This window comes from Glycine soja, chromosome 7, assembly GCF_004193775.1.
Source record: "Glycine soja cultivar W05 chromosome 7, ASM419377v2, whole genome shotgun sequence".
In the NCBI taxonomy this organism is placed as follows: Eukaryota; Viridiplantae; Streptophyta; class Magnoliopsida; order Fabales; family Fabaceae; genus Glycine; species Glycine soja.
The window spans coordinates 12,407,227-12,475,905 of NC_041008.1; the positions used below are offsets into that span (position 1 = coordinate 12,407,227).

At 33.3% G+C, this 68,679-nt stretch overlaps 1 protein-coding gene and 2 long non-coding RNA genes across 3 annotated transcripts; all 3 read left to right on the forward strand.

Annotated features, from left to right (window-relative positions):
• The first annotated feature begins 22,819 nt into the window (after positions 1–22,819).
• Positions 22,820–24,478, forward strand: LOC114418775 (uclacyanin-3-like). Its single transcript, XM_028384279.1, has 2 exons — positions 22,820–23,267; positions 23,919–24,478. The coding sequence occupies exons 1-2, from the start codon at positions 23,108–23,110 to the stop codon at positions 24,314–24,316; spliced, it is 558 nt and encodes a 185-aa protein (XP_028240080.1). The 5' UTR covers positions 22,820–23,107; the 3' UTR covers positions 24,317–24,478.
• An 11,175-nt stretch (positions 24,479–35,653) lies between these two features.
• On the forward strand, positions 35,654–36,531 carry LOC114417782. The gene is made up of 4 exons (XR_003667915.1): positions 35,654–35,785; positions 35,877–35,951; positions 36,122–36,354; positions 36,466–36,531. It is a non-coding gene; the product is annotated as an uncharacterized LOC114417782 (long non-coding RNA).
• Positions 36,532–36,797: 266 nt separating this feature from the next.
• On the forward strand, positions 36,798–37,298 carry LOC114417853. Its single transcript, XR_003667953.1, has 3 exons — positions 36,798–36,872; positions 36,949–37,053; positions 37,226–37,298. It is a non-coding gene; the product is annotated as an uncharacterized LOC114417853 (long non-coding RNA).
• Positions 37,299–68,679: the final 31,381 nt, after the last annotated feature.

The following is a 68,679-nucleotide window of genomic DNA, read 5'->3' on the forward strand; positions in this document are numbered from 1 at the left end:
TGAAGATGACATGCAATGAACCTACTCATTATATTCCTTTCCTTTCTTGTAATTATTGCTAATCTTATATATCTATATTCAAACAAGCTCGTGACTGCTTTCATTCTTAAATTTAACTGATTATAAACTTTTTTTTTCCAGGCATAGCTGCCATACGGTATTGGTTTACAACTGTCAATATATATATATATATATATATATATATATATATATATATATATATATATATATATATATATATATATATATATATATACACTTTTTTAACTTTGTAGCAAGAGTTTATTAACTTCATTTTTCCTCCAATAGTTCAGCATATTTGAAAAAATTAAAGCTAGGGTAGAACCAAAATATTTAGTCAGGATCACATATATGACAAAAAATAAAATATATAGAAACGGGCAGAAACATTTTCTTTTACTATTATCGTTTTCAAACTCATTGCGTCCAAATCCAACTATGATGGTGCAATTCATTTCTAATTCTAACACTAGCTAGCTATCATCAATCCAAATCGAACCAACATCCCTATAGCTTAATGGGTCACATCTAGCATTATTGAGTAATCAGCATCAACTAGCTTAATGGGTCACATCAAACTAATAAAGAAAAAGGATTTGATGGAGATGAAGTACGGAGACTACTCCATTATATAACGTGCAAGGTGTAATTGTATCTGAGGAAGAGACACAAACAAGACTACAAGCCACCTACTATTCATTTCACTTTTCATACATTCTCCATGCTTTTCTATGTTAAGTAAACTTTATTAAACTATGAAAGAAACTTAAAATATATCTTGTTTTATTAGTTTTAATAATTTTAATAAACATTTTTCAATCATATAAAATCACCTTATATTTTTATTGAAGGTACTGGAGCGTGTGAGTAGAAAAATCATATAAACATTTTTCTTCACATTATAACATATCACCAGTTTTTCAATTAGAAATTTTTAGTATTTTTTTTCTTTTATGGAATCATACAACCTTTTAATTAGTTAAAAAAATTCTTTCAACTATCTAAAAGTCCTCTTTCTACTAAATAAAGCAATTGTTTAACTAAATATTAATGTTTAACTAAATTAATATTACTTTAGTAGAATTTCTAATATTAATGTTTAACTAAATAACTAACCCAAGTTTAATTTGCCACGTAACTTATATCACCAACCGCCTAGATTTCACCCAATTGTTTGAGTATTAAATTATGGAAAATTTGACTAAATTTTATAGTGTGTCAACTATTATTAAAATTGGTAACAAAAAATTCTTGTCGTACCCACAGTTTCATAAAACTCTTTTACTTGCAACCATCCCCTAGTTTCCTTCATCCTCTAAAAACCAACTATCTCATTAAAAAAAAAACGAAACACCCAAATCAAAAAGCAATTGTTCATGCTTCTTGGTTCCTTTTGGAAGCAAATTAAAACAACTTTCCAACCATCAGCTTAACCAGTTTTTTGCATATTTTTCTCTATAAAAACTCTCATCCTAAGCCACCTCTTACAAACACCTCTCTCTCCATCTCTTTCCCCTAACTTGCAGTGTGTAAATTTAAATTATATATTCGCATCATTTCGTGGGTACTAAACAAGTTTGTTGGGCCATCATTGTAGTATGGCTTACATTGTTTGAAGGAAATACAATGCAGCAGCAAATCCAAAGTATTTTATGCTTACAGTGTTAAGATGATTACCAGTGACACTCCCGGGACTGAGATCGCAGCTGAAACTGCAGCAGCAATGAGATCGTGGTTGCAAGTAAAAGAGGCCTAAAAAATTATTTCAAGTTGTGGAAAATCAGAGAACTTCTTGATGCAAATAGAGTTATTAACCTAAAAGTTTACAATAACAAAATGAAACTAAACCCTAGCCCATGGAGAAGAGTTAATATGCTGGAAGTATGTGATGGAAGGAAGAGAAAGAGGCATTATAGTACCTGGAGCGAGCGAGGGAGAGTGAGTGAGCGGCGAGCGAGGGAGACTGAGTGAGCGGCGACGAGGGAGAGTAAGTGAGTGAGTGAGTTCGTTCTTAAGCTTATGCAACGAGGGAGACTCTTTTGTTCTGCAGTGCATACACAAGGAATTAAATATAAAAGGGTTTTAGAAAAAGTTGTGATATTAAATGTTACTCTATATTTTCCGTTCACGGTGCTGTTTGAAATATTTGGAAGCATGTTATTATAATAATATTAGGAGGCATGTTATTATAACATCCACGGTGCTGTTTGAAAACCTTGAAGTAGCTGCTCTTCATTACGTATAGTCTTTATTGCATTATTACAAGATATGAAAACTGTACAAAATTCTTCCAATAATTTACTTCATAATTTTACCATTAAAGTGGATGACCATCCATCAATAATTAAGAAAATATACCAAGGGTGGCAAGTTTATTATTATAAAATATGCCCCTTTAAATACACTTTGTACAATGTTTGATATTCACATTTAAGTATATTTGAAATTTTGTATTTATGAAAAAGTTTGTCGAAAATAATTTTATTATAATGTTTCTAGTTTCTTTTTCTTTGTAATTAAGTAATTAATATATTAAAGTCAAGATGAAAATATTTGAGTATTATTCGAGTTTAATTTTTAATCGAAATAATTATTAATTAGACTTAATTATTGTTTGATTGAAATTTGAATTAACCATAATTTTTTTCTGATAAAAGAAAGAATTATAAAAATAATGATAAAAATTCTCTTTTTATGGTTGAAATTAGAAGAAGGAACGAATATCGTAGCTTTGTGTACCAAAAAATTCTCAGTTAGTGGAATGCTCTCCGAAGCCAAGTAGAAAAAATAGCTATGAACTGTGATCGTGGGCAATCCTGAATTATTGGTCTGTAATTGGACAAACCGAAAGTTAATGTAATCTTAATAATAAAAGGATCCTTATTTACATTAATGTCATGACAAACCGAAATAAATATTTTATCCTTAATATTAAAATAATCATATTAAATAAATTAAATAAATTTTTATTTTAATAATACTTATTTCAAAAATGAAAGAAATCCCTACATATTCTACCACCTCTATTTCAAACATATTAAAAAAAAGGAAAACTAAAAAGTCACCAGTCCAACGACTTCTAAAAAAATCAGATTTCATAATAAAGTCAAAGAAATTTGGACCAACAATGTTTTTTTCATCTACAAGATCCAAATCCAAAATCTTACTTTAACTCACTACTATTTGGACCAACAATTTATCGATATACAACTTCATATTTGATTTATTTTTCTATAATCAAAGTTTTCAAATAAAAATTAAAAAAATCAGGAATACATGGATACTTATGTTTTTTTTTTATATATCTAATCAATATCTCTTATTTATCTCTTCATATCTCAAATCTCATTACCTATAACATTTATACTTTTTTTTTTTACTTTTCTTTCTCTCTCAGTAGGTATTGTTAGCATATTAGGTATTTATCAATAATTTTTCTATTCTTTATGATATACTTCCTCATCTGTTCTTAAAAATATAAGATTATTTTTAAAAAAATCCTTAAATACAAGGCATAGTGCATTTTAATTATTAACAATTATTTTTTATATAATAAATTGTAAATTTTTTCTATTTAAAATAATCATCATAATTAAAGTTTTTGACTCTATAAAGCTCAATATAATTTTAAAAATTTGGATCTTTTTGAGCAAATCATTATAATGTTGATTAATTTTCATGGGATATAATCACATTTTTTAAAATATGTATCTTTTTAACGGTATGTATTTAGTATTATGCAAGAATCATATCTTAAATTAATTTTTAGAATTTTTTATAAATAACAATGATTTTATATTTATTCTGAAATATGTCCATTGAAATAAATTATTTTATCGGCCAAAGAGATCTGACTAAACAATTATTTTTTTTGTCTTTTCTTGGTTGAATAGTTATTATATATTTTTATGTTTAATTTTTACGAATAAAAAAAATTAATCAATCCGACCCTACACTTACTTGGGTAGTAGTCACATACTACATTTGGACATTTGCGATAGACCGATCTTTAACAAAAAAAAGTTACGCAAGATTTTAATTTCTATAAAGAAACCATTTAATTTTTTTATATCATTCGTTAGTTAAAATTTATTATTACTACAATTTTTAGGATAACTAACATGAGAAAAAAAAATTGTACATAATAATTTATTATTAAATATTAGTCTAAAAAATTAAATTATTAACATACGCTATTTACTCTTTTTTTTAGTAGCATCCACTATTTACTCTTAACACAATGCATTTGGTAATAACCAAAATATTAAATTTCACCTCCATTTGTATGTTGGTCATTTAAGCAGTGAAGAAAAAACTTTGCTTAGTCAAATGATAAAAAATATGACGAAGTCTGGTCAAATTTTGTTGATTAAATAATAATAAAATTAAAATTACGAAATTCATTTTAAAAATGTAGTTTAATTTTTAAATGTTTACCTTTTGAATTTATAATTGTTTCTTAATTATTATATTTTTTTAATTAAAATATAATTAATAACGCAATATATGATTTTTTTAAAAATATATAAATAATTAAAAAAAAAGTTTATATTAACATCGATTTTTTGGAAAACCGATGTTAACGTATGATACGTTAACATCGGTTTTTCAAAAACCGATGTTAACGTATGATATGTTAACATCGGTTTTAGAAAAATCGATGTTAACGTGTATGCATTAACATCGGTTTTTTGAAAAACCGATGTTAACATATCATACGTTAACATCGGTTTTTGAAAAACCGATGTTAACGTGTATGCATTAACATTGGTTTTTGAAAAAATCGATGTTAACATATCATACGTTAACATCGGTTTTTATAAAACCGATGTTAACGTGTATGCATTAACATTGGTCTTTTGGAAAACCGATGTTAACATATTATACGTTAACATCGGTTTTTGAAAAACCGATGTTAACATCATTAGTTAACATCGGTTTTTAAAAAACCGATGTTAACGTGTATGCATTAACATCGGTTTTTTGGAAAACCGATGTTAAGAAGGATACTTTATTTACAAATATGTCACCGCGTTTAACTTAAAAGCCGATGTTAAAACTACTTTTTGTAGTAGTGTGCTCAATTAACAATTTCCCCTTTAACGCCCGCCTCTAATAATTCGTGCGATTAAGAATATTGAACCTTTGGTTTGAATAATCAACTATCAATTTCCTTCTATAACATTTCCAGTAGCATGTGTTTTTATGCCTAGATATTGGTTTTGATATTACATTTAGGAATAGAATTGAGAGCATATACAACAAAATTCTTGAAAAAATTTAAGCACTAGGTTGATGAGAATTGTTAATAAGAGACTTTCTAAGGTATTATTATTATTATTTATTTTTAACACATTCTTTATTATTTTTTAAAATATTAAAGAACTTATAATTTGTTTTGATTTTTGTTTTAATCAAAAGGGCCAAGCAGAAGCAACCTGCAGGACCTAAAATATGTTAAAATATTGATCATTTTTTTCTAGTTTCACTTATCTAATAAGTTTGACTTTATAATTTTTACTAAATTTTAATTAATAATAAAAAAATATATCAGAATGCCACGCCAACACTTTTATTAAAGCAAAACATTCCCTTTCTTAAATTTATTAACAAGCATCATTGATCGATCTGACTATGATGAAAGTTGAAATGATCAAGGCAGGATGCTGGCCTGCATCTAACATATAACATTTTTTTTTTTTATAAATTTCCATTTATAATGTTTAACATCATTCTTAATTGTAAGCGCACATGTTTCAAAGTAATTACCATATAGTGATATTAGATTCATACTTGCTAGATACTTTTTGGATAATTTGCATATTCCTATTTGTATTTTACAATTTTTTAACTATTATGTTTTTTAATTTTTTCATACCAATATATTGACAAACCATAAAAAAAAAATCTAAATCAAAAATTACAAACCTCACACAATTTAATTAATTATTTAGTTTTAGTATAAATCATCCACAAAAATTTAATGCACAACCTACCTTTCCTATAACCACTTGCACCACATTGTCTTCATTTTCTCATCTCAACTGACAAAACCGTTGACCCACAACCCTTTTTGCACCCAAATCCAAGGAGGTCGCTAGATTCAACCAGAACTTTGATTCTCCAACGAGATCATCTTCAAGAAGTTGTAATGCGATTCTCCCTCATCCTTTTAACAAGAACCTAGATGCCCACCTAAATGGGTCTTTTTATTCCTCTCTTCGCTTTGATTCTCGAAGGTTTAGTGACTTTTCAAGTTGAATTGGTTGTGTGATTATGGGGATTTCAATTTGGGTGTGAGATTTCTGATTTTCAATTTGAGAAAAAGGAAACTAGGGTTTGTGAATGATGAAATTATTGGTACACTGATGCTTCTTTCCTATTTTTCATTTTGTTGTAGCTTGGTATTTATTACGTTAACTTCAAACTATTAGAAGAATCATTTTGAACCTTTTTAAAAAGATAAAGGACCAAAAAATAAACTTTTCAAAAGATAAATCATCAAAATAAACTCAAAATAATAAGATAAATGACAAAATAGATCATTTGACCTTAAATAAATAATACTTAGGACTAATGTTAACTTTTGAAATACTATTATCATATGTTTGGTTCTACATCCAAAGCTGAAAACTTGTGTTAAAAATGAGGAAATCAAAAGATTTGGGAGTAGCTTCAGCCTTTAACTTTCAAATGTATATTTGTATGCTACTCTATACTACTTTATGTGGAAGCAATGACTTCTAAGATTATTTTGATGATGCCAAAGAATCAAAAGTTAAGCAAGTTCCAAAGACACTATTAGAAAATACACTTTCAACATCGGTTATTTAGAACATTATACATCGGTTCTAAAACCGATGTTGAAAGTGACGATGTTGAATGTATGAATGTTAACATCGATTTTGGAAAACCGATGTTAACATACATATGACAACATCGGTTCTCTAAATACCCGATGTTAAACACAATGAACAACAACAAAAAAGTGTACGCATGATGAACGTTGATATCAGTTTTCTAGTAAAACCGATGTTAATATGTTAGTTTAACATCGGTTTTCTAAAAAAATTGATGTTAATATATGCCCTTAACATCGGTTTTGCTAGAAAACCGATGTCAACGTTGATGATGCATACACTTATTTGGTGTAGTTTTTTGTGTATAACATCGGTTAATTATAAATAACCGATGTTAATATTCAAATATTCACATCGGTTATTTATAATTAACCGATGTTAATGTACAATAGTTGACATCGGTTATCTACAGATAGCCGATGTTAAAATACAAACGCTGACATCGGTCATACACCAAAAACCGATGTTAATATACAAATGTTAACATCGGTTTTCTATTATAACCGATGTTGGTTATGATATTAACATTGGTTTTCGTTAATAACCGATGTTGTTTTCAAGTATTTTTTTTTATATATACTTTCTATTTTTACAGTAAACCCAAGATTGTACCTGTCAAATGCAATTTTAGGAGGCCCAATTCACAGCAAATAAACATTTTATTCTGCTTTCAAGCAATTTTAATGATAATAAACATCAAATAATTGATTTATATATTATAAAGAACAATCAACAAATGAATTCAATGTTCATGTTACATAGAAAATGTAAAAAATGTTAAAAAAATGTCCCTAAATCCTAGGCCTGATCTCTAACTCAGAGATAAAACTGTGCCCACTGGATCCGCAATGTTTTTAATCTCTCAGGCTCCAATGGTCTAGGATCGTTAAAATACTGCATGATTAAATAAATCATATTAAGTTAATAATGTAATACAAATTATAAATAAATCGATTTTCTTTGAAATAAACTTACCGCTTCCCAATTATTTCTAAAAGTTCATAAAATGATGGTGGACATCCAGTGCATCACATAGTAGCCGCACTCAGTAGTTCCTTTTTGTCTATTACACTAAATACATAATGAAATTTGGATATTAATTAAACAACTAGTGTACAGACACATAAAGAAATATATATAAGAGGAAGTTTTATGTAAATGACGTACCTTGACGACAATTCACCTAGCAGGAGCCTTTGATTTAGGCTGTGGAGCATCATCAAGACCCTTGATAGCACTGTTCCATATGAGTAACAATTAAAAACTGGTGTTTTACGTTGAGGTATTACAATGCAAATGTATTGAAAAGAACACTAACCTATTAATAATCCCCTTAAGGTAGTTGTCTGGCTTGTTATGCAATGAACAAAACCAGACAACTAAGTGTTCCTTGGGCAGGATGACCACCATCTGCCAGTGTCCGCTGCAGTGGAACCTAAAATGGGTTAGTACATTAGTAAACATTAATTAAATTTTGTTATTTTGTGACTTACCCATTTAGGTAGGCTCCAAGATACACATCGCGTTGTGAACTCTGCATCGAACTCTTTATGTAACTTTTAGATTCAAACTACGATTGCCCAGACCTCTGAATGGGCTGAGGCTCGAGGAATCCATAGATATCAGAATTCCCCGCTCGCATACATGTTTAAGTGAGATGCCTGTTTATGTTAAGTCAAAGTTAAATATTTATGAATTGAAAGCCATAGCTTAGGTAAATAAAAGCCTTTTATATAAAGACTTACAGAATCCACAACTGTAACACTGATATGCTGAGACATTGACCACCGTGTGCGATTTCGGAGAGGTCTTCGTGCTTTATGTACAGGGGGAAATCTGGATTAACGACCCCGAACACGGTGGCATCCCATCTAACCTGATAAGGCCTCAAGAAAAGCTCTGGGATGGTCAATATCATCAGATAAAGCGGATCATCGACCTCCGGATCGGGCTTCGGAGGTGGTTTTGGCGGAGACACAACTACCTGTTCATGAAACAAAGTCAAATAGCCAAATTTGAGGCACACTTAATGAATTAATTTAAAAAGAAGAAACATATAGTAAGGACAATAAGTACCTGGTGTGATAAAGACTTGACCAAATGTGTCGGCCAAGCAAATAAGGTGTGAAGTGCCTGTCCCACTAAGGAAACCTTATTAGTGGGTACAGGAACTGGAGCATCTGCATCTTTAACCTCGTCCACACTCACCTTTACTTGGCCAGGCACAAAGGAGTGTTATGAACAAGAGTGGATCCCTCATAAACTCTCCCCACGGCAACTAGGTGGGCAGCATCTGCTCCTATGTACAAGTCGCACCTGTCAGAGTCACCCGTCTCAGGATCGTTTCCTGAGGGATCAACACAACTCCCCTTTGTGCTCACCCGAGGACCGGAGGGACTAGGACCAACCAGAGGCTCAGGAGGCAATGCAAGTCCCTGAGATTGCATCTGTGATTGAAGCTGGCTAAAGGATGCCATGACTTGCCTCGTCACTTTCTCTGTGATGGACTCCTCTAGCTGGTCCCTGATCTGCTGAGTCAGCTGCTGTAATTCGTCAGGAGGCAGGGAGGAAGTGCTGCGGGACGTCCGTGGAGCCGATCCAAAGTATTGCTTGATGGTGACACCGGCTCCAGCAGCACGGACACGTCCAGGGTGCTCTGGACGTCCAATAGCAGCAGCTAGAACATCCTGACGTCCATGGGGGACGAACGATCCCTGTGTGGCCTACTCTTCAAACGAATCCTGCACAGAAAACACACAGTGGTACATGGCATTCTCAAAATATTCAAACTTAATTGTAATGGTTAGTTGAAAATGACTTACAATCTTCTTAGTGATTTCCTTTGCAGCCTCAGTCGTCATCTCCCCTGTCTTCTTCGTGCGGGCCATCTTCCACTTCACGTGGCGTCTGACCGGGGATGGAGGGTCGATGACGCTAGCAACGTTTCCTAACTGTGCAGCTTCCTGCAGCTTCTTCTTGGCCTTCTCAGCCATGAGCTTCTGCTTCAAATAATCATAACCCCCACGAGGCAAAACGTGGGGGGCAGTATTCTGCTTCTGGATGACTTGTGCCTTGATGCGCACATCTTGGAAAAATTAAACAATAATGTTTGAAATGGGTAGAATGAAGTATAACAACATCATGTTTAATATGAAAAACAACTTAAATGGAAAAGGAACGTACCTCCCAAGAAGGGTCTCTGCGAGTCTGGCAAAACTGGGCTCACTTTTCCTTGCTGATGCCGTATTTGTCAAAGACAGTGTCCTCGACACCATCCTGATTGGCTGCAAGGGCCCATTTCCTTGTGAGGTTTGATTTAAACTGCCTCTATCTCTCCCCCACGGTCTGTAGTAACTTCCTTTTCGTCCTACTGTCAGAAGCCTCTGGGATATCAAATTCTGCCTGACAACATGAAACAAAGTTTATTTGTTACAATAATGAAATTTTTTGGCTATTAATTACACAAAATCAAATAAGAAAAGAGAAATACCTAAATATCCTCCCAAATCAGGTCCTTCTGAGCAGTAGGGACCTCCTTCCAGTTCTCGTAGGTGATGTCCACCTTATCACGTGCCACAATCCCCAAATATGTTCTTAATTTCTTCCTGTGGGAACCGTCGGCCTTCCCGGTAGCAGGATCAACATGCACCACTGGTCTCTCAACACCAGGTGGTCTAGTGGACAACGATCGTAGACGTGAGACTTTGTGTTTCCGCTTCACGGCAGACATCGAAGCCGATGCGTCCGAAGTAGGAGAAGGACGAGGAGGAGAAGGAGAAGGAGGAGGAGGAGGAGGAGTAGTGGAGGCAAGTGGAGAACCCATGATCTTTTATACAATAACATACAAAATAGGATTAATGAAAAGAGGATCAGTCATAAGTTTTTTTTGGAAGGCAAAAGTATAATATTATTAAACAAAACCCCACCACATAAGGAGACAAGACAAATTAACCAAAAGACTCTGAAAGATTGGTAGTTGTGCTTTTTAATTGTGATTTCATCCATGTTTTCTTTGATATTGATTTTCTTAGGATTTCATCCATGTTTTCTTTGATATTGATTTTCTTTTTTGCAGAAAAGAAAGAGGGGAACGAGCAACAATTTGAAGGTTGTACATTTAGGAACTAAAGAATTCAAAATAGCTATTAATAAGAGGGATTTGTTTTTGGGATTTTCTAAGCACCAAGAGTGGCTATGCAAGAAGCTTGCACTTGAGGAGGGAAGGATATTTGCAGCTAATGAACAACTTTCTTAACTATTTGTCCTTCAGATTTTACTATTTTTTTTTCTTATATGTAAATATAAATAATATAAGGCTATGGCTTATGGACATAGTCATTTTTACCCCTAACAATCTTAGAAGTAAATATAGACCATGTTTTTACGCGATACCCTTATACCACCTACTCTTTCTGCAAAACTTCATTACTGTTGTTCAAGACATACAAGTGAGCTTGTAACAAATCTTCTACACTTGGAGTGATCACCTGCAGTCCTCTTGAACCCTTACCACCGACTCTGTCATCATGCCGAGACTCAGGAAGCCCAACAAGTTTAGCCTTCTCTAAGTATTCTGAACAGAATTCAATGGCTTCTTCTTCAATGTACCTCTCAACAATAGATGCTTCTGGACGATATAGATTCTTTGTATACCCTTTTAAGATCTTCATGTATCGCTCAACCGGGTACATCCACCGTAGATAAACAGGACCACAACATTTGATTTCTCTGACCAGATGCACAATCAAGTGAATCATGATGTCAAAGAAAGCAGGGGGAAAATATATCTCCAACTGGCACAGTATAATTGCGGCCTCATTTTCCAACTCATCAAACATTACTGGATCAATGACTTTGCTACATATAGCATGGAAGAAAAAGCACAGGCGAGTTATCGTTAACCTGACTTTGTTTGGCAAGATGTCTCCTATAGCCACGACTAACAATTGTTGCATGAGCACGTGACAATCGTGAGACTTTAACCCTACAAGCTTAAGCTCCTTCAACTGCACAAGGCTCTTAATATTTGAAGAGTATCCTTGTGGAACCTTCACCCGACGAAGACACTGACAAAAGCTTATCTTCTCCTTCTTGGACAAAGTATGGCAGGCTGGGGGCAAGTAAATTTTCTTCCCATCAGACCTTGGATGCAACTGTGATCGTATACCCATATCAGCTAGATCTTGACGGGTATTCAAGCCATCCTTTGTCTTGCCTTGAATGTTAAGGAGTGTCCCATTCACACTGTCACAAACATTTTTCTCCACATGCATAACATCAATACAATGTCTAACGTCAAGATCACACCAATACGGAAGATCAAAGAAAATGGACCTCTTCTTCCATATGCAACTCTGACTTTTATCCTTCTTTTGGGTCTTCCCAAATACAATATTCAGGTGTTGAACCCGCTGATATACCTGTTCACCAGTCAATGGTATCGGCGCAATATCATGCTCTTGACTTCCATTAAAAGCTTTTCTCAGTCGTCTGTAAGGATGATTGGGTGTTAGAAAGCGGCGATGCCTACTGTAGACTGTTTTTCTGTCATGTTTAAGTTGTATGTAACTTGTATTTTCTTCACAGATGGGGCATGCATGATGACCCTTAACACTGTAACCGCTGAGATTCCCATATGCTGGAAAGTCATTAATGGTACAAAAAAGCATTGCACGCATTTCAAAGGTCTCCTTGCGAAACGCATCAAACACTACAACCCCCTCGTCCCACAACTTTCTCAGATCTTCAACCAACGGACTTAGATAAACATCAATGTCATTTCTTGGCTGTCTTGGGCCCGATATCTTCATAGACAACATCATGTATTTTCGCTTCATGCCAATCAAGGAGGCAAATTGTAAATTACTAGCAGAACTGGCCATGAACTGTGTTGAGTGCTTAAGGTGCCATATGGATTCATTCCATCACTGGCTAGTCCAAGTCTAAGATTTCTTGGCTCATTCCCGAAATCCGGATACAAACCATCAATCTTCTTCCACTGGGAGCAATCAGCCGGATGACGGACTATTCCATCAGAAATCCTTCCATTTGCATGCCATGTAAGGTCTTTTGCGTCGTCCTCATTAGCAAAAAGACGCTTAAACCTTGGAATGATTGGAAGATACCACAAAACCTTTGCTGGCGGGCCCCTCTGTGACTTTTCATCATAATTGCTTTCCCCGTCATCCTTCACTTTGTACCGTGAAGTCCCACACACAGGGCATTTGGGCATTTCTTGGAATTCATGCCTGTAGAGTATGCAATCATTGGGGCAAGCATGAATCTTCTGATACTCCATACCCATGGGACACAGTATCTTCTTCGCTTTATAGTAACTTTTAGGCAGCGTGTTGTCCTCTGGAAGCAGATTGTGCACTACCTCAAGCAGTGAGGTGAAACTTTTGTCACTCCACCCATACCTGGCCTTCACATTAACCAGACTTAACACCGTAGACAACAGGGTTAAGGAATTCTTGCACCCCGTATACAAAGGCTTCTTTGAATCACTCTGCAATCCTTCATACACAAGGGTGTGTGCTTCTTGAAAACACTCTTGTCCAAGGTCACAAATCATGTCCTCCAAGCGATCTCCCATTTCTACATCAAACGGTTCAGATTGGCACCCACTCTACATGTCAGTCACTTCACCATGCCATATCCATGTCGTGTAATTCTTCTTCATCCCATCACACAATAGATGGTCCCGTATGTCGTCAAGTAGCTGTCGTCTTCCATTCAAACAGTTGATGCAAGGACAATAATATTTTCCTTCTTCATTCGGTTGACCTCTTTCTAAAGCAAATTGCAAAAACTGCTCGACGCCATCATCATATTCTGGGCTCATGCGACTTTGATTGATCCAACTTCGATCCATCTAAGCAAATCCATGCATGCAAATCTCACTTTTTTATTTATAGGTGTGGCCCTATCCCATTTAGGAAGACTGTCTTTTATGTTAGCCTCAAACGTTAGGGTTACCATTATTTACAAAAATTTGACTAAATTTCTGCAGCATTTCGCATTGGTCTCCAAGTACACGACATGACATCAGTCAAATGAATTTCCCGATAATCAAGTATGCACTCAGAGAACAACTTGAAATGCATTGAACTGAAATTTAATCAAATTAATGAAAATAATAATAACCTTCAGGAATGAATCTAACATAAAAATACCAGTCTCCCCAAACTGTCCAAACGGACAATTCAAGACTAAATACAATGACTAATGCAAACTGTCTACAAGAGTCATTGCATTCAATCTCAAACGGGAATCTAAGGTTCACTCACCATGAACAACAATTGTTTATATAGCAAATTACACTGATCACATACAAGAACATACAAACGGTAAAATTCAATTACAGAAAAATATAGACATCAACAATTGTTTATGTAACTAATTTCAAATGCTGGGTTTCAAGGGTGCTTATGCTTTATTATTGTAGTTGGGCATACGTGTGTGTGTGTGTATCATGAGGGTCTGTGTCATCCAAAGGCAATTCCTTTGTGAGCTCTAATATTGAGACAAGTGTGGAGAGTAGGCAGAAAATTGTTGAGTGTGGAGACTAGTGGGTATGTGTGTGTTTCTGTGTGTGTGTGTGTGTGTGTGTGTGTGTGTGTGTGTGTCTGTGTGTGTGTGTGTGTGTGTGTGTGTGTGTGTGTGGGTGGGTGGGTGTGTGTGTGTGTGTGTGTGTGTCTGTATGTGTTTCTGTGTGTGTATGTGTTTTTGTGTGTGGCTGTGTATGTGTGTGTGTGTGTGTCTATATGTGTTTCTCTGTGTGTGTGTGGCTGTGTATGTGTCTGTGTGTTTCAGTGTGTGTGTGTGTGTGTGTGTGTGGCTGTGTATGTGTGTGTGTGTGTTTCAGTGTGTGTGTGTGTGTTTCTATGTGTGTGTGTGTTTCAGTGTGTGTGTGTGTTTCTGTGTATGTGTGTGTGTGTGTGTGTGTATGTGTTTGTGTTTTAGTGTGTGTGTGTGTGTGTGTGTGTGTGTTTCTGTGTGTGTGTGTGTGGGTGTGTGTGTGTGTTTCTATGTGTGACTGTGTATGTGTGTGTGTGTGTTTCAATGTGTGTGTGTGTGTGTGTTTCTGTGTGTGTGTGTGTGTGTGTTTCTTTGTGTGTGTGTGTGTCTGTGTGTGTGTGTTTCTGTGGAGACAGCTTCAAAAAAGTCCAGAACCTGGAAGTTGAACTAAAGAAGTTGGAGGAAGACACAATGCTTAGGCAACAAGTTTGCAAAAGAAAACAGCTGCAGGAATCTCTATGGATAGCTGCCCAAGCCGATGACTCGCTGCTAAAACAGAAATCTAGGTCAAGATGGATAAAGGAGGGCGATTGCAACACACGATACTTCCATATTAGGATGAGTGCAAATAGAAACAGAAATTGCATTAAAGGAATACTCATTGATGGAGTATGGACAAATGACCCTTGTAAGGTGAAGGAAGAAATCAGAAACTTCTTCTCCAAAAGATTTCAAGAATCAGATGCTCAAAGACCCAACATTGATTATATTAGCTTCAGAACTATAGATCAGCAACAGAATTCCTTGCTAGGGGCCCCATTTCAGGAGATAGAAATTCAGAATGCAGTGGGGGAGTGTGGAAGTGACAAGAGCCCATGCCCGGATGGCTTCAATTTTAGATTTATAAAACAGTTTTGGGATATACTAAAGCCTGATATCTTGCGATATATTCATGAGTTTCATGCTAATGGTGCCATTCCCAGAGGATGCAATGCCTCCTTTATAGCTTTAATTCCTAAAAGATCAGAACCTCAGCATTTGGGTGAGTACAGACCCATTTCATTAATTGGGTGCATGTACAAGATAGTGGCCAAACTGCTTGCAAACAGAATAAGAAAAGTCATGGCAGCAATCATTGATGAAACACAATTTGCTTTCATTCAAGGGAGGCATTTACTGCAAAGTGTCCTTATTACCAATGAGGTAATAGATGAAGCTAGAAGAAGCCACAATCCTTGCCTTATATTTAAAGTAGATTTCGAGAAGGCATACGACATCGTATCTTGGGAATTTCTGCTGTACATGCTAAAGAGACTAGGATTTAATTCACAGTGGATCAAATGGATTGAAGGATGTATCAAATCTGCTTCAATGTCAGTTTTGGTAAATGGAAGTCCCACAAATGAGTTCCTCCCAGAAAGGGGCATTGGGCAAGGGGATCCGTTAGCACCATTTTTATTTAATGTAGTAGCGGAAGCTTTATCAGGGTTGATGTGAAGGGAAATAGCAAAAAATCTGTATAAAGGCTATTCAGTGGGATCCAAAAATGTTAACATAAGCATTTTACAATATGCGGACGACACCATATTCTTTGGGGAAGCAAGTATGGAAAATGTGAGAGCTCTAAAGGCTACCCTCAGGGCTTTTGAGTTAATCTCAGGTCTGAAAATCAACTTCGCAAAGAGCTACTTTGGAGCATTTGGGGTAAATGAGCAGTGGAAGCTTGATGCGGCCAAATACCTGAACTGTAGTTTGCTAACTCTTCCTTTTGTGTAATACTATCATCACAGATATGAGAGGAAATTGGCCAAATGGAAGCAAAGATATGTATCATGGGAAGGGGGGGGGGGGAGAGTGACTCTAATTCAGGCTGCACTAACATCAATTCCAATTTATTTTTTGTCTTTTTTCAGGATTCCAAAATCAGTGCAGGAAAAATTAAAAAGGATTCAACGCAGTTTTTTATGGGGTGGTGGAACAGACCATAAAAAAATTGCTTGGATTAAATGGGACCAAGTTTGCTTGCCAAAAGAAATAGGAGGTCTGGGGATTAAGGATATTGACGCCTTTAATGTCGCATTACTTGGCAAGTGGAAATGGAACATGATGCAAGAAAAAGGGGACCTTTGGACCAGAGTTTTAGAGTCAAAATATGGTGGATGGAGGAGTCTTCATGAGGCAGGGAGGGCAGCAAAGCAATCTGTGTGGTGGAGAGATTTAAAGCAATCATTTAATATTCCTAATCAGGGAGACATGATTCAAAGCAACATGAGATGGAAGGTGGTAGGCGGGGACAAAGTAAGATTCTGGGAAGATAAGTGGAGCCAGCATCAGCAAACACTAGCAGAGCGATACCCTAGATTGTACCAAATATCATCACAGCAGAATCAAACCATTAACAAGCTGCGACATCATAAAGATTCAGGATAGGAGTGGCAATTCACTTGGAGAAGGTCGATATTTGATAACGAAATTGAAGCAGCCATCAATTTCCTAAGGGACATAAAAGATATGGTTATTCAGCAGCATGGATCTGATGAGTGGGTATAGTTAGGAGATCAATCAGGGAATTATTTGACACGCAGCGCTTATAAGCTGATATGGGAGGCTACTGCAACAGGCCAGCAAGAAGAATGGTGTATGGAATTATGGAAGATAAAAATCCCTAGTAAGATTTCGGTGTTTGCTTGGAGGTTGTTAAAGGATAGACTACCAACAAAAAGGAATCTTCATAGGTGACAATTGCAGATTCAGGACATGCGTTGCCCTTTCTGCAGAGATGCTGAGGAGGAGGTCTCCCATCTTTTTTTCCACTACAACAAGATCCAACCAATCTGGTGGGAATCGATATCTTGGCTGAATATTAAAAGCGCCTTTCCTCTCAAACCTGTACAGCATTTCCTTCAGCATATCTCTATTCAGATAAAAGGAGTAAGGGGAAAGAGGTGGAGATATTGGTGGCTAGCGGTAACATGGGCTATTTGGAAGTTTAGAAACAAAATGTTGTTTTCAAATGCAGAATTTGATATTAATAGATTGTTTGATGAAGCTATTTTCTTGACCTGGACTTGGCTTAGACATTTTGAGAAAGACTTCTCAATTCATCTAAATCAGTGATCAAGAAACATTAGACAAGGCTTTTGTATATGTAATGGGTGATACAAATAGAACAACTAGATGTTCTCCTAGTATCTAGAATACCATTCAGTGTTGGTGTCTAGATATAAGGACTGTAAATCCCTCTTTTGTATCAGTACCTCTGGTACTGTTTAATCTTATATATATATAATACATTATTTTGTTGATCAAAAAATAAAATTTAGTACCTTTGGTACTCATAGTTATTAATACAAATTATAATTTTGCTGATAAAAAAAAGATAATACAAGACAGAGAGAAGGGCAGTGGCAGTCACAAGAAATATATAGAGAAGGCATGAACATATCAGTCCAATGAAAGAAAGGTCATGTAGACAGGCATAGCATAAGTTACAAATATACCGGTAATGCATACAACAACAATTTCAAATTAGTTTTCGAATCAAACATATAAATACCTGAGTTCAAGGCTTCAAAGATATAATCAAAGCGCTTCCACAGCAATGCCAATTAGCAGTAGTAAATGATAACCCTGAAAAAAACCATACAGAAATTAGCCACAGTGTATTTAAAGCCTTTTATCAACAATATGAGGGCTGTCCGGTATTCAAATAGAGAAGAACCATAATGATAATGGGTTTAGCTTTTTCCGTGAGTAATGGAGAAGGAAAACTTGTCTACAATAGTACTAGTAGTTGTTTCATTTGCACACTGCACAATTCACATGACTTTCAGCACAAGCTGACTATTCAAGCCATGATGACCATAGGAAGAACCACTTAAGAAAAATTCTTCGAAAACAAACAAACAAAAAAATTAAAAATTAAATACAGTGGGGAGGCAGAGATATAAAGGTTGCCAACCTGACTGTCTGATCTGTGTGTATTCCAACAAGTAGAAAATCTCCAAGATCCCTAGCAAGCCTCAAGATCTATATAACATAAAGGTCAGTTAATACAATATCAAGCCACACATCCATTTAAACAATCTAAATGGTAGTAGCAGCATAGTAGTAAATTATTGCAAGAGCCTAGTATAATTTATCATGTCTCACCCTCCCAGAATAACCCTCATCTAATAACCCAAGATTTATTTTCTATAGCCATATATAACAGGCAAATGGAAATAGATTATTGAATAAAAACATCACCAAAAAAAGGATATTAGTTATCTTATGTTTGTCTCTCACTACCCTCCACTCAATTATGTGAATAAGAACATCACCAAACTGGACAGAATGTGTGTTTCTGATGGCTGGTTGTCCAAAAGGCCTGACAGCTCCCAATTTAACCTTGAGAGGAATTACTCTGGCCACTGTCCTATTATCATGCACTCTAAATGCATTGATTGGGGCCCTAAACCTTTTAAGGTTTATGATGGATGGCTAATGCACAAGCAATTTCAGAAGGTAGTGAGGGATTGTTGGTTAAATTATCAGCCTATGGGGTGGGGTGGTTATGCTTTAAAATGCAAGCTTCAGCATCTTAAACAGAGGCTGAAAATCTGAAGTTACTTTGATTTATGTTATTGTAAAACAGTTACAAGCATAATAACTAAATGCAATACAAGAATATGAGAACTGACGAACCCAGTTACTTTGAATAGGTAACTGTTTTTAATATCAACAGTTACCTATTTTTATAGTCCAAAACAATTATCAACAGTTACCTATTTTAATCCTGCATCGTAAAATAACTAAATGCAATAACCTATTTTAATATCAACAGATACCTATTTAAAATAGTTACAAGCATAATTTGCAATAACAGGATATGAGAACTTTTAGAAACTGCCAATACGAGGCAAGTGAATAGTTTATAAACAGTCTGGAAGCATTCAACAATTAAGCGAATAAAATAGAAAAGAGAGCAAGCAACCCAGTTCCTTAAATCCATTTGGGTAAAAACATTATCTATACTTAAGCATTACTTGCTCAAGAAACAAAAAATATGTTAAAACAACAATAGTGAAGCCCCCTTTGTTGGACAGTAAAATGTTAAAGCAATTGCAGGAAATTTCAACAACCCTGTGGATCTGTGTACAGAAATCATGGTTGATTCTCTGTTATAGTGCAAACAGAATAACACATTACTAAAAATCATGCAACATTACTTATTACTACCCAGAAAAAATAAAATAGGTCAAATGAAGTATAGAAGTTAGTGTTACCTTGATGAAGAGAACCCAACAACACACGCACGTCAGCGGAGCTTGTACAATCGCAAACAAAAACCTTTTCTTTATTATCCGATGCCACTCCCAATTCGGGTCAAACCACTCACAACGAAACTTAGCATACACGAATTTGACCTACGTTCCTCGCGGAGAAAGCTTTGACCTTTGAGCACTGACGACTATTTCAGCACCCTAGTAGCAACTTTGTATCTAGGGTTTTCTTCGAGCCTGGACAATGTGGGTTCTGTGGGGTTCGAGTGACGACAATATGGGTTTTCCGGCAGTGTAGGGGGTTCTGTGGGTTCGACCAACGACAATGTAGGTGTCGACGGAGCGGTTTCCGGCAGATTTCGGGCGGGAGGAGAAAGAGAACAACGATTTCAGGCAGGAGGATGACAAAGAGAAGAGGTAGGGCAAGGTTTTCGAACGCGCGCGGCTTCTGAAATCTCTATTTTTTTTAACTTATAAGCACAACAACATCGGTTTTTTTATGGATAACCGATGTTAACTGAATGTAGTTAACATCGGTTTTGTAAAAACCAATGTTAACATCAAATACATTACATCGGTTTTTTAACAAACCGATGTTAAAATCAACTCCTTAACATCGGCTCCCTCAAAACTGATGTTAACTCTATGAAGTTAACATCGGTTTTGCCCAAACCGATGTTACCATATTCATCTTAACATCATGTTAACATCGGTTTTTTAAATAACCGATGTTAACATCAATTAGTTTACATCGGTTATGCTAAAACCGACGTTAAGTAACTCTATTTAATTACAAAAATGCCACCGCGCTTTCGTTAACATCAGTTTTTGCTATAATCGATGTTAATAGGGCGATGTAAAAAGCTTTTTTATTAGTAGTGAGAATTAGGAGTCAAAAAGCTTCAAGAATCAAGTTTCAAGATTAAAGATTCAAGAACAATCAAGTTTCAAGAATCAAGATTCAAGAACAATCAAGATCAAGATTCAAGAATCAAGAGAAGACTCAATCAAGATAAGTACTAAAAAAGTTTTTCAAAACATTGAGTAGCACAAGAATTTTTCACAAAATCTTTTACCAAAGAGTTTTACTCTTTGGTAATTGATTACCAGTAGCCAACATTGTTTTTCAAACTGATTTACAAAGTTGTAATCGATTACCAATGTTTTAAAACTTTAGATTTCAAATTTCAAGAGTCACAACTAGTGATAAAATATTTTCAAATCATTTTAAACTTGTGTAATCGATTACACAATACTTGTAATCGATTACCAAAGTTTCTAAACGTTTTGATTTTCAAATTTAAACATGAAGAGTCACATCTGTTGATGTGTAATCGATTACACTATGATGGTAATCGATTGCCAGTGACTGATTTTGAAAAATAAATTATCAAAAGTCACAATTCTTAAGGTGACTTGTTTTTGAAGATTTTTCAAAAGTCACAACCTTTAAGTGGCTAGTTTTCAAAAGAGTCACAACTTTTAAAGTGACTAGTTTTTCAAAAGAGTCACAACTTTTAAAGTGACTAGTTTTAAAGAAATTGCCAAGAGTCACAAACTTTAACTTGAGTCATCAAATGATTATAAATATGTGACCATAGCACGAATTTCATATACTAAAAAGACTGATTTCTTTTATGATTAATAGATTTCTTTCATAGAGTTTTTGTTCAATACTTTCTCTTCCAAGAAAAGTTCATTGTTCAAAAACTTGTGCTACTCTTCTTCTTCATTCACTTCTTTCTCTTGCCAAAAGATTCAAAGGACTAACCGCCTAAGAATTCTTTTGTTTCTTCCCTTTTCCCTCTCGACAAAAGATTTCAAAGGACTAACCGCCTGAGATATCTTTTGTATCCCCCTCACAGAGAATTCAAGGGACTAACCGCCTAAGAATTCTTTGTCCTAACACATTGGAGGGTACATCATTTGTGGTACAAGTAGAGGGCACATCTCTTGTGGATCAGTTCAAGTGGAGGGTACATGCACTTAGTTGTTCAAAGAGAACAAGGGAAGGTACATCCCTTGTGGATCTTTGGCTTGTAAAGGATTTTACAAGGTTGAAAGAAATCTCAAGAACCGTTGGTAGCTTGGGGACTGGATGTAGGCACAGGTTATTGTCGAACCAGTATAAATCTTGTATTTGTCTTCTTCTTCCCTACACTCTTTAATTTTCGCTGTGTACTTTTAATTGCCGCTTTTACTTTTGGTTAAATTATTGTTTCTGTTCTTTACTTTCTTAACTTAGTAGTATAAACCTAGTTAAATCTAGTAACATTAAGAAAGATAAATTTTTTAATTAGTCAAGACACATTAATAATTAATTCAACCTCCCCTTCTTAATTATTCCGAGACCACTTGATCCAACACTTTAATATTACATACTACCTCCATCCTAAAATAAGATTCGTATTTGAGAAAAAAAAATCGTCTCAAAATAAGTGTCACATTTGACTTTTTAATGTAACATTAATTATTCTTTTCTATTAATACTCTAATAAATGTTACTTTAGTTTTTGCATTTAATATTAATATTATTCTCTTTCATCTATTTATCATCTTTTTTTTGTCAGTATAAAACAATATAGGACGACACTTATTTTAGCACGGAAGAAATGTTATACAACAATTGTATCACATAATCTTAAATTCATCATATTTCCTATTTTCCCTATATTTTGTGCACTTCCTAATAAATCACGAGGAGTATTAGGAACAATTCTTTAACACACTCCTTTAAATAATTTTTTTATTGGTTAAAGTTTATCAAAAATTACAAAATAAGAAAAGAAAATAATTAAATATGTTGTGGGGCCATAGCTTTTTTATTTTTAATTAATAAATTTCAAACAATAACAGAAAATTTCAAAAGAGTATCTTATTGACATTTTTTTATAAATCATATGACTAGCAAATGCCTCTTGCCAATTTGTAATTTGTAGGTTAGCTTCCATGTTAGAAATTATGGGAAAAGAATCCCAATGCATTAGGTAGAGGCAGGCTAGAGAGGTGGGTGACAACTGAAAGGGTGAATAACTACTCACTATTTTATCCATGTATAGTTATAGAAGTTGGTGACACGGCAAATAAAGGAGTTGGTATTATATATAATCCTCATTGCATTGCATTTTATTGTCATTGGCTCGGGCTCTTTCACGCACAATCAGCTTAAACCAACCTTTCTTGTAAACTTTATTGATTTTGAGAATTAAAGAGGGTATAGACATGGCTAGAGCAATTGCAGTTTCTTTCTTGGTTCTGCTTCTGGCTTTCCCCACTGTATTTGGAGCTGACCATGAAGTTGGTGACACTGGTGGATGGGCCCTAGGGGTTAATTACAACACCTGGGCCTCTGGGAAAACTTTCAGAATTGGTGACAATTTGGGTAAGTCTCTTCATGTTTCTTGCCTTTCAGAAACTAGTAAAACTTTTTTTAAAAAAGAAAATTTTAGCATATACAAGAACTCAAGTAGCAAATTCAATTTGAAAGTCAAATTATTCTATGTTCAATCATGATAAGGTTGTAGTGTATGATGCTCTCTGATGTAGTTTCACATGATTTTATTTTTAAGCTCAGTTTTATAATGAAAAAATTAGTTCAATTTATTCTTTTACAAGTTGAATTATGTGTTTAAGGTTTTAGGCTGTGGTTTCGTTGTCTTGATATTGTCAGAAATTACAGATAAATGCACCACCTGATACGGCCACAGAGGTCCTAAAACCTTGACGTTGCAAGCAAAATTGTGTTTGCAAACTGTATTTTAAAACTGTGTATCTAAGTTACTATATTATACAAATTAATTTCTATATATTCTCATTGTCATAGAACATACATTAATTGTTGATCTCATTGTTTTTTCTTTTTTGTTGATTTTTGGTGTAGAACTCACATGTTTTGGTAAAGTGTGGGGGTAATTTATATATATATATATATATATATATATATATATATATATATATATAAAGTGCAGAATTTTATTAATTCCTTGGAGTAAGCTAACCAATTTGTGATGTCTTGTGTGGGAAATTAAAACAGTTTTCAAGTATGACTCTACCCATCAAGTTGATGAGGTTGATGAGAGTGGCTACAACAGCTGCAGCTCAAGCAACATCATCAAGAACTACAAGGATGGAAACACCAAGATTGAATTGACTTCAACTGGCAAAAGGTACTTCTTGTGCCCCATTTCAGGCCACTGTGCTGGAGGCATGAAGCTGCAAATCAATGTGGTGGCTGGCACCCCCCCAACCACCCCAAGTGGCACCCCACCAACGACCCCTTCAAACCCTTCTCCTTCTCCTCCCTCTGACTCAGGATCCACCAACACCACTTCACCACCAAAGCCTAGTGGAGCTGTCACTGTTTCCAGTGGCATTGGACTTTTGGTGGGGTCTTTCTTTGCGTCAGCAATTATGTTTGGTTTCATGGGCTAGGGAAGAGGCAGTGCTGTTTTCTTTTTTTCCTTTTTATTAACATGTTCTTGTTTTGTTGAGAGTTTGTGTGAATTTCATTTAATTCAGATGTATATCTGATCCTGATATGTGTCTCCTTTTCATGTTAAAAAATGACACATTTCATGAGCTGTTTTCCCCCTATTCTTTTGACACCTGGGATGATGGTGACATTATATGCATCTAATATCCCTCGCGGTTAATTTTGTTGTCTTTCGGCCGGCAATAATTGTACCTGAAGCAAATCTACTCCACTTAAATAATGGTCTTTTTGTAAGGAAGAAAAAAATATATAGATATATTTGAAGAGATAATATAAAGAAAAATATCTTTTAAAATTAAAAATTATTAACTTAATTACAAATTTTAAATTCAACTACTATTATTTCGCAAAATTTATTGTTATTTTTTCTCCCAACCCATTTTATTATCATCATGTTTTTCGATATTAGCACTTCTTATTATCTATTATTTAATTTTTGTGTATTTTATCATAATATTATTAACAATGACATTTAACAAAAATTTGTAACACAAAATATTTTTAGGAACACAAGAACTTTGTTACACATTTAAACGATTAGTAAAATGTACAAAAATTTAAAAATACGATGATAAAATAAAAAAATACTTATGAAATAAAATCTAAGAAATCATCATAATTGGATAGTAAAATGTGGAAGCTAAAATAGTTTTCATTTCATTTTTTTCCTTTAATTTAATTTTTTTTTACTAAAATAGACTTTTAGTCTCTCGTCTTATTTTTGTTTCTGGTCTTTGAAATTTAAAAAGAATAACATTATTTTTTAAAAGTGTTTTAATTAAATTTAAGTTAATCCTTTTGTCGGTTTATTTTCCATTAACAATATTGACTCTTTTCAAACTTTTAAATCATGTGACATCTCTTAGAGTTAGTCAGGTGTTACCATGTTAACTCGATTAATTTCGTGTGATAAAATGATAGAAGGACAATAATTTGATCCAACAAAAATACTTAAAGAAACAAAAGTGAATTTTAATAAAAATTCTTTCATTGTTTTCAAATACATCGCAAAGGACAAGAGTTCATCACCACATGTTAAACATGTGAACAAATAATTAACTCGAGTTTAATTGCGCTCACTAAACGCATTTAAACTTTGATTGAACTCGCCCTAATTTTAAATATATCAGTTAAATATTTTACTGATCAACGCATCAAGCTATTGGCTTACGTATACAACTGGCATCAAATAATTAACAATTATTTTTTTAATAACTACATGTGGACTGGGGCCAACCACTACGACCCTTACAATTTGCCTCCGTGTTGAATAATTAATCATTATTCTTAAGTCTACCAAAAACCACTTACACAACTTGTAGTACATTGTGTTTTTTAACCAAATATCTAAGGATTTAAATTTTGATTAATTTTTTATATGAAATAAATTATGTTGGAAGGAGAATATTAATTTTATGTGTGCTTATGGTCTCGAACAAAAATTAATCAATATGTCCAATGGAACAATTTCGCACCAATACTATAATTTGAAGAAAAAAAATCATTATTCTTTGATAAAGATTATTTATTTGGCAAGAGCTTAGTACAATTATATATTCTGTTCATGAATAACAATGCAAATTAAATATTATCATTAATCAATTCATTGTTAAAGTGGTATGTTGAAGTGCCTTCATACTTGGGGTTACCTGTATATGAAAAACAAAGTTTCTAAATTAAAAATGGGATAGACAACTGGATGGATTAGTTAAGTCAGGTCAAATTGTCAACTCAAATCAAATAATAGCTCAGTTTGGTTAACAAGTTTAACACTATAAGAAAAATAATCTATGCCTAGAGACGCTTTTTTGCTACTGACATAAATTAATGTAGGTAAATCTCAAAAATACTTTTACCTACAACTGACTAATGTAGGTAAAACTCAACCACTTGTACCAACCATTATTTGGTGTAGGCAAATTCATTAAAACTAAAAAAATACTTCTACCTACAACTATGTTGTGTAGGTAAAACTCCAAAAAACTTGTGCCTATGGTTGATTAGTGTAGATAAAACTTAAAAGAATTACTACCTACAGAAGCACAGTGTAGGCAAAATTTTAAAAAACTTACACCTACAACTACGTGATGTAGATAAAACTTCACAAAATTTGTGCCTATAATTGGTTGGTGTAGGTATAACCTCAAAAGTCTTATACCTACGATTGTTGGTGTAGGTAAAACTCTTTAAGACTATTTGAATTTGAATACTAGTCTCTTATTTTTTTTAGTAAATACTCAATCTCAAAAAATAATCATTCAATTTAAATTAATTTTTAGTTAATAATTATTCAAAATTTTAAAGATAAAATATATTAATTAGTAATATTAAATTTTAATTTAGATTAACATTATTTTTATGGATTAATTTAGATTATTTGTGTTGTAGCGTAACAAGACAGTCCTAGCGTAATTAACGCTTCCCCCACGCGTACGCCTACAGCATCTTGCTTTCTGCACTCTCGAATTACTTCCTGCAATTCTCATATTGTATATTATTATTTTGTTTTTTGAAAAGGTATTTTTCTTAGTAAAACTATTTTTTTAATTTGAAAGTTGAAATCAGAATTTCAAAACCCTGAACCAGACTCGCTACCCTTTTATCACAGTCTCGCACCTTTTGTTCTCTGCTCGCCGCCACCTCCGTCTTCTATTTACTCACCGTTCCGATTCTGCGTTAGCCTTTCACATACAAGACTCCAAAGATACAACAACGTACGTAACTCGCCCTAATTCTTTATCACTTGCTACAATTCCTGATGCAACAAATTGAATTTTGTTCCTTACTAAGGAAAAATGACTTTATTCATATAGATCACTCTTGTCCTCTGCTAGGGTTCACAATTGTTTGGTATCTTTCTTTGCAAGGGCCTCTCTCTTCCTCATTGATTTTCACATTCTTTGCCAGGTATCTATCTCTGCAATTTCAACGTTCAACACTTGTTTGATTCAATTCATTGTTCCTAAGTTAGACTTTTATGTCCCTTTAGATTAACATTTGTTTATTTATTTTGGCGAATTCTGGTTTGGAGAAAGTAGTTTAGTGTGAATGAGATTTTGATACAAAATTGTGTTTAGTGTGATACAAATATACAGTCATACAAGCATCAGGATAATTCGCTCTAAAGAAAAATTGTTTCCTCCCCAGGTTAGTAACTCATGTTTTGGATCTTTCAATTAGAAGAAGAAAATGATTCGTGTGAAGTATAATAATTGCGAATTTGAGTTGGGTGAAGGAAGAAGATATCGTAGTTTTGACTTGTGCCATGACTTGGTTAACCCTAGGTTATGATAATGATAAGTGATACTATTTGTTTGATGTTTTCTTGTTGCTATTTGAAATGTCAAGGAATGAGGAATGATTATGTTGTTAATGTCAATTTGAAAACAATAGTTCATTGTGATAGTCAAAAGGCCTGCCTATAAGGATCAAGTAACAGAGCCTCTCTAGTTGCTTGAGATGCTTCGCGTGACTTTCTTATTGATACTAGTACCTATGAAAAATCCAAAAAGGTTCCGCAATTTACTCACTGTGATATTGGATATGGTAAAGTAGTCAAAAGCTTTAAAAGTGTCTGTTATTGGGACTGTTCTCAGTCGATATTTTAGGGTTTTGTAAATTGAAAATTTTGGTATTTTGTTTTTACCATGGATTGATGCTTGAGTTGTTAATCAATGTGACAGATTAGTTCAAAATAGTCCAACACTAGTGTTTTCGTTTTCTACTTTTCCTACTCCTAATGCCTTTTTTGGGTGAAGCATAGCCTGAACTTTCGTGCCTCTTTCTAGGCTTGCTGTTCCCACTAATGTAACATGTCTTCATAGTTGGGTTATTGTGAATATTCTAAATTTAGCTTGAAAATAATTGCCAGCTTATGCGAATATACTTTATGTGAGGATGATACTAACTTTCCCTTTTCCATAATGCTTGAAATGGTTACCCCTGGGATAGCTACAACTTTAAATCTACAGGTAGTTATGTGCCAATTTTATATAATTATTGAGTTTTTCTTTAATATATTTTAATTACAGGCATTGGCAGAGGAGATCAAGGCAAGATATGATAAAGCAGTTGTCAAAGTTGTTGACCTGGTAAGTTGGATCCAAATGAAATTTTGGCCATTCCTACATTCTGGTCGTCATAGATATGTGGGTCAAACATTTTCTTTGAAATGTTAGATTCCTCACTAGGAGAGCTCTAGAAGACTTTTGGTATCATTGTACGGGAAGTCAGGAACTTCAATAAAAAATTTAGGTTTAGCTTAGTGTCTGACTGACGTATATTTAATTTGAACTAAAGGTACGAGAGAAGGTTAAGAATTTAAAGAAAGTTGACAAAAACTTTGTATACCATGAAAGAATCTTATAATTGGCCCATAACTTAAAAACAATGAATGCACGAGTTGTGGAAAAAGTTGATGGATAGTGCGAGATGTTGTTGTCTATGCCAAGATACATATATATGCTCTACCAATAAAGTTGTAATTCTAGTTGAAGCCATTCTCCTAAGTCCTAATCACTAATTCACTATACTTCCCAAGCTTCAATAACATGATTAATATAGACTGCAAGTGTCTTTCCTTCTGCTGTCTATAGATGGATCCTATCAGTCTAGTACAGGGTCTGCTTATATAAGAATTTGGGGATTTGTAATGTTGTTGTGACAAAAGTTTGGGACTTATCTTTAGGGGTCTAAGTGGCTAAGCAATTTCAGCTCACAAGGGTGCTTTTCAAGTTGTCCCATATTTATAGGGAAGCTAATACATGTGTTGAATTCCTTGCGAATTATGGTCAACACTCTCTCTTTGAGCTTCAGTTCCTTGCGAATTATGTGTTGAATACCTCATAGTTACATTCAATTATAATTAAATGTTTAACGAAAAAAGGCATTGCAATATTTGACTATGAGATTATTTGTAATGCTTTGATATATTGTTGTAGATTCTTACACTTCTACAATTTGGAGGATATACACTAGTGCGAAATTCAGTTGATCTGTATCGAAGCTTTGGGTTTGATACACAACCAGTCCTCATTGGGCTCATCATATTTCAGGTACTTTTCAAAATTACGGTCTTTCCATCTAAATAAAAAAATGTTTGCTTGATTTTTATTGGATGTATATCTTGCTGCATGGGAATGTTTTCTGAGTTGTGCCTTGATGACTGGTTGGTCATGGGTTTGGATATGGAAACAACCTCTTTGTATATGTTTTTATAAATATATTACAAGAACAAGAGATAAAAAAATAACAGAAAAAAAAAGAAAAAGAGAATTATGATTTACTTGTTCCTGAAAACATTTTATCCGCTAGACGTCGTAGAGAATTGAGAATTCTAATTTGTTTAAATCCAAATAATATAAAAAGTATGCATAGAAACACAATATTTTATAATCCAAATAAAGTCCAAAATGGTTTTCCACTTTTGACTAAAAAAAGAAAATATTTTGAGAAAGATAAAAAAAAACTAATGAATTTCAAAATTTTTCTTTGGCCAAAATATCGATTAGAAGATTTAGCTTGTAAAGGATAAGGGTGCATAAATGACCCTTCCCCGTACCTTCTCATTAGCTGAATTGAATGGTTTTGACTTCTAATGCGGTGGAGTGCTAATGATCTAAACACATTTAAATAAAGTGAAGTTGGGCCACCTGTATAATTGCCATTAATACGGTGGAGTGCTAATGATATCAATGACAGAGCCATGTCTTGATGCTTGAGGAAGCTCTAATCTTTTATGTCTTTATTATAAGGTCTAAAGCATTTAGTTTTTTTATAAGATCAAATTTAACTTATTTTTTAATAAAAATTCATAAAAATGTATGACGGTGAAAAAATATAATCCATTATTATTTGTTAGTTTTTTTTATTCGTGAGAACAAAAGATAATTTTAAGATAATTTATCTTTCATTAAAATTTGATATTAAAAATTAAAAAAAAATCATTGAAAACACAATCTCAATTAAAAGAAAATATTTAGGTGATAATGTCATTAAATAAAATAAATTAGTTAATAATAAAAAAGGATCACCGAAAACATAATCTCAACAAACATGTGATTTATTGTAAAAATAAATAAACATGTGATTTTTTCTTATGAGATCAAATGAAGTAATCATTAAGGAAAGAATATACTATTAATTTATTGATTGACCAGTAGCTTGTTAAGCGCCAATATGCTAACCGAATCAATGATCAATGCAATTTTAAAAACATTGTAGAAATATTTGCTTTTTGACATTTTTTTAATATTATACATGGCTAAAATTTATTAAAATTGTTAATTTTGACAAATTTTAATTCTAAATAATAATAATAATAATAATAATAATAATAATAATAATAATAATAATAATAATAATAATAATAATAATGACAATAAATCATTAATCAATTCATTAAAAACGTAAAAAAAATATCCCTAATATTTTCAGCAGCATTTATCAAATATATCCATCACGTTCATATATATCCGATTATGTGTATGTTTAATTCTTCGCTACAAAATCACATTAAAGTATTTTGTCAAGATCAAGACCCTTATTTTTATATTTATTTTATTTTTATCTTTTGAACTTATATTAGAACACACGACCTAATATTTTCACCACAAAACCAAGCATACAGTCAGGGCCAAAATAAAACATACTTGTCTCTGAATTTGGGTGATCAGCATAATTTACTCTACGAACCATTCGTCATTGAAGTTAACGTCACTCTCTTACCAGTTGAATTTTATGAGAGCCACACACACACACAAAAGCATCTAATGATACCTGTGGTGATCAATGGTATTCTTGCAACTTGATTCAACTGCTAATATATTGGTGGTGGTAGGCTTCCAGTGCATTAGACATTTAGTTATTAGTTAAAATTCTCACAAGAGTCAAAGTTATTGTTTTGGTTCATTAATGCAGAATTAGTACTCTCAATTTGGTTCTTCAAAATTACTTGTCATCATGTTAGGTTTTTTTAATTGTCATTAAATTAATCTTGTTAACATATATATGTTATGCTTGTATTCTTGTGTTTTATTTTTTATGTTTTGTTTCCTGCTAGTCAATTAAAATAATTTGTCCTTTTCACTGCTAACATTATTAATTTTATAGTTGCTAACACGGTTGTGATTGACTTATACTTGGATATTTTAGTTATATTAAGCACTAATTTATTATGTCTATTTTATTCTACTTTTTCAGTTTATTCTATCAAATGAATAAGAGTTGGATAGACTACAATTCTCTTAATAAAGAGAAGTATATTAGAGGAGTTTTAAATTTTCTAGATTTTGCATTTGCGAAATCGTCAAAGGATGAAAAAATTTTATGCCCTTGTACCAAATGTGTCAATTGCAAGTGGCGCTCTCGGATGAATGTTTATGAGCACATTATTGGTAATGGATTTCTAAGAGGATATGTTACTTGGATCTTTCATGGTGAACAAGTTGGCCCATCTAGTTCTTTAGATACATCCCAAGTGGAAGGGGAGTTTGATCATGACATGGATACATTGGTTCATGATGCATTCACAATGCATGCAACAAATGAGAGTAATGACACAAATATAAATATGGAGGATGGAGATTCTAGAGAATTCATGAATGGACCTAGTGTTCAACAATCTGAAGACAATAATAATTCAGATAAGTTCTATCAGATGTTAAGGGAGGCAGAGCAAAGTATTTATAAAGGTTGTAAGAAGTTTACAAAATTGTCATTCCTTGTACATTTGTATCACTTAAAGTGTCTAAATGGGTGGGCTGATAAAAGTTTTTCGATGTTGTTAGAGTTGTTAAGTGATGCATTACTAGAGGAAAATACTTTGCCCAAATCATTTTATGATACAAAGAAGATTATTTCAGGGTTGGGTCTATCTTATGAAAAAATTCATGTTTGTCCCAATGAATGCATATTGTATAGGAAGGATTTGACTGATGCTGAAATTTGCCCTAAATGCAATTTGTCAAGATGGAAATATAACTCTGATGATGTTGAATGTAGAAAAAAGATACCAGCAAAGATTCTTCGTTGGTTCCCTCTTATACCTAGATTGCAAAGACTTTTTGTATCACCAAAAACAACTTGTTCTATGATATGGCATGAGGTTGGTCGAACTAAAGATGGACTCTTGAGGCATCCAGCTGATTCATTTGCTAGGAAGGATTTTGATTCTCAGTATCCTGATTTTGCTTGTGACACTCGTAATGTTCGACTAGGTTTGGCTACTGATGGCTTTAATCCTTTTGAAAACTATGGCAATTTCCCATAGCACTTGGCCTGTTATCTTGATTCCGTACAATGTTCCTCCATGGATGTGTATGAAGCAACCTAATTTTATACTTTCATTGCTTATTCCTGGTCCAAAAGGTCCAGGTATGAACCTTGATGTTTATATACAGCCTCTTGTGGAAGAATTAAAGGAATTATGGGAAATTGGGGTAAAAACATTTGATGTATGTAAAAAAGAGTCATTCCAAATGCGTGCTGCAATTATGTGGACTATTAATGATTTTCCTGCTTATGCAAATTTGTCTGGTTGGAGCACTAGAGGCCAATATGCTTGTCCATGTTGTGGTTTTGAGATTGGCTCAAAGTGGTTGCGTTATGGTAGAAAGTTTTGCTATATGTGTCATCGTCGTTGGTTAGAGCCCGATCATAAGTGGAGATACAATAAAAGAGATTTTGATGGAACCCAGGAGTTTAGAGCTCCACCTGATCTACCTAGTGGAACTTTTTCTTTGAGATAGATGGAATATCACGGAGTTGGGGATTGGTCACCATGGAAAAAGAGAAGTATTTTGTTCACATTGCCTTATTGGCAACATAGTGTGCTCCGTCATAATCTTGATGTTATGCACATAGAAAAGAATGTGTGTGATGACATTATTGGGATGTTGTTACAATTAGAAGGTAAGTCAAAGGACAATGATAAGGCACGCTATGATCTTGTTGATATGAATATTAGAAGCCAATTACATCCAAAGATGCACCCAAGTAAAGGCAAACAATATTTTCCTAGAGCTTGTTACCAAATGACTTCAAAAGAGAAAGAAACATTTTTGGAAGTTCTCAAAACAATAAAAGCTCCTGATGAATATTTGTCTAATATTTCAAGATGTGTGCAAGTGAAGGAACACAAAATATCCGGTCTCAAAAGTTATGATTGTCATCTTTTAATGCAAGAGTTTCTTCCTATAGCTATGAAAGGTTGTTTGCCAGACAAAGTGAGTTTAGCTATATCCGATCTTTGTTGTTTCTTCAAGGAGTTGTGTGGCAAGATGCTTAATGAGAGTAATTTAGAGCACCTAGAGAATCAAGTAGCTCTAACATTATGCCAATTAGAATAGATTTTTCCTCCATCTTTTTTCACCGTAATGGTACATTTGGTAATCCATTTGGCACATGAAGCAAGAGTTGGAGGTCCTGTACATTGCCGATGGAGTATCCTATTGAAAGGTATGAATACTTTTTAATCATTTTAAAACATTCTAGAGTTATAAAGTAAAATGATATTATCTTAATTTGTAACCTAAAATTTTCTTTTTAGGTTCCTTTTGACTCTAAAGTCATTTGTTCGTAATCGAGCACATCCAGAAGGATCTATTGCAGAAGGATATTTAGCTCATGAATGCTTGATATTTTGTTCAAGATATCTATCTAGGGTGGAGACTCATTTTAATCAATCTGCTTGAAATGATGACTCATGTTTTGTGGAAAATGTAAGTGTTTTAAATCCTAGAGGTAGACCATTGGGGAGAAAGAAGCAAGTTGGATTCAATGTGAAGAAGAGAAAAAGAGCTTCTCGAATTTCTCTTGATAAGAAAGCATTGGTTCAAGCACATAGATATGTGCTTTTCAATAGCAACAATGTTGACCACTTTCGAAAGTAATACAATTTTTTTCATGTTCATTTAGTTATTTAATATTTGTATAATATCTTTCTATCAATGATAATGCTTACTTTTCTAACCTTTTTTACATAGAGCCCATACTGATCTTATCAAGAGACAAAATCATCGATTATCTCCATATGAAGTTGACAAAATTCATAGTAAAGAATTTCCAGATTGGTTCTGTGAAAGAGTAAGTTTAGGAAGCATCAATAATATTAAATTTTGCATTCATTTAAAATTTTAACCATTTGAAATAAAATTGTGGTAGGTTGCTCGATTGGAAGAGCAAGATAGCACTCTAGTGACAAATGATATCAAGTGGTTAGCTCGTGGTCCACTAGAAATAGTGAGAAGATATAGTGGGTTCATTGTTAATGTAGTTAGATTTCATACAAAGACACGTGAGAGGTGCTTGAAGACTCAAAACAGTGGCATTGTTGTAACTGTTAAGACATTAAGTTATGCCAGTTCAAGAGATAAAAACCCAAAGGAGGGAGAAATCCACTACTATGGTGCACTAACAGATATAATTCAATTGGATTATTCTGGAAAATATAAGGCTATACTTTTCAAGTGTGATTGGGTTGATATAAACAGGGGTTGCAAAATTGATAACTTCGGTATGACATTAGTGAATTTCAATTATTTGCAACATACAGGGAATGATATATGTGACGATCCATTTGTTTTTGCATCTCAAGCTAAGAAAGTATTCTATGTGGAGAATAAAACAAAAAATGGTTGGCTTGTTGTTGTGCATGCTAAAATCAGAGATGTATATGATATGGGTGATGAGCAATCCAATGACACGGATCAAGGGAATGAACAAGTCTTACAAGAGATAAATCATAATGATTTGATCAGATCAGAAGCCGATGATAGTGATGATATCATTGAAGTTACAATACCTATGGAGAACATTTTACCACATGACAAGGATGATAATTATATAGATGATGATGAGAGTGATGCAGACTTCTTTTGATTTGTTCTATTTGAACATTTGGTTATATTTTGAATATACATGTATTGAACATTTTATCACAGTTATATACTCTTATTCCTTTCTTTAGTTTTTTGTTCTTATTATTCATTACTCTTGTGTTTATTTTTTGTAATGTATAAAAATCACTCACAATATAATGATGTTATCTGTTTTTTTATCAAAATTTGTTTCGTTGTTTCCTCAATAGTTTGATTCTTGGTGATTGGAGATTGGTGAAAAAATAGCTTACAAGCAATCTAAATTCGCATTTTAGGTAATTACTTTATTCTTCTTTTATTTTTTGGCATGGTGTTTAAAAAAATCATAGTCAGTAATGTAGTTATATCTAATTTTTATTTTATTTTATTTTTTGGATTGGTTTATTCAGCATACTATGGGAAAGCGCAGAAAGTTGAATATCATTCAGAATGAGGGTCAATCACAAGCAAAAGAGCAATCAATTGAAAGCTCTACTGAAGTGAACCAAAATAACAACTCTATACTTGAAGAAAATGCACAATTTGAAGGAGGTATAAAGATTTTATTAACTTAATTTCTTTATTTTATATTAAATTATTTATAACACGATTGTTTATTAACTAAATCAACAATCACAAACAGAACAACACATACAAGAAGATAGTCATGTTCAGTCTCATACTTCTCTTGAAAGTGCAAGTGAAAGTTCAACTAAAGGTATTTATACACATATGTTTTTTTGGGTTAGAATTATATGTACAACTCTGTTTGAGTTGAATATCTTTTAGAATATGATAAGATTAAATTTACTAGTGAGTTTCTTATTTCCATATAGTTCAAATCTGTGTGTGTGTGTTTGATAAATGTCATATCCATGAATGATTTAGGTAAAAAGAGAACCAGAGGTTATACACATATGCTAGATGTGTGGGACTTGCCAGATGGAGAATTCATACTTGTTGAAGTAGATCATTGGGGCAATCCTATGGGTTGGGAAGGGAAAACTCTACTGAATGCAATTGGGAGCTTGGTAAGGAGACACCAATGTGCTCCTATCAATTTTCTTAGCTGGAAAGACATGCCTAAGGACTATATTACTGACATGGTTGAATTAATTCAGGTCTGGTATAAAACTTTATAAATGTTGTTTCATCTTGCTTCTTGTAAAATTTTATGTCTTCTAATGTCTAACAAAATGATCTTTTTTGTTTGTTAATGATACTTATAATAGAGTAAGTTTCGATTTGTTCCTGAATTAACTGAACAAACAAAGAAAATATTGATTGATGACATGAGTCTAAAATGGAGGCAATTTAAATATGAACTGAAATCAAAAGGATATGATGAGAGCAAAACTAAGGAGGAAATGATTGCTCACATCCCATATCCAAGGGTTGATCCTTCTCAATATCGTGATTTAGTACATTATTGGTGTTCTGAGAAAGGACAGGTATACATGACAATGTCACCAACCTTTTGCTAACATAACAATTATATATTATATGTTTATTTTTATTATGGACTTTTTATATTTGTTGGTTATAGAAAATAAGCAACATCAATAAAAGGAGCCGCTCAAAATATGAGGACTTGCATTGCATGGGAACCAATAATCTTCCAAGACGGATTCATGAGATGGTGTGTCTTTTTTATATTTTTTATTATTAAATTTCTTAATACAAATAGGATGATTGATTTTTTTAACTAATGTTAGACTACAAAGGCTAAGGGAGTGCAACCTTCTAGGGCAGAAATTTATATTGACACTCGAACTCGAAAAGATGGAAGCATTGTTACTGAAAAGGCTGCTATTGTAATTGTAAGAATTTTAATTTTTTATTTCAATACTTTTTCTTTGTTTTGCTCAATTTTCTAATAGAAGGTTATAGGGTGAGGGGGAGTAACTAATGTGGAGATGAGTTTTGTTTAGTGATATTGAAGTATTCAGGATATTGATGTATGATAATAATTTATAAGGTGTATTTATGTAGGATGAACTAAAAAAGAAAATGGTTGAAGCAGAGAGTTTGCAAAATTTACAAAGCACCCAAGATTCTACTGATTGGACAAATGATATATATTCAAAAGTCAAAGGACCTGAAAAAAGAGGATGTGTGCATTGTCTTGGCAAACTTCCACATCAAGCAAATTCATCTCAAAGCTCTTATACAAACAATAGAATTCAAAAGTTGGAGAATTTGCTTGGAAACCTTGTAGCTGTGTTTAAAGTACGATTTGCAGAAGATCCACAAATTAATCAAGTCTTAGAAGCTATAGATCAAGAGGTATGAATTTATAATTCTACTTATTCAACGATTTAACTATGATATGATACTTTACAAAGAAAAAACATTCTTTTAATTTAGGTACCTACAAACGATTCTACCAGTAAAGATCATCAAACTACAAACAATCTTAACTAGAGGTGAGTTGAAATTTAGATGGTAATGAAGATGCGAGCCGGCGACAAAATGTTATTTCAGGAACATGATTTAGATGGTAAGGAAGATGTGAGCCGGCGACAAAATGTTCAAGTGTTTGATGCAAAAAACGTCTGTAGGACAAAGTCCTTTATACATCTACCTACGGATTTTGGACTTCTAGTGACAGATTTTGACTGTAGGTATAAGTCATTTTCCTTGTAGTGTTTTTAAATGGGAAAAATGGATTTTCACAAAGTCAATGTGGTCCTCCATATTCATCCATCACTTTGTTACCAGTTCCTAATTTATTTAATGAGAAGTACAACTCATTCAACATGAAGTTGTAACTTAATGAACCTATTACTCTCAATTTGGATTAAATCACTACTACAAAATACAGATTTAACATCATACGATTAACATCGATTTTTCAAAAAATCGATGTTAAGAAAAGTACGATGGCATTTTTGTAAATAAGTCGAGTTAGTTAACATTGGTTTTGTCAAAAACTGATATTAACTACTTGATCTTAACATCAGTTATTTAAATAACCGATGTTAAGATCAAGTAGTTAACATCGATTTTTTAAAAACTTATGTTAAAATCAACTAGTTAACATCGGTTATTGAAAAACCGATGTTAACATCAACTGGTTAACATCAGTCTTTTAAAAAACCGATGTTAACATTGATTTTCTTTATAAAACCGATGTTGTATTATAGATAAATTAAAACCCAAAAGGTTCTTTTCCCCTGCGCGCTTTGTCTCAGGAACAAAAGCATTTTTCTCCCTCGCCGCGAAGACCTGTCACTATCGTCTCCTCCTCACCATCGTCGTCGCTGGGGTTCGTGATCGCTGGGGTCCATTGGAGTTCGACTTCAACATTCAACACCAACACCAACACTGCACTTTCAGCATTTTAGGAATAGGAATCCCCGTAGTCCATAGTTTCTCGGTCAGGTAATTCCTTCTCTGCAATTTCTTGAAATGAGCTTTGTTAAGTTAAACCCTATATGGCTATTTTTCACCACCCCCATACTCCATAGTTAACCCCCATGCTTCAGACTACCTTACTTTAGTTGGGGTTTGTGGCAAGTAAACTTCAAACGGCAGTAACTTTTGATAGGAATATCTGTTTGAGGCCCATAATATGTCAAAACGCTCGAAATCGAAGGAGGAATCCCTGGGAAAATTCCCAAAGCCCAAAGGGGATTTGGTTAATCGATTTTTCCAAAAAAATGCCTCTAAGTAAGTGAAAAATAGGATTTAAGATTCAACCACCGATTTTTCTAAAAGTTTCAAGTTTTGTTATTCTATAACTAACCCAGTTTGGTCAATTTTCCCTGTATATCTCCTTGGGTATGTTGATGACATTATAATTACTGGCAGTACTATTCATTTAATTCAACAAATTACCTTTCAGGCAAGTATATCTCTATGTTGATGCCAAGTTTTAATATTTATTTTCTCTTCTTTGGCTTTTGGTTGCTTTTCTGCGGCAAATTTAGTTGCAAGGCGTAGGGAGTACCTTTACCTCTACCTTGGTGGTTTGCTTTCTTCTGGGTTGTCCATTCATCAATTGCACTCTTCAAGTTTCAGGTAACTAGCAATGATGTTCTATTCTATTAGTGTGACTGATAAGCTATATTATTAATAGAAACATCATGTATTAGATATATTCTATTCTGGATAATAAGCAAGTAAACCCTAATGTTAAATGATCCCTTGGTCCAAATTACTACATAAATCAATATGAATTAGAGCAATATACTACTGACATAGTACATAAACAAGTCATATCAGCATTAGGCATAATTTATGTACTGCCCCCTTTGTTTATGTACTACTGACACAGTATTATCTAAAATTTAGAAATCAAACATAGGATGTTAGGGAACTATATAACTTTAGGTTACTTAATTAGTTTATCGTACTTTGCATTACATTTTTTACAATTGATAGTTATTAATTGATTTTTTACAATTAATAGTTTACCAGCTAGTTTTATGCTAAAACCTATTTGAAAGCAGAATGCAAATCATATTTGTTGTGTGGTCTGATTTTAAATTTACAGGTTAAATTTTGTTTTTTTTTTTGTAAAAACAGAGAGAGTATTTAAAAAAATTCCTGAAAACAACATCGGTTATTTGTAGAAAACTGATGGTAACGTATGCTAATATCGGTTTTCTACAAATAACCAATGTTAACTGTCAACATTAACACATACGTTAACATCGGTTTTATATAAAAAACCGATGTTAAGTTACGTTAACATCGGTTTTTCCAAAAAAACCGATGTTAACTGTCAACATTAACACATACGTTAACATCAATTTTCTGTAAAAAAAAAACCAATGTTAAGTTATATTAAAATCGGTTTTTCCAAAAAACTGATGTTAACTGTCAACATTAATACATTTTTTTGGGTGTAATTCTTATCATCAACATTGGTTATTTAAATAACCAATGTTGTAAATTTAACGTTAACATCGGTTTTTTAAAACCGATGTTAACAATAATACATTCAACATCGAAACTTTCAACATCGATTAAAAACCGATGTTAAAAGTCATAAATAACCGATGTAGAAAGTATATTTTCTGATAGTGAATTTTAACTTACATGTAAGTTTTTCAAACTCTGTTGCAAAATTTTCCTTGTTAAGATTTTTCTATGACAAGATTATTGAATTTCATGGATACGAAGAAGTTAACAGAGAAACTTTTGTAAAGGTAGCGATATATAAAGTTAATTTTAATTTATGTAAATTTTTTATTTATTTACCGTAATAGAAAATAGATCATTAAAATCAATTTTAGAGAATATTTAACATTGGTTTTGAATTGATGTTGAAATAATTGTCATTAAAAGTAGATCATTTTTAACTAGTTATAAAAACTGATGTTGAAATTCATAATCTACATTGATTCTCTCCAAAATCGATGTGATATAATACCAAAAATAACATCGGTTTTGACATAACCGATGTTTTTACAATTTTTTTATATTTTTTCTATTTGTTAAATGAAACTAAAACTGCAAATTAAAATCATAACAAATCCAAACAGTATATATTATATTCAAATTATTATTGAATAAACACTATTAAATAAAAAAACACCTAAAGTACATCAAACAATGATCTCAATACATAAATATCATCTATAACCTAAGCTAAACATAACTCTAACAATTCTAAAATTTCTTAAACACTCTGTGCTTCATTTCTAATTCTTAGTAAACATTTTGCCCATTCAATGTGAATTCCCTTTATTCTCTTTAGTTTCAATGCTTCTGGATCAGTAAAATTATGCATCATATAATAAAAGCTTAATTGAATTTTTCATACTTGTAATATAGGTCGTTTTCATATTACTACCTAACATTCATTTTTTTCCAACTAAGTACTTGAAAAAAATTTCAATTTCATTTTACTACCTTTCGTTAGTCATCTTCTATTAAGTGATGACATGACAAATAATGTGTCATGTCATCACATCTTGTCATGGACACATCATCACCTTCAATGACGTAGCACTGACGTGTTGGTAATTGGGCGTAATGACATGACACTCCGTCCGTCACGTCATCACTTAACGAAAGACGACTAATGACAGATAGTAAAGTGAAGCTGAAAATTTTTTCAGGTTGGTATTTGACAAAAAATGAATTTTTAGTAGTAATATGAAAACGACCTATTTTTCAGGTATGAAAAACTTATTTAATATATGACATGAAAAACTTATTTAAATCATGTATAATTGGTATTTTGCGGTCTATGATCAATGTACACATGTAACATGTTATACCTTTCCTCACTCTTCCTTCACTATTCTCTGGACCCAAAACATTTTTCACCATTTGATCTTGCTAGGTTCTCTTTTACCTTTGTAATATATGCATCTTAACTCTTTAATTTCATCTTTAATATTATCTTATTAATCTAGTTCAATTAATTAAACATCATAAATTGATAAGTGGGTTATTGTAAATTTCAAATAGTATTTTTTTTATTCCTACCAATAAATTTTTATATTAATTTAATGTATTTCTTATTTTGAATGAGAAATTATCTTTTAAAAAATAAATAGGATATATTTTGTTAAGTCTATATGAAAGTAAATTACATGTATGTTCATCAAGTTATTTTAATTAATTTTTAGTTTTTTTGACAAGTTTACAAATATTTGATCAAATAAAAGTGTTTTAGAAACGATTTTTTCTTATTCACTTATAAGATTTACTTTTAAATATAACTTAAATTTACGATTACCATTTTTATTTTTATTTTCAATAAAATAATAAAATTTATCATTTATCATTTTATTTGAAATTAAATTATTTATTTTGATAAAACTCCTCCTTATCATTTGTTAACTAAAAAATTGTTTTTCAAATTGGCTTAAATAAGTTTTTCATACCTGAAAAAATAGGTCATTTTCAAATTACTACCTAAAAATTCATTTTTTTTGTCAAATAACTACCTGAAAATTTTTTCAGTTTCATTTTACTACCTACCATTAGTCATCTTCCGTTAAGTGATGATGTGACATACAGAGTGTCACGTCATCACGCCCAATCATTGACACGATAGTGCCACATCATTGAAGGTGATGGTAATGAGGTGTCTGTGTTGGACAAGTGGCCTCAATAACTTAAGAGGAAGGGTGAATTAAGTCTCACCAACAAACTTTTAACCCTCTTCTAAATAATAGGCTCAGGATGCAGAAGAAGAAGCAACAATCAATTTAATAATGTTCTTTAAACATGCAAGACAAAATTAATTGCAATAAAATAAATGAGATAAGGGAAGAGAGAATGCAAACTCGATTTATACTGGTTCGGTCACTTCCTATGCCTACATCCAGTCCTCAAACAACCCACTTGAGATTTTCCACTCTCTTTGTAAAAATCCTTTTAAAAAGTATGAATCACACAGGGACAATCCTTCCCTTGTGTTCAGGAATCCTTACAACTTAAGAGACTCTCAGTCCCTTAATCAATATCTTTGAATAAGAAGAAGAAGAATTCTCTCTTTAAGAAAAAGATATTACAATTGAAGTTCCTAGATGAACTCTTCAATAAATTTGCAAGTGTTTGCCCAAGAGTTGTTGAGAGAGCATTTGGCAATGAAGTTCTCTTGGAATATCTCTCTCTTGCTTTTTGAGATCAGACACACATATATATAGGCCCTTCGTGCCTTTTCAAAATGGTTTGAAGAGATGTGTCTTTTCAAAAAGCTTTTTTTAAATTTTTTTCACTGGTATCGATTACAAACATCTAGTAATCGATTACACAATTATATTTTGAAGGGTCATGACTTTTGAATTTGAATTTCCAGAGTTCTGTTGTTGGTAATCGATTACAAACAACATCTTGTAATCGATTATAGGTTCAAAGTTCAAATTCAAAACCCTTTTTGACAGCTATTTTTCAAACTTGTCTATTGGTAATCGATTACTAGAGCCTTGCATGTCTTGGAAACACTTTGTTTTGAGGCAAGGCTTGATCTTAAAGTAATCTTGAAGCAAGGCTTTGTTTGTTGAAGCAATCTTGTATTAATCTTGAAGCAATGCTTATCCTTTGTAGCAGCCTTGTTTGATTCTTCTTTGATATCATCAAAATTCATGTATTCATACATTCACAGTCCGTAACAAAATATGCTGACGTGACACTTCGTCTGCCACGTTATCACTGAACGGAAGACGATTAATGCTAGGTAGTAAAATGAAACTGAATTTTTTTTCAGGTACTTAGGTTGAAAAAATTGAATGTTAGGTAGTAATATGAAAACGACCTATATTCGAGGTATGAAAAAACTTAATTAAGCCCATAATAAAACATAACTTAATCAATGTAAATAATAAAGATTATAATAAATGAAATCAATTATGAAGTCAACAATTATAATTTCTCAATTATCCTTCAAACCTCCTAGGACTATGGTTGACATCCAATGCATGACATAATAACCACACTCAATGTTTTTTCTTTGCTTATTACACTAAATTCAATAAGAAATTCAAATTTATCCCAAAATTAGTGTACAAAGTAAAAAAAATGTTATTTTGAAGAGATCAAGTGTTGTTTAAATTACTTACTTTAGCTGTAATTTATTTAGCATTTTCCCTGGATTTACTTTCGTGTTTATCATTTAATTCTTTCAAAGCACTTGTTAAGAGAAACACACATGTATATTTTATGATTAAAATATTTGTCAAATACTAAGGATAAAGTAAATGTATTTCAATTTAAAACTAACATGTTAATTATTTCTTTGATGTAGTTGTCAAACTTATTATGCAAGGAACAAAATCAGGCGATAACCTTGTCCTTAAGACATATAATCACTGGTTGCCAATGTCCATTGCATTGGAGGACATTAAGTTATTATAATGCATACATTATTTAAATGTATTTGTTTAGTTTTACTTACTCATTCAAGAAGGCGTCTAGGTAGACATCTATCTGTGAATTCTACATTCATTTTTAAATATAATCCTTAGATTCAAACTGCGATTGTCCTGATTTCTGTATGGACCGTGGTTCAAGGAATCCCTACAGAGAACCAATTCCCAATTATATACTTAACTCATTCATTTGCCTATTTTTGTTGAAATAATGTAAATAATTAATATATTTAATATAATCAATTAGGTAATGAATTAGGATTAAAATGTACTTACATAATCTACAATTGTATAACATCGATGCTCAAACATTGACTATCATGTGCTATTTTCCCAAAATCTTCATGCTTTATGTATAAGAAAATATTATCATTTTAGACCCCAAACATAGTTGCATCCCGCGACACCTGCTTAGGCTTGAGGAAAAGTTACGGTATCATTAAAGTCATCTAGTGTATGGGACCATCATTAGGTTTTGACCTATAAACAGGCTTCTTCGGTACCTGTTTATCCTACACAGTTAATAAACATAAGTCAATGATAGTTAAGACTATATTTTGGTCAAATCCTTTTTTTTAATAATAATAAACACAACAAAAAGGAAATACATGTTCTAAATAAGGCTTTACAAGATATTTTGGCCAAGCAATGAATGTCTTTAAGGCCTGCCCCACTAACTGAACCTCTTTTGTAGGTATAGGGATGCATGCATAAGCAGTAAATATTTGTTTTATAATTTAATATTTATAAAAATATACTTATATTAATTTTGTTTTTATAAATAAAAATATTTATTTTAGAATCTGTGACGTAAAACTAGAATTCTTATCTTTTAGGATTTTGCTTTTAATGGATCAATTTGGTTTGTTACGTTTGTTTATTTTTTCTACACATTGGTTTCCAACGTTTACTAGGTGTGGTAGTCTTACTTTGAGTTTTTGTGTTGTTGCTTAAGAGGGTCTATGCCTAATATATATATATATATATATCTTTTTTAGCCAATAGACACAAGTAGAAAAACAATTTTGCATTTTCCTCTAAATTTCTTCTCTTCCTATTCTTATAAAAAATTACTTTTTTTAAGAGAAAGAGCATTGGAGTTTAGAAGGTTCGGGGATCCTTTCGCTGCACATGAATGGAACCAATGAGTTGTCGTATCTTGAGAGACGAACACAATCAAATTCTCCTACCAGTGTAGTGAGGGTATTTTCTCTCTAAGGATAGCATTTGCATGCTTTAACACAGGCTATTTAAAATTTCTCCTTTAAAATCATTTTCCTTTGTGCTTATTGTATGTGGTATTACGTTGTTAACTCATATTCTAAAGTTGTATTTCTACTGTTGTTCTTTTATTAGTTTGAGGCGTTGCATCTTCTTCTTATTTATTTATTTTATTTTATTTTCAAAAAATAGGGACGTAAGCATAAGCATGTCGAACTTCTTCAACACCCACTTTTACCATATCATTGGCCAATGGCACGTGATGTACGATTGATGACCCTTCATAAACTCTCTCAAGGGCAACCAGGCGAGGATGATTGTCATTAACATACAACCCACACCTATCTGATGTATCAATGTCAGGGTCTTGTCCGAAGGGATCAACACAACTTTCCTTTGTGCTCACACGGGCATTAAAAGGAGCTACATCTGACTCAATTGGATGTGGTTTGCAGGGATTGCATCTGGCTGAACAACAACATTGTTGGATCGAGTGGCATCGGAATAATTAAGAAGAGGGGGTTGAATTAATTATGAATGGGTCTTGACTAATTAAAAAAAAACTTATCCTTCTTAATGTTACTAGATTCAATTAGGCTTTACTATTAAGTTATGAGAAAGTAAAGAACAAAAACAATAACTTAGACGAAAGTAAAGCGGAAATAAAAAGTGTAGGGAAGAAGAAAACAAACACAAGTTTTTATACTGGTTTGACAACAACCCGTGTCTACATCCAATCCCTAAGCAACCACCGGTTCTTGAGATTTCCAATAACCTTGTAAAATCCTTTACAAGCAAAGATCCACAAGGGATGTGCCCTCCCTTGTTCTCTTTGAACAACCAAGTGGATGTACCCTCCCTTGTTCAAGAATCAAGTTTCAAAGAATCAAGATTCAAGAACAATCAAGTTTCAAGAACCAAGATTCAAGAACAATCAAGATCAAGATTCAAGACTCAAGATTCAAGAATCAAGAGAAGACTCAATCAAGATAAGTACTAAAAACGTTTTTCAAAACACTGAGTAGCACAAGAATTTTTCAAAATCTTTTACCAAAGAGTTTTTACTCACTGGTAATCGATTACCAGAAGGTAGTAATCGATTACCAGTAGCCAACATTATTTTCAAAACTGATTTACAAAGCTGTAATCGATTACCATAATCATGTAATTGATTACCAATGTTTTAAAACGATAGATTTCAAATTTCAAGAGTCACAACTTGTGATAAAACTTTTTCAAATCATTTCAAACTTGTGTAATCAATTGCACAATACTTGTAATCGATTACCAGTGTTTCTAAACGTTTTGATTTTCAAATTTAAACATGAAGAGTCACATCTGTTGATGTGTAATCGATTACACCTTGATGGTAATCGATTATCAGTGACTGATTTCGAAAAATAAATTTCCAAAAGTCTCAATTCTTAAAATGACTTATTTCTGAAAAAAATTTCAAAAGTCACAACTTTTTAAGTGACTAGTTTTCAAAAGAGTCACAATTTTTAAAAGGTGACTAGTTTTAAAGAAATTTCCAAGAGTCACAAACTTTAACTTGAGTGATCAACTGATTATAAATATGTGACCATGGCATGAATTTCAATAACGTTTTTTTTACAGAACTTTCTGATTCATTTCACTTCATCTTTCTAAAAGTTTTTGTTCAATACTTTCTGTTTCAAGAAAAATTCATTGACCAAAAACTTGTGCTATTCTTTTTCTTCATTCCTTCTCCCTCTTGCCAAAAAAATTGAAGGACTAACTGCCTGAGTTCTTTTGTGTCTCCCTTCTCCCTCTTCCAAGACAATTCAAAGGACTAATTGCCTGAGAATTCTTTTGATTCTTCCCTTCCCCTTAAACAAAAGATTTCAAAGGACTAACCGCCTGAGATATCTTTTCTTTCCCTTTACAAAGATTCAAAGGACTAACCGCCTGAGAATTCTTTGTCTTAACACATCGGAGGGTACATCCTTTGTGGTACAAGTAGAGGGTACATCTACTTGGGTTGTTATACTGAGAACAAGAGAGGGTACATCTCTTGTGGATCAGTTCAAGTGGAGGGTACATCCAGTTGATTGTTCAAAGAGAACAAGGGAAGGTACATCCCTTGTGGGTCTTTGGCTTGTAAAGGATTTTACAAGGTTGAAAGAAATCTCAAGAACCGTTGGTTGCTAGAGGACTGTATGTAGGCATGGGTTGTTGCCGAACCAGTATAAATCTTGTGTTTGTCTTTTTCTTTCCTACACTCTTTAATTTCTGCTGTGTACTTTTAATTGCCGCTTTTACTTTTGGTTAAGTTTCTGTTTCTGTTCTTTACTTTCTTAACTTAGTAGTAAAAGCCTAGTTGAATCTAGTAACATTAAGAAGGATAAATTTTTAATTAGTCAAGACACATTAATAATTAATTCAACCCCCCCTTCTTAATTATTCTGAGGCCACTTGATCAAACAGTACGCTCTACTTGTACCATAAAGGATGTACCCTCTAATGTGTTAAGACAAAGAAATCTTACGCGGTTAGTCCCTTGAATCTTTGTAAGGGGAAACAAAAGATATCTCAAGCGGTTAGTCCTTTGAAATCTTTTGATTAAAGGGAAGTGGAAGAATCAAAAGAATTCTCAGGCGGTTAGTCCTTTGAATCTTTTGGCAAGAGGGTGAAGGAAGAAAAGATAGCACACTTTTGTTTTCTGCAGAATTTCCACTTGCAGAAAAAACAAAGTTTTGAAACAAAGTTTAGAAAGCTTTTTGGCATAGAAAAATCAATGGGCAATGGTTAGAGAAGGATTGTGAAAAAGGATTGTTTGTAAGAATATCACATACATTTTGAACGTGTGCCAAAGTCATGCTTTTATAGACTCTTCATGTCTGGTCAAAGAAACCATTGGAAGAGTTATGACATTTGGGAAAACCATGTTAAGAGTTATAACTCTTAACTTTTTCTTTAAAACTATTCACTGGTAATCGATTACCACAAAGGTGTAATCGATTGCATAATGTATTTTTATGAAAAGTTGTGATTCTTCACAATTGGATTTGAATTCTAACGTTCAGATTCACCTGTAATCGATTACTAATATAGTGTAATCAATTACACTATTTGAAAATCATTTTGGAACGTTGAAAATCATTTGAAAATATTTTGAAAACCAAACTGGTCACTGGTAATCGATTACGAGAGAGTAATCACTCTGGTAACTTAGAAAATTTGAGAAAATTCTTTTGTAAAACAAAACTGTGTTGTTTGGTTTTTGAAAAATTCTTTTAATACTTATCCGATATGAAGTATTGACTTGTTGCTTCTTGATTTCTTCTCTTGAATCTTGAATCTTGGATTGGATTCTTGATACTTGATCTTGAAGTCTTGAATCAATCTTAAATCAATCACTTGGGCTTTTGGCATCATCAAAATTGCTTGGTTCATCATCATGAAGTTTGCTTCTACAATCTCCCCCTTTTTGATGATGACAAACCTGAAATCAAGAAACGCATACAAGCTCTATCTTCTAATCGATCACTCACTTAATTCTCCCCCTTTGTTTTTGAGTTTAAGCTTCACTTGAAATTAAGTTATTTAATTATATGAGTTCTTGATTTAATCCCAACTTTGCCTCCCCCTTTGGCATCAACAAAAAGCCAAAGTGCGTATAGAGACATAAAATCATACATTCACTCATAATCATCCAATCAAGGAAGACAATAATGCATACATAAACTAAGCAAGGATGATAATAATTCATTCATAAACTATAATATAATGTCAGATACTTTGGAGAGTCATCCAAGATAACCAAATTAAAACAAATAAATTAGAAAGTAACATACTAATAAGTGTTTCAAAACATAGCCAAATACACAGCTAGAAATCAAAATACTAATAAAAATAGTAATGTCTAAACTGATGGTGGCGATGGAGGCAAATCAAAGCAGTCGCGAATGATGGTGATATCTTCTTCAACCTTTGCAATCCTTGAGTTCATCTCCTCGAATAGTGTCTCCACTTGACGTTCCAAGGAGTCAAACCTCTCACCAACATAGGTTTGAAGTCCATCAAACCTATCCAAAATACTCTGAAGGAGAGAAGAGTCTCCTTCAACCGGTAAGTGTCCTTCACCATCATTTGGTTGAGCACCCTTTTTTACCCAAGAGCCATCACGCTCTTTGCGATAACCAAAGGAGGCAACCACTGCAACACCGATCAAGAAAGATCTCTTGATTGGAACATAAGGTTCAAAATCAAGAGGGATGTTAAAATGTTGAAGGAACAAGGTAACTAAGTGAGGATAAGGCAAAGGAGCATTTAATCACAATGCCTTATGCATGCGATACTGGGCTAGATGTGCCCAATCAATTTGTTGACCGGTATGAAAGGCCCACATGACTATTAGATCTTCTTCAGAAACCTGTGCAAGGTTTGAAGATTTGGGGAGTAAGATACGAACAATTTGATAATGAAGAATGCGGCTTTCAAGAGCCAATGAATCGGTAAGCAGCCTTCCGGTCATATCCGCTTGGTTGGTGCAAACCAACCGGCGGACATCATGCACACAAAAATTAAACTTCCAATCATCATCCAGTGCACCTTCAAATGGTACACCATCACTAGACAATTGGGTCAAATCATAGAAGAGGGATTGGTCAATGACCATATTTATCCCAAAGACCTCAGAAATCAAGGTACTTTCTTGAATTTCAAGGTTAGAATAAAAAGCTTTTACCAATTCAGAATACACAGGCAGTTTTAAAGACATAAAGGGAATGAGATTTGAGTTATGAAATGCTTGAATGGATTCGAAACTCTCATCAGAAAAGAAATCCATATCTATGAACTTAGGGTCAATGATAGAATGAGAGGAGAAGAGGTTTGTGTACCGTGTACGTTGTTCTTTCAATGAGAACAATGAGGAGGAGGAAATGGAGGAAGGAATTGGAGTATCCTGAGCCTCGAAGTGTCGTTGGCTTCTACTCGAAGAACCCTTGCGCTTCTTTGATGGTTTCGCCATTTGAGAGACTTATTCGAAATTTCAATCAGTTGAAATGAAAGAGGATGAAAAAAAGATGAATTTTGGGCTTTGTGGGACGTGATTTGGATAAGAAATGAGTAAGTTATTGCAGAAAGAAAAATTGGGAATGAGGGTTTCGCGAGAAAGACAAAGTTGCAGTTTTGTGAATCCTGAAATTTTGAATTTATAACCAGCAGGGATGTGTTATAATTGATTACACCTTTTGGTAATTGATTACCAGAGAGCATTTTAGCAGAACTAAGTGCTGAATGAACTCTTAGGGTGAAAGAATTTGAAAGGGGGTCAAAATACTTTATATCTAAAAACTCTTACATGAAAATAAATATATATAACATAATAGTTTTTTGAAAAACTTTATGAATGACTTTTAAGAAAGTAATTAACATATCATACTAAAAATCATGCAAGAATCATAGACATCATCAAATATTTGTTTTTAAAAAATAAACTTCATGCTTTGAGAAAGGAAAAATAACTCAATCAAACATATAAGCACATACTCACAATAGAAATTAACCAAGACAAACAAATAAGATTTTGTTAGTCATCATATAAACAAGTTAATTGAAAGGAAAGTTTCAACCAACTTAATTTAAAAGAGAATGGTTTTGATGTTACCTTTTTCATGATTTAAGTGCCTAGCTCTTCAAAGATGGAAGTCAGACTTTTGCTTTTTGCTTAATCTTCTTGAGAGATGTTCTCATCGCTCTCATAGTCCTTGGATAGAAGGTTGATATCCTTTTCCGAACCATCGGATGAGTCATTGTCATCCCATGCAATATACGCCTTCTTGGATCTTCTTTCTTCATGACTTTTCTTCTCATTCTTCTCAGGCCATTGCTCATTTGAGGGGCAATTTGCTTTGATGTGACCAAGTTGGTTGAACTTGTAGCATCTAAGAGTTGGAGAGTCTTCTTGAAATCTTTTTCCATGGTTGAAATTTTGACGCCTCTCGATTCTTCTCTTCTTGACAAATTTGTGAAACTTCTTCACAAAGAGTGAGAAGTCTTCTTCATCTTCTGATTCTTCATCTTTATTTTCCTTTTGCATTGATGAGGAGACTTTTAGTGCTATGGTTCATTTCCTCTTGTCAGTTTCTTCATTTTGATTTAGTCATTGGAGTTCCATCTCATGTTCCTGTAATTTGCCAAAAAGTGTGGCAAGAGACATAGAAGAAAAATCTTTACTTTCAGAAATGGCAGTTACCTTGGGTTGCCATTCCCTACTTAAGCATATCAAAACTTTATTAATTAAATCTTCATTAGGAAAGGTTTTTCCTAAGGAGGCAAGGTGATTAACTATGTGTGTGAATCTTTTCTGCATGCTTTGGATGTTCTCATTAGTGTTCATCCTAAATAATTCATATTCATGTGTAAGGGTGTTGACTCTAGATCTTTTTACATCAGTGGTGCCTTCATGTGTGAGTTGTAGTGTATCCCACATCTCCTTGGCATTTAGACAGTTTGAAACTCTAAAATATTCATCTATTCTTAGGGCAGATGTAATAATGTTTTTGGCTTTAAGTTTATATTGGACTCTTCTTCTATCTTCTTCAGACCATTTATCTCTAGGTTTTTCTGTTATTGTACTTGTGCTTGCATCTACTATGGTGGGTACATCAGGTCCTATTTTTATTACTTCCCAAATGTTTAAATCTATGGCTTCAATAAAGATTTGCATTCGGGTTTTCCAATAGTGGTAACCCTCACCATTAAAGATAGGTGGCCTATGGATGGAGTTTCCGTCGGGAAACAGAGAATTTGAGGAGACCATGAATCTTGAAGTTGTGAAACTTTTCTCAAGATACCTGCTCTGATACCACTTGTTAGATCGAGTGGCCTCAGAATAATTAAGAAGGAGGGGTTGAATTAATTATGAACGGGTCTTGATTAATTAAAAAAAATTAACCTTCTTAATGCTACAAGATTCAATTAGGCTTTACTACTAAGTTATGAGAAAGTAAAGAATAGAAACAATAACTTAAACAAAAGTAAAGCGGAAATAAAAAGTGTAGGGAAGAAGAAAACAAACACAAGTTTTTATACTGGTTCGGCAACAACCCGTGCCTACATCCAGTCCCCAAGCAACCACCGGTTCTTGAGATTTCCAATAACCTTGTAAAATCCTTTACAAGCAAAGATCCACAAGGGATGTACCCTCCCTTGTTCTCTTTGAACAACCAAGTGGATTTACCTTCCACTTGAACTGATCCATAAGAGATGTACCCTCTCTTGTTCTCAGTATTACAATCCAAGTAGATGTATGCTCTACTTGTACCACAAAGGATGTACACTCCAATGTCTTAAGACAAAGAATTCTTAGGCGGTTAGTCCCTTGAATCTTTGTAAGGGGAAACAAAAGATATCTCAGGCGGTTAGTCCTTTGAAATCTTTTGTTTAAAGGGAAGAGGAAGAATAAAAAAATTCTCAGGCGGTTAGTCCTTTGAATCTTTTGGCAAGAGGGAGAAGGAAGAATCAAAAGAATTCTCAGACGGTTATTCCTTTGAATCATTTGGCAAGAGGGAGAAGGAGGAAAAGATAGCACACTTTTGTTTTCTGCAGAATTTCCACTTGCAGAAAAAACAAAGTTTTGAAACAAAGTTTAGAAAGCTTTTTGGCAAAGAAAAATCAATGGGCAATGGTTAGAGAAAGATTGTGAAAAAGGATTATTTGGAAGAATATCACATACATTTTGAACGTGCGCCAAATTCATGCTTTTATAGACTCTTCATGTCTGGTCAAAGAAACCATTGGAAGAGTTATGACTTTTGAGAAAACCATGTTAAGAGTTATAACTCTTAACTTTTTCTTTAAAACTATTCACTGGTAATCGATTACCACAAAGGTGTAATCGATTACGCAATGTATTTTATGAAAAGTTGTGACTCTTCACAATTGGATTTGAATTCCAACGTTCAGATTCACTTGTAATCGATTACTAATATAGTGTAATCGATTACACTATTTGAAAATCGTTTTGGAACATTGCAAACAATTTGAAAATATTTTGAAAACCAAATTGGTCACTGGTAATCGATTATTGCCAACTGGTAATCGATTACCAGAGAGTAATCACTCTAGTAACTTAGAAAATTTGAGAAAATTCTTTTGTAAAACAAAACTGTGCTATTTGATTTTTGAAAAATTCTTTTAATACTTATCCTATATGAAGTCTTAACTTGTTGCTTCTTGATTTCTTCTCTTGAATCTTGAATCTTGGATTGGATTCTTGATCTTGAAGTATTGAATCAATCTTGAATCAATCACTTGGGCTTTTGGCATCATCAAAATTTCTTGGTTCATCATCATGAAGTTTGCTTCCACAAACATTAGTTTTTTCATCACTTTTTCAGTGATCGACTGTTCCAACTCCTCTCTAATATTCTATGTCAACTCCTTTTTAATATTTTGTTTCAGTTGATCCAACTTTTTTTTGCTTATCGATGTAGATGTGTGGGAGTTTTGTGATGGTGATCCAAAGTATTGTTTGATGGTGACACCAAATCCAGTAGCATGAACACAGCCAGAGTGCTCTGGTTGCCCAATGTCAGTAGTTAGTACATCCTGACATCCATGGGCAACAAAGCTACCTTGTGTGGATTGCTCTTCCAGGGAATCCTACAACCAACACAAGAGGTTATGTTTACGAACTATTGTTATTACTATATATAGTTAAGATGTCATTTGACCCAATTTTTTTGTGCAAGCCAACTTCCACTTCATGTGTCATCTAATGGGAGATGGAGGGTCAATGATTGCTCCAATCAGAAACTTTAAGCTTACTATAATTATAGATCCAAAATGAAAGTAAAACCTTTGGAATTAAAGCACAAGAACAGTAGCTACCAAAATGAAGATGACCAGAGGCATAATACAATAGGTTTCACCTATGACTCATTTCTTAATTTGCTTTTGTTTTTTGTGTTAGATTCTAACAAATTTTGGTTGCATGGTAAGACATAGTGGCCATTGTGTAGGAAAGATGGTTTCAAATAGCAATAGACACCAAGGTGTTATCATGTTAGTTAACATTGTAAATGTTTTTATAGTGACAATACATCAAAATTAAACTTAGTGTAAAACAAAAAAATGGTCATAACATGAATAACAATGATAGTGTCTCTGAGATTGGGAGGTCCTAAAAGCTTCAAATTCTTGATCTTTCTGACAATTTCTCAATTGGACAACTTCTACATTCCTTATCCCATATGAAGGGTCTTGATTCTAAGATGAAGAATGTTGTACATTGCTTTACTATATTTATAGAAAAATGTGAGTTAATTAGTTAGTTAGAAGAGAAAAATAAGCATCTAGGCTATGTAAATTGTAAGCTATTCCCCACCAAGAATATGATGATAGGAATTAGAATTTTAATAAGGAGGCTACACAATAAAAGTCTCTTTAGACCAGTTGCATTCTCTTTGTCTTTGTTAACTTTCTCTTTCAACATTTTCTTCTTTTTCTATTTGCCCCTCGTGCAAGTAAAAAAAAATTAAATTCTAATTGTGTTCAAATCTTGATAAAAACTTAGTAAAAAAGTTTCCATTTCCTTTTCTTTGATCAATATTAGGGGAACCCAGAGTTGTGTCACTGGCATTTAACCAACCTGCTTTAAAACAACACTAATTTCTTCTGTCATGAATAATTTCCAAGGTAATCATATAGTTTGCAGATATTGGACACAAGTGAGTGTGATATGAGGTGGTAGAACCTGACATGGTTGAGTTAAAGGATGAATGGTAGCTTATAAACTTGGGTGGACCAATATCTTGCATACTAGATTTACCTTGTATATGAATAACCAACCCCACCCCATCCTATTACCCTTTTCTTTTATATCTGTCATAATCCAGTTTAAGCCTTTGATTAAACCAGATTACCTTGTATATTAGTAACCAAAAAACAATGATAGCCTAATTCTGACTCCTTGGCAAGCGTATCAAGTTGAATAAGTAGCATTAAAACGATAAGACCGAGTATCTATTCCACGGGGACTTTGTTATACTCATAGTTATATATATGTATATATATATATATATATATATATATATATATATATATATATATATATATATATATAATGTTTAAGTAATTTGTAACTCAAATCGAATCTTATTCATTGATTAACTACATATATAAACTAATGTGAATTAACTACAAAGCAAGGGACATGAAAGGTTAAGAAAACAAACACTCGGAGTTGTGAGATGGTGTTGTGATGAGTTAAGGAACGTGTTGGGGGCTCCGCTTACTAGAACTACTCCTGATGTAACCTTAATAGATTTTTCTCTTTTTAACACAAATATGATTACTACCCGCATCTTCTAACATACTATAACCATGATCCCTCAAGTGAGAAAGCCTAAATCACTTAATATCGCTCCTAATCCGTTAATAGTTATATTAAATAATTTGCATTATGAACAGAGAAACATAAATAGGCAAGACAATACCACTTTATCCCTAGACATGGATGACCTAGATGTTCTTCCCAAGTTCTTAGCATATAAACATTTCCCAATGCCTAAATCCTAAAACAGTTCATGAAAATGGATGATCAGACCACAAACATGTGAATGAGTACACGAAAGAACAATAATATCAACATCATATTAATAGATAGTTTAGAGTAATTACATTAAAGAGAGTTTGGTTTGCAGAGCTTCTAATAACAGGTGGTTTTAGTCTCTCATTTTCATGAGAAACTTACAAATATAAAAGGTGGAATGAAATGGAAGAAAATGGAAGAGAAATACAGTGAAACGGATTGGCTAGAGCTCCAAAAATTGGATTTTCTTCAACAATGGCTTTCGAAGCTTTTGTTTCTCCCTCTGCCTCCTTGCTTCATGGTTAAGCTTTTTAATGAATGGATGTTGTTTTTATCAATAAAATCCACTTTTTGCAAATATATTTCCTCTTGATGACCAATCAGAACCGCCATTGTGCGCAAAGCTTGCATGTGTGCACTGAGTGCACATGCAAAGTCTAGCTGGCATAAGTGACCATGCGCTAAGCCGCCAAATGCTCGTTAAGCCACCAAATGCGTGTGGGCTAAGCTCAGATGCGAGCTACAGTTGGTCTCCAGGTTGGCTTCTTGCGCTAAGCGGATTTCTTGGGCTAAGCGATCCTAATGTGTTAAGCGAGGATGTCGCATTGAGCGTCACACTTCAATTCTTCAATCCTCTTCCATACCTCTGTTTTATATCTACAAAAAATACAACCAAAATTACTATAAAATAATTAACTTTAGCATTTTCAGGATAAAAAATCAGAAGAAGCTAAGTTCTTGTTGTTTTAACACAAAAGAAGCAATAGAAGACAAGCAAATTAGATAATTGCTATGTGATTTCAGTATACAAATGACTTATGCATAACACTTATCACCTAATAACCTTTTATGTGTTCAGGAATATTTTTAACTCAGTTTTATGTTGCCTTACCTTTAAGGAATGAAAGGTAATAAAAATTGTTTCTACTTTCTAGGTTTTTGTTTGGTACAATTTTGCTTATTTTTTTTCTTTCTAAGCCAAAGGAAAAGAAAAACAATGACAAGAAAAAAAAAAAAACAGGAAAAAGGAATAGAAGGGAGGCAAAAGAACAAGTAGCATGTATGTCATAATTGAAAGATTAGGAGCTTTATAAATATATCCCTATCCATGTCTCTATCTTTTCCTTAATGCAGAGGTATAGAAATCCAAGTTTGGCAAGCAAATGATGTATTTCACTACTACTTATATTCAAGCAAAATCATGCAAACTTGTGTGGTGGTCAGTTTTTGCTTATGATAAGTTTATCACTATATAACTTTGAACAACTAATTTAAAAATAAATAATCCTAGCATTACTCTTTTTTCTATGACCTCATACCAATACTCTATATGCATGAATTAGTTAAGCTTTTAATTAATAATAGGGAGCATATTAGAATCAATGTATATTCATAAAAAAGAATCGAGTATATTCGTTAGCACTCCTCTAAATTACACAAAAAGTGCTAACAGCCTAACACATGCACTACCTTATTCTCTAGCCTTCATGGCTCTGTAAGATAAAGTAAAGGGGCTGTTGGATCGAGTGGCCTCAGAATAATTAAGAAGGGGAGGTTGAATTAATTATTCCTAAACCTTTACTAATTAAAAATTACTCTTCTAAGGCTTTTACTAAATTGTTAAGAGAATGAGGACTAGAAGAGAAACTTAACAGAAAGTAAAAGCGTAAATTAAATGCACAACGGAAAGTAAAAGAGTAGGGAAGAAAGAAACAAACACACAAGAGTTTTTATACTGGTTCGGCAACAACCCGTGCCTACATCCAGTCCCCAAGTGACCTACGGTCCTTGAGATTTCTTTCAACCTTGTAAAAATCCTTTTACAAGCAAAGATCCACAAGGGAAGTACCCTCCCTTGTTCTCTTTGAAACCCTAGTGGATGTACCCTCCACTAGAACTGATCCGCAAGAGATGTACCCTCTACTTGTACCACAAAGGATGTACCCTCTACTTGTACCCTCTCTTGTTCTCAGTCAAACCCAAGTAGATGTACCCTCTACCTGTACCACAAAGGATGTACCCTCCAATGTGTTAAGACAAAGATCTTAGGCGGTTAAACCTTTGATACTTTGTGAATGGGGATACAAAAGAATTCTCAGGCGATTAGTCCTTTGAACACTTTTGTATTAGGGAAAGGGAAGAATAAAAAATTTCTCAGACTGTGTCGTTTTGAATTCTTTGACAAGGGAGAAGGGAGACACAAAAGAATTCAGGCGGATAGTCCTTTGTTCTTTTGGAAAAGGGAGAAGAGAGACACAAAAAGAATTCAGGCGGTTAGTCCTCGGCGAATTCTTTTTGGCAATGGGAGAAGAGAATGAAAAGATGAATAGCACAAGTTTTCAAGGTTTGAAAAACCAGAAAACTTCAGAAAGCTTTTGGTACAAAGAAGAAGAAGAAATTCAAGGCTTGTAAAGGATTGTATGAATAAGTGTAAAAAAAGTGTCTAGAAAAGCAAATCAAAGCCTTGCTTTTATAGACTCTTCATGTCTGGCCAAGACAACCATTAGAAGAGTTATGACTTTTAGAAAAACTTAAAAACCAATTTGAAAAAGTCAAAAACTATTTGAAGAGTTACATCTTTTGATTTATTCAGAAACAGTAACTAGTAATCGATTACCAAATAAGTGTAATCGATTACACAAAGCTTTTATGTGAAAGGATGTGACTCTTCATATTTGAATTTGAATTTTAACGTTCAAAGGCACTGGTAATCGATTACCAAAACAAGGTAATCGATTACAACTTTTTGAAATTAATTGGAACATTGTAAATTCAATTTGAAAAATATTTCAAAACAATTTTGCTACTGGTAATTGATTACAACAATCTGGTAATCGATTACCAGAGAGTAAAAACTCTTTGGTAAACATGTGTTGAGAAAAATCATGTGCTACTCAATTTTTGAGAAAAACTTTTCATACTTATCTTGAATAAGTCGTCTCTTGATTCCGGAATCTTGAGTCTTGAATCTTGATCTTGATTCTTGAGATCTTGAACCTTGAATCTTGATTCTTGACTCTAAACTTTCTTCTTGAGTCTTGAATTCTTCTTGATTCTTATCTTGAACTCTTGAAATGTTCTTGATTCACTTGAGTTGTTCTTTGATTGATCTTTGAGCTTTTTGTCATCACCTTTCTCATCATCTTTTGTTATCATCATTGTTATCATGAAAACACCTTTGAATCACCTTTGATTCACCATGAAGCTTTGCTTCTACAATCTCCCCATTTTTGATGATGACAACTTCTGAAATCAAGAAACACGCATACACTTCTTCCTAGTCGATCACTCACATAAATTCTCCCCCTTTGTTTTTGAATTTATGCTTATCTTAAAAATAAGTTGATTACTCATGTGAATTATTGATTTAATCCCATTTCTCTCCCTCTTTGGCATCAACAAAAAAGCCAATGTGTGTATCAAACAAATATAACTTAAACATCCATACAATGTTCATGAAAAAATATCAATCAAATCATGAAGCAAGAAGCAAGAAGCAACAATCATTATCAAATCCACATAGCCAAATAACATACTTAATATTTGTTCAAACATACCATGCAAATAGGGAAATAGTAAATTGTTCAAATACCATAATAATATAGCCAAAATACAAGGCTGAAAATCAAAGTAGTAATAATATTAAAATATGATTCTAAGATGATGTTGGCGGCGGTGGTGGAAGATCGAAGCTTGACCGGATGTAAGATACATCTTCTTCAACCTTTTTCATTCTTGACTCCATTTCATTGAAGCACATATCCACTTGCAATTCCAAAGTATCAAACCTCTCACCAACAAAGGTTTGAAGACCATCAAACCTTTCCAAAATCTTTGAAAGAAGAGATGAATCTTCATGTCCTTCTCCACCAACATTTCTAGCACCCTTCTTTACCCAAGAGCCATCATGCTCCTTAATATAACCAAAGGATGCTATGATTGAAGCGCCTATAAGGAATGATCTCTTGATTGGAACATAGGGTTCAGAATCAAGAGGGATGTTGAAGTGTTGAAGGAAAAGGGTAATAAGATGAGGATAAGGCAAAGGGGCATTTAATCGCAATGCCTTATGCATGCGATATCTAACAAGGTGTGCCCAATCAATTTGTAAACCTTTATGAAAGGTCCACATGACAATGAGATCTTCTTCAGAAACCTGGGCAAGGTTTGAAGATCTAGGAAGCAAAATGCGAACAATAAGGTAATGGAGGATGCGGCTTTCAAAAGCCAATGATCCGACAAGAAGCCTTCCGGTCATATCCGCTTGGTTGGTGCAAACCAACCGGCGAGCATCATGCACAAAAAAATTGAATTTCCAATCATTAATCAGTACACCCTCAAAAGGTACACCTTCACTAGGAAATTTTGTTAAATCATAAAATAAGGATTGGTCAATGACCATCTTAATCCCATAAATTTCAGACATTAGGGTACCTTCATGGATTTCTAAATTAGAATAAAAAGCTTTGACTAAATCAGAATAAACAGGTAGTTTTAGAGACATGAATGGAATAAGATTGGAGTCTTCAAATGCTTGAAAGCATTCAAAATTCTCATTTGAGAAGAACTCCATATCTATGAATTTTGGGTCTATAATGGAACGAGAGGAAAAGAGGTTTGTGTACCGTATACGCTGTTCCTCTGATGAGAACAATGATCCAAAGGGAATGGAGGGAGGAATTGGAGTTTCCTGTGACCCGGAATGCCGCTGACTCCGACTTGAAGTGCCTTTCCGCTTCTTCGATGGTTCTGCCATTTGTGGAGTTTTTTCAAGATTTCAATCGGTTCAAATGAAAATTAGTGAAAAAAATGAAGTTTGGGCTTTGTGAGGAGTGATTGGGACAAGAATTGAGTGAGATATGGCTGGAAGAAAATTTGGGGGCGAGGGTTTTCGAGAAAGAAAAGAGTTGCAGGTTTCAGAATTTGAAATCTGAATATATAGGTGCAGGGACGCGTTGTAATCGATTACACAATTTGGTAATTGATTACCAGAGAGCCACATTGCCAGAAATAACTGCTTGTAATCGATTACACTATTATAGTAATCGATTACCAGTGGTTATTTTAGCCAAAAAAAAAAAATAGAAGGCTTTCTAGGAGAGAAGAAGTTTTGAGTTACTATCAAAATACTTTTTTTATGAAAACTATATTTGAAAATACTTTATGAATAATTATCAATCATGTAATTCACATATCATATCATGCAAAAACATTAAAACATGTAGATAATCAATTTTATCAATAACAATTAAAACACAAGTATGAAGAATATTGATTTTACTTAAATATATGAATGAATATTTCATGCAAATAAGATGAAATCAATCAAGAAAATATACTTAGGATTTCAAACAATCAAAAGAAAAACAAATAAAGAATTGTTAGTCATCATAATCAAATTGTTTGAATAAAAATTTCAACTTTAAGAGAAATTTTAATAAGATAATGGTTTTGATATTACCTTTTTCAAGATTAAAGTGTCTAGATCTTCAAAGATGAGGATCATGCTTTTTCTCCTTGTTTTTCATTCTTGAGAGATGTTCTCGTCACTTTCATAATCTTTGGTTAGAAGATTAATCTCCTTTTCTGAACCATCGGATGAATCATTGTCATCCCATGCAATGTATGCTTTCTTAGTTCTTCTTTCATCAAATCTTTTCTTTTCACTTTTCTCTGACCATTCTTCATTTGAAGGACAGTTGGCCTTGATGTAACCAATTTGGTTGCATTTGTAACACCTAAGGACTTGAGAATCATCTTGTGATTTTCTTCCATTATTGAAATTCTGACGCCTGTCAATTCTTCTTTTCTTGATGAATTTCTGAAATTTCTTAACAAAGAAAGAAAAATCTTCTTCATCATCTGAATCTTCTTCTTCTTTTTCTTCTTGTATTGAAGATGAGGCTTTAAGGGCTATGCTTATCTTCTTTTTGTCATTTTCTTCATTCTGATTGAGACGTTGAAGTTCCATCTCGTGTTCCTGCAATTTACCAAATAAAGTGGCAAGAGACATGGAAGAGAGATCTTTGCTTTTAGAAATAGCAGTTACCTTGGGCTACCATTTCCTACTTAAACATCTTAAAACTTTATTAATTAAATCTTCATTAGGAAAGATTTTTCCTGAAGATGCAAGATGGTTTACTATATGTGTAAATCTTTTTTGCAAACTATGAATATTTTCATTTGGGTTCATCCTAAATAATTCATATTCATGGGTAAGGGTATTTATTCTAGACCTTTTTACATCTGTGGTTCCTTCATGGGTTAACTGGAGAGTATCCCACATATCCTTGGCATTAGTACAATTTGACACTCTAAAGTACTCATCTATCCCTAGGGCTGAAGTGATGATGTTTTTGGCTTTGAGATTGTACTGGATTTTTCACTTATCTTCTTTTGTCCACTGATCTCTAGGTTTTTGGGTTATAGTGCTAGTGCTTACATCTACTATACTGGGTATATGTGGTCCTAATTCTATTGCTTCCCAAATATTTAGATCTATGACTTCAATGAATATCTGCATGCGGGTTTTCCAATAATGGTAACCCTCACCATTGAAAATGGGTGGTCTGTGAATGGAATTTCCTTCCGGAAACAAGGGATTTGAGGAGGCCATTTATCTTGAAGTGGTTAGACTTTCTACAAGAAACCTGCTCTGATACCACTTGTAGGATCGAGTGGCCTCAGAATAATTATGAAGGGGGGTGGGGTTGAATTAATTATTCCTAAACCTTTACTAATTAAAAATTACTCTTCTAAGGCTTTTACTAAATTGTTAAGAGAATGAGGAGTAGAAGAGAAACTTAACAGAAGTAAAAGCGGAAATTAAATGCACAGCGGAAAGTAAAAGAGTAGGGAAGAATGAAACAAACACACAAGAGTTTTTATACTGGTTCGACAACAACCCGTGCCAACATCCAGTCCCCAAGTGACCTGCGGTCCTTGAGATTTTTTTCAACCTTGTAAAAATCCTTTTACAAGCAAAGATCCACAAGGGATGTACCCTCCCTTGTTCTCTTTGAAACCCTAGTGGATGTACCCTCCACTAGAACTGATCCACAAGAGATGCACCCTCTCTTGTTCTCAGTCAAACCCAAGTAGATGTACCCTCTACTTGTACCACAAAGGATGTACCCTCCAATGTGTTAAGACAAAGATCTCAGGCGGTTAAACCTTTGATACTTTGTGAATGGGGATACAAAAGAATTCTCAGGCGATTAGTCCTTTGAACACTTTTGTATTAGAGAAAAGGAAGAATCAAAAGAATTTTCAGACTGTGTCATTTTGAATTCTTTGACAAGGGAGAAGAGAAACACAAAAGAATTCAGGCGGTTAGTCCTTTGTTCTTTTGGAAAAGGGAGAAGAGAGACACAAAAAGAATTCAGGCAGTTAGTCCTTGGCGAATTCTTTTTGGCAATGGGAGAAGAGAATGAAAAGATGAATAGCACAAGTTTTCAAGTTTGAAAAACCAAAAAACTTCAGAAAGCTTTTGGTACAAAGAAGAAGAAGAAGTTCAAAGAGATTCAAGGCTTGTAAAGGATTGTATGAATAAGTGTAAAAAAAGTGTCTAGAAAAGCAAATCAAAGCCTTGCTTTTATAGACTCTTCATGTCTGGCCAAGACAACCATTAGAAGAGTTATGACTTTTAGAAAAACTTAAAAACCAATTTGAAAAAGTCAAAAACTATTTGAAGAGTTACATCTTTTGATTTATTCAGAAACAGTCACTGGTAATCGATTACCAAATAAGTGTAATCGATTACACAAAGCTTTTATGTGAAAGGATATAACTCTTCACATTTGAATTTGAATTTCAACGTTCAAAGGCACTGGTAATCGATTACCAAAACATTGTAATCGATTATAGCTTTTTAAAATTAATTGGAACGTTGTAAATTCAATTTGAAAACTTTTTCAAAACAATTTTGCTACTGGTAATCGATTACAACAATCTGGTAATCGATTACCAGAGAGTAAAAACTCTTTGGTAAACATGTTTTGAGAAAAATCATGTGCTACTCAATTTTTGAGAAAAACTTTTCATACTTATCTTGAATAAGCCTTCTCTTGATTCTTGAATCTTGAGTCTTGAATCTTGATCTTGATTCTTGAGATCTTGAACCTTGAATCTTGATTCTTGACTCTAAACTTTCTTCTTGAGTCTTGAATTCTTCTTGATTCTTATCTTGAACTCTTGAAATGTTCTTGATTCACTTGAGTTGTTCTTTGATTGATCTTTGAGCTTTTTGTCATCACCTTTGTCATCGTTTTTTGTTATCATCAAAACACCTTTGAATCACCTTTGATTCACCATGAAGCTTTGCTTTTACAGGGGTTGGTGGAGTGTCATAAAATCCATAATCTTTATAGAGACAAGGGACCCATATTCTTCTATAATCATTTTCATATCAATCATTATATCATAAAACTAGAGTATAATCATAGATAACCTCAGAAATCAAACTATCTTAAAGTTGTTGGCCGCACTTCTTGTTCCTATTGAACATAACTTCCCTTTATTAAATAAAACTAGATACATGAGTTAAGCATGGGTTTTTATAATCAACCCTTCATAATAATCAATGTCAATATTGCCATTTATTTTCTGATTATTATCTATGTCTACTTTTGTTCATAATGAATAGGACCAAAATGAAGAACATTGCAAAGTGAATAAAAGACCATAACAAAAGCATAAATAAACCATAAACAAAGTAGTATCAAATTGAAACATGAAAAAATTACTTAAAAACCCCATCTTGAATTCAACAATTGTAAAACTAAATGACAAACAAATTTCAAATTACAATTTTTTACTTTTTACTCTCAGGTTTCATTTCCCTTGATGAGTCCAGTGTACATTCCCTTCAAACAACTCAAACAACATAAATGACTTTGTTCTAAGGTCTCCCCAATCTTACTAGACTCTGAAAGCCAAATCAACAACCACCATTACTCTGAACCTAGTTTATTCTAAGTAAAATGTACACTTGAAACCAAAATTGTAGTCATTCTCAAAGAAAAACAAAATTGTACAACCCTAGACAATAAACAGTCCACAACATCACATTCGTGCTGCACAATTAAACTCAACAAAAAAAGCATAGTAATGACAACATGTAGGAGGCACCAGTAAAGAGTAAAAATGGATTGCATTTGACATGCTCAAATAATATGAATTCACCAAGACAAATGAATGCAGGGAGCCACACAAAATCTTTGAATAGCAGTTAAACTTATACTATCAACAAAAAAGCACTTTAACTAATTACATGTTTACCTTTAACTAGGCACTTCAACAGCAATGGAAGCCTCAGACAACCGTCGCGAAAGAAGGGCGATGCAGTAGTCGATATGGTTGGTGACGCGGTGGCGGACAATGGGCGGCTCGGTGGTGGAAAGCGGGCAGCAAAGTGGCTTGAGGCACATGCGCATGGGTTCTAGGGGGGTTCCAAGAGAGAGAAGGTTAAGAGAAGTTGAAGTGAGCTCCAGAGACAGAGAGACGGGTATTTTTTAAAAACCTCAAATAAAATCGATGTTGAAATGTATTGTAAAATTGATTTTTAAAAATTGATGTTAAAATTCTTCTTTTAACATCATTTTATCTAAAACTAATGTTAACGATAACATTTTATTTACAAAAACGAAAGATGTTACTATACATTATGTAACATTGATTTTTATCCGAATCAATGTTAACAGAAAGATGTTAAAACCTATTTTTACATGAGTGTTATTTCCTTAATGACTAAATGGTTTATTTGATTCTTTATCTTATTCTTTGTTTTAGTTTCTTTTATCTTTTAAAATGTTTAATTTTTTCGTTTATCTTATTTTTTGGTTCAATATAATCTTTTATATTTTGAAAAGTTCAATGTGATCATTTATCTTATTTTTTATTTAATTTATCCCTTTATCTTATTTTTTTTTATTTGGTCCTTCAGTCTATTTAAAATTGGCATCGCTAATCATGTAAAAATGAATTTTTTTGGTTAAGTTTTCTCCCCTTCCCCTCCACTTCATCTTAAATGGTCTCAAAGATCAAATTAAACGAAAAAATAAGATAAATGATCAAAATAAATTTTTTAAATCATAAAAGATTAAAATTAACCATTAAATAAGATAAATGACAAAATTGAAAATTTTTAAAGATAAAGAACAAACTAAATAAAAATAAATAAAATAAAAAATTAAATACATCGTTTGTTCTTTCTTAATTTATTTTACTTTTCTATAAGTGTTTATGAATGCTTATAAAGTTAATAGAAATTTTTTTGAAAGTTGAGGTTCATAAATTAATCATAATTTATATAAAAAGGTTTTATTTATTTTATTTTATTTGTTGTAAGTATTTGTTAAAAAATTATCTTATTAATTGGAATATTTAAGTGTATTTATAATTCGAATCTTTTAGATACTTGGATTTTTTTTAAATCTAGATCAAGATGCTTAAAATTTCAATCTTTCCCCAGGTTACTTTTGACGCTAACAAGTAAAATAATAATAATAATACAATTCCTCAATTATGGGCTCTTGGGGTATCACAATTTCCAAACGTCCGATGTTGAGCTTGGAGAATCACAATCTTCACACATACTCTTTAGACTCAATTGAGGCAATCGCTTCTTGCACCAAAATTGGTTCCTGCACCCTATCAAAAAACTAAAGAGATATGGAAGTAACACCCAATTAGTTCGGCCAAAGATCATAGATCTCAAAGAATTAGAGGAGAGTACTATAAAAGTAACTCATTGTATAAAATAATTGATTAAAAGATACAATCCACGGTACCTAAGTGTTCTATATATAGAGCTTATTTTTAACTAACTAATATTAGGGTGTATTTGGAACAATTAAGAATATTAGATTATTTCAATAATCAATTATTCTTATAATATAATTGATTATAATTAGAATCTTTTTTTGTTTGGGTAAGTTTGTTGAAAAATTATTTAAGGTCAAAATATGTTTTTAGTCCTTATAAATATCGAAATTGAAATTCGTCTGATCCCTACAAAATTTCGGTATGTTTTTTGTTTTCGCAAAATTAAAATGTGTCCAATTTTAGTCTAAACCTATGTGGCAGATGGCCATGAAAACAAATGAGTTCATTAACCAACCAATACCCAAACAAGTGTCAATGCTCCAACCCTCTCCCTTGAATCCATGGTGATTTAGCCTTACAAGTCAACAAGCACTGCACGCCCGACGACGCCTACACCATGGAGTCTATCGACAATGACCCCTTTGCGGCATTGAGCGACCATATCATTGTCAATGTGGAGATCCACTAGCACATGAAACATATCTACATGCTCAACATCACTGTTGTCAACCATGACAATTCCACGAACGTGTTCAAGTGCATCCGCATCGTCAACTAGATCGTGAGCATTGTGGTCACGGTGTGCAACAACTTCGACAACACGCCGAAGAAGCTTAGTACGCCAAGATCTACATGGAGGCGAAGGTAAATGTCGAGATCTGCTTGTGGAGCCCATGGCGGTGGAGATGAATGTCGAGATATGCTTGCACATGGAGCTTGGGTTGGAGCTAGTTCGAATCGGGCAAGTTGAGTTGGAGTAGAATCAGGTTCGAACAACAACTTTGGGTGGTTTGTTTGTTGAAATCAGTATGTTGTAGTTGTGTTGTTTGTTGGAATCGTGAAAAAGCCATCGAAGCTAACGATTTAGGCGCATGTCCCCATGCCAACAAAGGTGGGGACATCGTCGTCAATAACCCCCTCATTATTGTGCGCACCATTACCACCATGGCGCCAACCACCCTACCTCGTCTCCTCCGCGTCATGGTGCCACCTGAACAATTGAGTCCCATCACCATGCGCACCTTTGCATCCTCAACTCCCCGATGCCACAAGATTCGTGTGTGGCCTCAACTCCCCTGCAATAACTAGATCCCCTTGTAGAAGCAAAGATATTTTGATGTTTTGGTGATGCTAAAGGAACGCGCTTCTCAAGTTTTATTCAAGACAAGAATCCAAGATATCCAAGAAATTCAAGAGATATGATCAAGATAATTTCTAGAGTCTTAGGAAGAAAATTCCAAGTTGAAATAACAAAAGATTTGGCCAAAGGATTTAACTTAAAATGTTTTTTTAAGAGTTTTACTTGTCAGTAAGTATTTCTGACAATATTCCTCAAAAATCACATCTTCTCATTTAACTTTTGAATGGCTATCAAAGGCCTATATATATGTGACTTGGGCACGAAATTTTCTCAGAGTTTTACTTGTCCAAAAAGTCTTATCCTCTCAAAAGATTCAAAGTGTCTTATCTTCTAAAATTCCTTGGCCAAAACATTTGCAATTCAATAAGAAATTATTTGAGTGCTTCATTGTACAATCTATCTCTTTTAAGAGAGATTTCTTCTTCTCTTCTTCTTACTCAAGGAAAGTGATTAAGGGACCGAGGGTCTCTTGTTGTAAAGCGATCTGAACACAAAGGAAGGGTTGTCCTTGTGTGGTTCAGAACTTGTAAAAGGTTTTTACAAGATAGTGAAATTCTCAAGCGGGTTGCTTGGGGACTGGACATAGGCACAAGGGTGTGGCCGAACCAGTATAAAATTGAGTTTGCACTTTCTCTTCCCTTAAACTCCTTTATTTATTATTATTTATCTTTTGCATTAAGGAAGTTTAGGTTGAATTGAATTATACTAATTCATAAATGGGAACATTGATATTATCATTAAAGAAGAATAAAACTTTAATTGGGGAAATAGTTTATGATATCTTAATTTAAACCCCCCTTCTTAAGATATGTGAGGCCACGTGTCTAACACCCCTCTTCATTTTTTTGTTCTGCTTTGTGTG

Coding starts and splice junctions, on each gene's coding strand:
- LOC114418775 (XM_028384279.1), top strand. CDS start 23,108: ATGGCTAGAGCAATTGCAGTTTCTTTCTTGGTTCTGCTTCTGGCTTTC. Junction 23,268..23,918: donor CAGAATTGGTGACAATTTGG/GTAAGTCTCTTC, acceptor AAATTAAAACAG/TTTTCAAGTATGACTCTACC.